This window comes from Pan troglodytes, chromosome 8, assembly GCF_028858775.2.
Source record: "Pan troglodytes isolate AG18354 chromosome 8, NHGRI_mPanTro3-v2.0_pri, whole genome shotgun sequence".
Classification (NCBI taxonomy): Eukaryota; Metazoa; Chordata; class Mammalia; order Primates; family Hominidae; genus Pan; species Pan troglodytes.
The window spans coordinates 68,893,171-68,965,259 of NC_072406.2; the positions used below are offsets into that span (position 1 = coordinate 68,893,171).

General features: G+C 36.1%; 1 long non-coding RNA gene and 1 other non-coding gene across 2 annotated transcripts; both read right to left on the reverse strand.

Moving 5' to 3' along the window:
• Positions 1 to 30,909: 30,909 nt before the first annotated feature.
• LOC134807103 (uncharacterized) lies at positions 30,910 to 36,925 on the reverse strand. Its single transcript, XR_010146739.1, has 2 exons — positions 36,575 to 36,925; positions 30,910 to 32,412 (listed from the first exon to the last, which is right to left on the reverse strand). It is a non-coding gene; the product is annotated as an uncharacterized LOC134807103 (long non-coding RNA).
• Positions 36,926 to 60,349: 23,424 nt separating this feature from the next.
• Positions 60,350 to 60,418, reverse strand: LOC112204707 (small nucleolar RNA SNORD2). Its single transcript, XR_002938372.1, has one exon. It is a non-coding gene; the product is annotated as a small nucleolar RNA SNORD2 (small nucleolar RNA).
• Between the last annotated feature and the right edge of the window lie 11,671 nt (positions 60,419 to 72,089).

The window sequence follows — 72,089 nt, forward strand, 5'->3', positions numbered from 1 at the left end:
CTGAAAATTACTAGTGTAATTAAATTCTAAAGTTCTAATTGAGGAACTTATGCTAATAATTTCAGTACAATGGGATATATATAATGATACCAGCAGCATAGATTTAGAATTAAAATAAATAAATTAGTATTAACATTGATTAAAATATACAAAGGGAGCCAGGACAACTTCAGAGAAGTGATCAGAGAAAAAAAAGTTAAAATATATCAGTTTTGTGTCCTACGATCATGAGAACTGATATAACAAGCTATTCCACATTGATAACAGAGATTTTTCCTTCAGGCATAAGGACCTTTCTTTGACACATGGGAGAGGGGAACACACCTGAATTATACTGATATATACAATAAAATATTGTACAAAATATACAATAAAATATCTCATCAGAGCTTATTATTATGGAAACAGAATGATTTGAATGAACATTGCTTCATTCTTTTCCATGAAACTACTAACAAGATAAAACACGATATAAAAATTAACAAATAAGATTTGAAATTTTTCTGATATCAAAGTTGTTTATTTTCCAAAACTGTTGAATACCAGTAAATTGACCAGTTTTGATTTAAAGCAAAAATAAATTAAATAATTTTATTATCTAGGATGATTTTTTAAAAATAGTAGCAATTTTAACATTGAATCAGTTTTGATTCCATTAAACGTTATTTGTCAAACTGGATTGTATTCTATCCCTCTGTTTCTTCTCAGAGGCTACTGTTTTCAGATATGTTTTACCACCCACGTGATCCAAAGATAGAGGCACCAAGATTTTCTGTAATAAGTGGAAAATAATGTGCCCGTAAGTCTATTTCTCTGTACCTGGTCCCCTATCAATAATATGAATTTTACATTAGAATTTTTTTTAAGCTGCATGAGTCTTCTTAAATTATAATGCTCTCTTTTTAATGTTTACCAAAATCATCACCAAGAGTAATCACCTTCCAAAATTCGTTGGTCCAACAAAAACACAGTAGAGTGAAGGGCCTGCTCCCATCAGAGCTTGCAGATAACTGAACATTTGCAGGCTTTCAGATGAGAATCAGTTGCATGCAGGGAGGGTGATGCACCCCAACTCCACTGGGACAGAAGCTCCTGTGATCAGTACCTTTCTAGACTTTGCCCTATGTATGCCTTGATTTGGCTGTTTATTAATATTTTTTATAATAAGCTGGTTGATATGAAAAAATTAGATTATATGAACTGATTAACTTAAAGTAAAAATTCTTAATATTATATAAATTAGCCTTAATTTGTCATATGAGAACACAACATTCTTAAATAAATTAAAGAGACTTCCTAAATATTTCCAAAGTAGTTCAACAATTAAAGCATCTGTAAACATACAATCCAGAACTGTTGATCTTTCCATATATGCACAAACTTCATAATAATGATGGAAAAATAAATTATTTTAAATTGGAAAATGTGTAAGATTTCAAAAAGTTTCTGTACATCTGAAAATAATTGGTAAAGCACTAAAATATCAACTAGAACCCGGACCCTTAAACTGTATGAATTTAAAGTAGGTTGGTCTCTCAGTAATGAATTTGTTTCATTTTTAAAATGTTTGTGTAGCCTACTGGGCATTTCATTTTTAAAATGTTTGTACTATCATTTGTGTAGCCTACTGGGCAAGTGTGCACTGTAAGTTAATATGACATATGGCAACACATTATACTATTGTCTCTCACACTGAGATAAAATGTTCTGAAATCTACATATTGTAAATAAAATATGTAATGTATTATATACACACGTAAATATATAATAAATATACATATAATACACATATATAATACACATATATAATAAATATATGTACACATATAATATATACATATTGTATATATAATATATACATATATATGTGTATATATGTATATATGTGTATATATATACACATATATGTGTATATATGTATATATGTATATATATATATACACATATATGTGTATATATATACACATATGTGTATATAATATATATGTGGTGTATATAATATATATGTGTATATAATATATGTATATAATATATACATATACAATATTGTATACAATATTATGTATTATTCAATAATTATTCAAATATTACATAATATTATGTATATTTATATTTATATTACATATTATATTACATATTACATTTATATTACATATTACAAATAATACATAATATTGTATACACATATAATATATAATAAATGTATGTACACATATAATATATACATATTGTATATATAATATATACATATACAATATTGTATACAATATTATGTATACAAATAATACATAATATTGTATACACATATAATATATAAGAAATATGTGTATATATAATTATATATGATATATTTATTATGGATTATATGTATATACAATGTATACATATACAAAAAGTGTATGTATATTATATATGTAATATTATGTATACTATATATTAATATATGGCATGATTACAACTTCTTTATTAACTACTTGGAAACCATTGAGAAGAGGAAATTTCTTTCTACTTGTTACCATCATTCAAGAAAACAGCAAACTATATATTGAAGTAGGTAAAATAGACTTTCTGATACTAAATATGTACATGGTATGTCTATTTCCTTTTCTGCTTTTTGTTATGTGACCCTCCCTGTCCATCCCAAGTGTCCTGAGTTTTGTCGTATTTTCAATTTCCCAAATCTATTTCTTCCTCCACTTAAGCACTATATGGATGTATCATTATAATGTAATCATTTCCCCTCAGTGGTTTTATTTATTTATTTATTGGCTTCTTGAGGGCATAATTTATACATTTCAAAAGACATGTAAGCAAGCCTAGTGACTAGAATTTAATTAGTACTATGCCAAAATTTATTTAATTCATTGAGAAAATAATGAAGTCTTCAAATGGTACATTTTAGCTGATGTCATAGCCTTACAATAAATGTATGAAGATTTTGCCATAAGACTAGGAGGAAATGCAGCCAGTGTTAACCTAAATATAAAAATATTTTCACCATATTTCTAAGGACAAAGTCATATTAAATAATTATAATCAATATTATAACTGTATTTTAGCATAGATTTGTACATTGATGCAAAACCATTAACTTTAAGTAGATATAAGTAAACAATTGTGAGGTACTTAATATTGGAGATGTATTTCCATTTGCAAGAATAATAAAGTTATTACTTAACAGAAAGGAGCATTACTAACCTGAGTAACAGTAGAATGTTTTCTTGAGATGCAGTAGTTTCAGTTATAGTTTCATAAATTTTTCATCTTTTTTATAAAACTACAATTCAAGACCACATTGTTATTTCATCATATGCTGTTATTTTCTTAAAAGATTTTTGTGATTTTCTGCTATTTATAAAAATTTAAATGACACAAACATACTGACATCCAACCAATTTGCCTTTGGCACTAATTTAATATTTTTGCTGAATATTAATTTTTATACTTAGAAACTATATGTTTTGCAGGTATTTCTTCTAATGTGAGTAAAGGGTTCTGCCCAATTAATATTTTTCCATAATAGTCTGGGCAGTAACTTCATATAAGTGAACAAGGCAACTCTGGTATTTCTCTCCAACTTCTTTTAGCATCTTTCCCTTTATTAGGGACACAGTTCAGAACATATCAATCTTGTCACTAAAAAACTTAAAGAGAGCAAAAAATTATTACTTGTGTAACTGTATTTTAAAGTAGCTCTAAAGAATCTGAAGAGATTGACACTGTAATTCTGAAAATAAGTGCAGTTCAGCTGAATAGTACCCAAACTATTAGTCGTTAAAATAAGAAAGAGACATATTATTTAGAAAAGTCTTACTAATTTGCCAATATTGAAATAATACCAAAGCCATATATACAACAGATTAACTACTCTGTTTTATGCATCATAAAAGATTACATTTCTTTTTTAAATATGGAGACTATATGAAAATTGTGATTTCTTACAGAAATTGTAGTGGTAAAAATTATATTTCATGTATGCATTTATCTCTCTGTCCATCTACCTGTACTCAAAAAAATGGGTTTATTCAACAATATTTTCTGAAATATCCCATCAAATTCATATTAGGTAGTCACTTGCCTACATGAATCAAATAGAAATTTGTGACAAATATGTGGATAAATGTTGATGTCATATTTAAATTCATATTTAAATTGATACTACTAATGTATTTTCTAAGTGATAATGAATTAACATTGTAGGTTGCAAAAGAAGGCAAGCTAAATATTTGGTATAATTATTTATAAGGCTGTGGGAATTTAAATAGAACAAAAATAATTTGGGTGTTTTACAAATGCCTAACAAGCCACACATTGCTTTACATTCAATTTCTTTTGTTACCTGTCAAAGTTCAGCATGAAACTCATTAAAAGCAAAGAAGCATTTTGCCAAGCATCTTTTCTAGTGACATGAAAAAGGCTATGAAAATTTAATACTGTAGTACAATTTTATTTAACAGCCACCGACATTTTGGTTGTAAATGAAAATGCTTTCAAGTGTATTAGTATAGTGGAAGATAATTTTCCTAAACATATTTTGTTTAATTGTAATTCTATGTTCAATAGCATAACATAAATAGAGAACTTGTTATTTTCCTACTAAATAAGGGTTATGTACTTTAGTGGATATCTGTGAGTGTGTGTTTGTGCGTTGCATTTGTGTATATCTTGATGGTAAGTAGTAAAATCAGGGCATTGCTTGAGAAATCGTAATCCTGAGCCCAATTACCTGTTAATTGTGAGATATAAACATGGTTTTCATGCAGTTTTTGTTTCTAACTTTGATTGCCATTCCTGACTCTCCAGTTCCACTTCTTCCCTTTTTTGCCATTTTCTTTTCTTTTACCTCAACTTTCTGTTGAATAATAACTCCAACATAGGATCCAGAACCACAGTATCTAGATGATCTGAGGTGACTCTGGATGAAGAATATCAAGTAAGTGAGAAATTTGTTTTCCAATAGGCCAAATCTTTAGTATGTGTCATTTTTAAGTGTAAACCAAAATGTGTCTGGGACAGGTTTCAATCAATTTAGAAGTTTATTTTGAAAAAGTTAAGGACATGCCTGGAAAAAAATAAAGGAGCACAAAAACCATAGGAACAATCTGGTCCCTGACTTTTTTTGAAGATGATTTTGAGGACCTCAATATTTAAAGGGGAAAAGCAGGCTGGAAGGGAAAGAGGAATGGTATGGTCCCATACTGAGTCCATGTGTTGTTGCAAGAGAAAAGGAGCAGACACAGGAAGTCAATTATGTGTTTGTCTCGCATTCAGTAAATTGACACTTGACATAAGGGAAAGTGAACATAGAGTAGCTACCTGCAGACAGATATATCTGGTCTTTTATCAGTAGCTATCTGCTTAGGAAGAAAGAAAAGCCAATTTCTTGCATGACTCAGCTTTCAGCCTAAGTTTTTGCTTTTGGCATAGTAAATTGGGATCCTGAGATTTTCTTTTGTTTTCACAGTGATAAGTTAAAATGTGTTTTCCTCCTTCTCAAAAGGTCCTGAACCAAATAACATTAGTGGATAATTTGAGGAAAATAAATATATCAAATAGAAAACTAACATAATATAGTTATTTTAAAAAATAGACTGTGGAGTTATATATGGTTTTGGGTTCTGGTTCTTCTCACTAATGGTGATTTGCCATCAACTCTACTACTTATCCTCTCAAAGTCTCAGCTCTATCTGTATAAAATGAAAATCATTCCTTTATTCAATAAACACTTTACAGCTTTAAATGGTAAAACTATGGTAGAACCTACAATAACCAATTTCTACTTCACTGAAGAGATTACACAATAGAACCAATATTCTACTTACTCATGATCAGTCCATTCATAGGCTAATCTCTAGTAAATGCTCTCAATTCTGCTATCATAAGTCAATTTCATCTATTCTAAAATCTGTTTACACTTACTGTATTTGTGATTGTAGTTACAACACTTGAGTGAATATAATTATATCTGTTATCGATTGCCATGATAATGTTGCATAACGAGCAACTTAAAACATTAGTGATATAAAATAATCAATTCTTATTAGATTCATGTATATGTGGGGTTTAACTGTGAGCTTGGTTGGTCTTTCTGGCTCAATCAAGCATTTGCAGTCAATTAACAGTTGGCTTACAGCTGTCCTCAAGTCAGCAGTTGGCTGACTGCCAGCTGGTCTAGAAAAGTCACAGATGGCATAATTTGGGCAATATTGCCCTGCCTCATGTCTATCTTTCATCTTCCTCCTGGCTACCTTGGGCATGGTTATGGCCAAGTTGCACATGAAAACAAGAGTATGCAAGTGCTTCTTCAAGTCTCTGTTTGCATCATATCTGCTGACATCACACTGGCCCAAGAAAATTATATAACCTACCAAGAAATTAGAATAAGGGAGCAATAACAGTTTTTATAACAAAAGGAATGGATACAGGTATAGGTGAAGAACTGGGGCTACTTTTACAAACTACTGTGGTTTATGGTCTAATAGCAGTTATTTTCCTGCATTCAAAGTATGCACATCCTAACTCAGGATACTCAAAGTCTCATCCAATCATAGAATCAAGCTCAGAGTACAGAATCATAGGAACTGTATCAGATCTGGATGTGACACCCCCAATATAGAGAGTTATGAACTAAATAGCCAATTATGAAATAGGAATAGTATAAATACAGAACAAATTATCATGCAAAAGAGGAATGAATTGAAAACATTTAGTAGTCTTTAGCCCTAATGTCTTGTGGGGTAAATGTTACCATGTTCCTCTCATCCTGGGATGGGAAATGTTGTTTAAGCCCTGGTTCTTCTCCATTCCCCAGTACATTGTTCCACAGCGCTCTTGAATCTGTTTGTTGGAAGGGAGTTTCTTTGCAACATCATCCTTTTTGTTTATTTCTAAAGAAAGTATTAGAAAATATGCCTTTTGCTTAACTTTCTCAATCTACTTTCTTTCCGTAAAACGATGAGAGGCTTTTATAAATCTTAACCAATCTTAGTCTCTTAACATAGGCTCATGGTGCTTCTATATCAAGGTCTCAAAAATTCTTGACTATTAAAAAATGTTCTCAAGTTCTACTCAATGTGACAAAAGTTAACACAAGAGTTATTTCCAAGACTCTTTCTCTAGATTAAATCACTACCAATTTTCACATGGTAATATACTGTAGAAAACACCCTTAATATTTCTTTTTTTCCAACTTTTATTTCAGTTTCAGGGGGTATGTGTGCAGATTTGTTACATGGGAAAGCTGCGTGTCCTGAGGTTTGGTGTAGAGATTATTTCATCACTCGGTAATGAGTATAGTACCTGATAGGTAGTCTTTCTATCACCCTCCTCACATTCTCCACCCTCAAGTGGGCCCCAGTGTCTATTGTTCCCTTCTTTGTGTTCATGTGTACTCAATGTTTAGCTTCCACTTATGTGAGAATATGTACTATTTGGTTTTCTCTTCCTGCATTAATTAGCTTAGGATAATGGCCTCCAGCACCATTCATATTCCTGTAAAGGATGTGATCTCAAACTTTTTTATGGCCGCATAGTATTTCATGGTAAATATGTGCCCAATTTTATTTTTATTCAATCTGCCATTGTTGGGGATCTAGGATGATTTCATTTCTTTGCTTTTTTTTTTTTTTTTTTTGAGATAGAGTTTTGCTTTTTTTACCCAGGCTGGAGTGCAATGGTGCGATCTTGGCTCACTGCAACCTCCACCTCCTGGGTTACAGTGATTCTCCTGCCTCAGCCTCCCGAGTAGCTGGGATTACAGGCTTGTGCCACCACGCCTGGCTAATTTTGTATTTTTAGTAGAGACAGGGTTTCACCATGGTGGTCAGGCTGGTCATGAACTCCTGACCTCAGGTGATCCGCCTACTTCGGCCTCCCAAAGTGCTGGGATTACAGGCATGAGCCACCATGCCCGGCTTTCTTTGCTATTTTGAATAGTGCTGTGATTAACACACATGCATGTGTCTTTATGGTAGAACAAATCAATTTATATTCCTTTGGGTATATATCCAGTAATAGGATGGCTGGGTTAAATAGTATTTCTGTTTTAAGTTCTTTGAGATACCTCTGAACTATAGCTGAACAGTAGTTCCACAGTAGCTGAACTAATTTACATTTCCACTAGGAGTGTGTAAGCATTCCCCTTTCTCTGCAACCTTACCAGCATCTGTTATTTTTTTACTTTTTAAAGCCATTCTGACTGGTGTCAGATGGTATCTTATAATGATTTTGATTTGCATTTCTCTAATGACTAGTGATGTTGAGCGGTTTTTCGTATGTTTCTTGGCCACATGTATGTCTTTTGAGAAATATCTGTTCCTATCCCATTTTTAATGGGATTGTTTGGTTTTTGCTTAATTTGTTTAAGTTCCTTAGAGATTCTGGATTTTAGACCTTTGTTGGATGCGTAGTTTGCAAAATTTTCTCCCATTCTGTAGGTTCTGTTTACTCTGTTTATAGTTTATTTTGCTCTGTAGAAGCTCTATAATTTAATCAGGTCTCATTTGTTAATTTTTGTTGCAATTTCTTTTGAAGTCTTCAGCATTAAGTCTTTGCCAGGGCCTATGGCATTTCTTAGGTTTTCTTCTAAGTTTTTTATAGTTTTAGATTTTTGTATCGTTCTGATACCAAAACATGGCAGAGACACAACAAAAATAAAATAAAACTTCAGGCCAATAACTCTAATGACCATAAATGCAAAAATCACCCCCTCAAACTCTAGCAAACGCTTAATATTTCTAAAGCCTATTTTGTACAGCTGAAATGTCCTACATGGCACCATGGTAATTCTTTCAAAGGTCTTAACAAAAAGTATCACATCCAAACCTTTGGTTCTATTGTTAACCTGAGGCTATGCCTTAGTTTGATATATTTTGTTATTGTGAAAGGCTAGATTGGAGAAACAGTTTTAATTCTCATTCTAGTAAATCCTTGAATCTCTATTTTCCCTGTAATTTCTGCTTGTAAACTGGCCATGTTTTTTTTTAGACTATATCATTCTTTTACAAACTTATAGAGATTTAGTGAAAGCAAACCTATATATTGTTCTGCTTGGAAAACTGTTTACTTAGGTACTGAAGTTTACTAGGTACTTTTTTATTTTTGAAGTTACTACAGGTGACTAGAAAACCATAATGTTCCACTCAACTTGACTAAATTTTAGACAGGTATCTTCCTGACTCTTGGCCCCTGGTCTCCTTTACCTTACAATATTTATTTTAGCAAGTTTAGAATTGAAAATTATTTCTGTGTTCCTTTGATATATAAATCTGTTTTAAAGCTTCTTGCCAGTTTGACAATCCAAGAATGTCTTTCTCAGTGATCTAGTAGCCATCCTTTGAAATTTAATCATTAAGGAAAATAGATCCCATGTATCCCAGTTTTTGTGGAAGAGTAGAAACCTAATATCAGTGGTTTCCTCTCTCCCTGTTGTAGAACTACCTGCTGTCTTGAAGATAGAAGAAAGAGTACTTCTTTTGGTAAAGACCGTTAGCAAACACAGGTGGCTCACTATCCCCCACCCCAACTCTTAGCAACTCTCTGGCTACTTGGTCTGTGCTCTCTTCTCTATTGCTGGTAAGACTATCAGAATAAAATCAACTTGTTTTGGGGCGTCTTTTCAGGTGCAATTTTTTCTTTAACAGATGTTAGAGCTTTCACAAACATTTAGCCACCACAGAATGTGATTAGCCATTTTATAGTCTCTTCGAATAATTTTCTCACATTTTTTCCTTCTACTTCACCATTTTTTCTTGCTTTTGGGTTCCACTAAGGCACAATGCTTATGCCATTTTTTAAGATTTTATTTGGTTGTTTTAATTGGCATTTACTTTTGGCACTAATCTCTTCATCAAGTATATAGGGCCACGTTAATGATGGGTGAAAACCACCTTGCAACCTCGTGGCATTTAACAATCAAGGTTTATTCAGTTCCTGGTTCACTAGAGTTCTGCTGAATTGGGCTGCTCTTGGCTAAATCTGGCTGAGCTCATTCATGTTTCTGTAATCGGCTGTTGTTTGGCCAGGCAGTTCTGTAAAGACTGTTGGCTTACGTCACATATGTAGAGGTCAGATGTTTATCAGATTATTTCGAAAGACCTTGAGATGTACTACAGAGACAATGAGTCCGTGTGTCTTCCATTTCCTAGCAGGCTAACCTGGGCATGTTTCCATAGCCATGGCAGAGGTATCGTAGTGCAGGCAAATTTTGGAAACTCTTCAATTTTTATTTTTTAGTTTTGCTTGTCACAACTGCTTACATTTCATATAACAAAGGAAAATATACGGTTGAATCCAGACTCAGAGTAGGAAGCCTCTACAGGATTACGTTATGTAAGGCAGGAATGTAGGGATTGGTGGAAACTGGGATATCAACATAATAAATCTAGCACAACAGTACAAATCAATGACATCTGTATTATAAAAAAATCAGAGAAATGTTTCTGTGAATTCTGTGGAAAGATTTAATAAAGGTAATTTCCAAATAAAGATTATCTATTGAATTAAATAAAATAGACAATTATAAAACATTGAGAATATGTATACAAACTTGAAGGAGTCTTTTCTCATAGTAATTCCCAAATGACTTTGCATTCTTAATCATTTCACAGAGATTAAAAATGGCCATCAAGGAAATTGATGTATTGATATGATTGACCTGAAGAAAAAACAAGGGAAAAATCTAACTAGCAGACCCATATTGAATGAAATATTTTAGTAATATATCCAAAAAGTGGTGAATAAGTGATTTAATTTTAAATACAATTTTTATGATGTAGGGTTTTTTAAAAATTGTAGTTTGTTTAAATTGATTTTTATCTGCATGCACAAATGCATATATGTCCTTATTTTACTTATTAAGAGAGCTCCTACTGTGAAGTGTTAAGTACTGTGCTGGCATATGATATGGACTCACTGCATTGTGTGTTAATTCTGACAGTAATGTTTCTTTTTTTTATTATTATACTTTAAGTTCTAGGGTTCATGTGCACAACATGCAGGTTTGTTACATATGTATACATGTGCCATGTTGGTGTGCTGCACCCATTAACTCGTCATTTACATTAGGTATATCTCCTAACGCCATCCCTCCCCCCTCCCCCCACCCCATGACAGGCCCCAGTGTGTGATGTTCCCCTTCCTGTGTCCAAGTGTTCTCATTGTTCACTTCCCACCTATGAGTGAGAACATGTGGTGTCTGGTTTTTTGTCATTGCGATAGTTTGCTGAGAATGATGGTTTCCAGCTTCAGCCATGTCCCTACAAAGGACATGAACTCATCCTTTTTTATGGCTGCATAGTATTCCATGGTGTATATGTGCCACATTTCCTTAATCCAATCTATCACTGATGGACATTTGGCTTGGTTCCAAGTCTTTGATATTGTGAATAGTGCCACAGTAAACATACGTGCGCATGTGTCTTTATAGCAGCATGATTTATAATCCTTTGGGTATATACCCAGTAATGGGATGGCTGGGTCAAATGGTATTTCTAGTTCTAGATCCTTGAGGAATCGCCACACTGTCTTCCACAATGGTTGAACTAGTTTACACTCCCACCAACAGTGTAAAAGTGTTCCTATTTCTCCACATTCTCTCCAGCACCTGTTGTTTCCTGACTTTTTAATGATTGCCATTCTAACTGGTGAGAGATGGTATCTCATTGTGGTTTTGATTTGCATTTCTCTGATGACCAGTGATGATGAGCATTTTTTCATGTGTCTGTTAGCTGCATAAATGTCTTCTTTTGAGAAGTATCTGTTCATATCCTTCGCCCACTTTTTGATGGGGTTGTTTGTTTTTTTCTTGTGAATTTGTTTAAGTTCCTTGTAGATTCTGGATATTAGCCCTTTGTCAGATGAGTAGATTGCAAAAATTTTCTCCCTTTCTGTAGGTTGCCTGTTCACTCTGATGGTAGTTTCTTTTGCTGTGCAGAAGCTCTTTAGTTTAATTAGATCCTATTTGTCAATTTTGGCTTTTGTTGCCATTGCTTTTGGTGTTTTAGACATGAAGTCCTTGCCCATGACTATGTCCTGAATGGTATTGCCTAGGTTTTCTTTTAGAGTTTTTATGATTTTAGGCCTAACATGTAAGTCTTTAATCCATCGTGAATTAATTTTTGTATAAGGTGTAAGGAAGGGATCCACTTTCAGCTTTCTACATATGGGTAGCCAGTTTTCCCAGCACCATTTATTAAATAGGGAATCTTTTCTCCATTTCTTGTTTTTGTCAGGTTTGTCAAAGATCAGATGGTTGTAGATGTGTGGCATTATTTCTGAGGGCTCTATTCTTTTCCATTGATCTATATCTCTGTTTTGGTACCAGTACCTTGCTGTTTTGTTTACTGTAGCCTTGTAGTATAGTTTGAAGTCAGGTAGCGTGATGCCTCCAGCTTTGTTCTTTTGGCTTAGGATTGACTTGGCATTGTGGGCTCTTTTTTGGTTCCATGTGAACTTTAAAGTAGTTTTTTCCAATTCTGTGAAGAAAGTCATTGGTAGCTTGATGGGGATGGCATTGAATCTATAAATTACCTTGGGCAGTATGGCCATTTTCACAATATTGATTCTTCCTATCCATGAGCATGGAATGTTCTCCCATTTCTTTGTGTCCTCTTTTATTTCATTGAGCAGTGGTTTGTAGTTCTCCTTGAAGAGTTCCTTCACATCCCTTGTAAGTTGGATTCCTAGATATTTTATTCTCTTTGAAGCAATTGTGAATGGGAGTTCACTCATGATTTGGCTCTCTGTTTGTCTGTTATTGGTGTAGAAGAATGCTTGTGATTTTAGCACATTGATTTTGTATCCTGAGACTTTGCTGAAGTTGCTTATCAGCTTAAGGAGATTTTGTGCTGTGACGATGGGGTTTTCTAAATATACAATCATGTCATCTGCAAACGGAGACAATTCGACTTCCTCATTTCCTAACTGAATACCTTTTATTTCTTTCTCCTGCCTGATTGCCCTGGCCAGAACTTCCAACATTATGTTGAATAGGAGTGGTGAGAGAGGGCATCCCTGTCTTATGCCAGTTTTCAAAGGGAATGCTTCCAGTTTTTGCCCATTCAGTATGATATTGGCTGTGGGTTTGTCATAGATAGCTCTTATTATTTTGTGATACATCCCATCAATACCTAATTTATTGAGAGTTTTTAGCATGAAGGGCTGTTGAACTTTGTCAAAGGCCTTTTCTGCACCTATTGAGATAACCATGTGGTTTTTGTCTTTGGTTCTGTTTATATGCTGGATCCACTGTCCTTCAGCACATTTAGGAGGTTACTACAGATTTTCTGTTGTAAATTTTGATAGAAAATTTTTGTACATGTGTTTACCTAAATGTGGAATCCTGTTCCTTAAATTTCTTTCCATTGAAATTCCCAACCCTTTTTGCTTAGTCATTAAGTCTCAAGTTTCATCCAAGATCCTAATGTTACTTCAGTCTCTACCTTCAGCCACTTGTAACTGCTTTATCTTCAACTTTCATAGTGTACTTGGAGCTCTTTTAGGTTATTGGACTCTTTATTTCTCCTTATATTTTCATGTGTCTCTGTTGTTTATAACTTGAATTGTTAGGAAAGACCTGATCTCTTGCCTAGTGTAATCAGGGCTTGGATAAAATAGCAATTCAACATGGCAGAGCATTGGTGTGACCAGGTGGCTATATTGCATGGCCTATATCTGACCAGGACATGAAATGGAGGTTTATAGGAAATCAACTTCTTTTCCTGGAAGGCACCTTGGGGTAGAGCAGCTTGGACTTAACGCTGACCTTTCTGGTCTCTTCATTGATCCCAAAGGGTGCCCTCTAAGCAAACTATCTCTTCTTTCAGCAGTTCTGTATAATTTCTAATGGGACTGGCTAAGATGCTATTTACTGATCTTGCTGAAGGAAAAGATTATAAGGATACTACTGCCAAGGTAAAGATCATGTCTTTCTGAAGTAAGCTGTCATGGCCACGTGTGAGAAAGAAAAACAATAAAAAAAAAAGTGGGCTGTCTCTAGACGGCAATGTTTTAGCTAGGCAGACATTCACAGTTACAATGTGAGAGCTAATGCAAGGTTCACCTGAACCTGCAGCGTTATTTTCAAGTGGCTTCCAATTATCTCTGGCAAAGTCAGCTGCATGACTTGCTCAGCCTTGCCCCTCAGATACATTGTTGACAGTCAGCTTCATTGGGAGGTACCACAGGTCTAATAAGCAAAGCAATGTTGTTAATAGCACCTGCAATAGCTATTTGGTCTTCTGAGGTAGATCCAGCTTGTTGGCAGATACAGGGAGAGTTAGAAAGATAAGACTACCAAGAAGCACCAAATAAAATAAACTGGATGATGTTTCTCCCATGAAGACTCACTTTCAAGAGAGTATGCAGCTTACCCTCCTTCCCACAATTTTAAATGCTCTCTTCTTTCTAGGTGAGACATTTTCTAAAAAAGGGTTTATTAATCTCTGCACTATTGACATTTTGGGCCAGAACATATTTTTTTGTCATGATATGCTATTATAGCATGTTTAGCAGCATTCCTGGCCTCTATTCAGATCCAGTAACAGCCCCTATTATTATAACCAAGATGTCCCCTCACATTCCCAAATGTACCTTCAGTGGAGACAAAAATCACCACCAATTGAGAACCAGTGTTCTAGAAACATTCTTACCATACCCTGTAGCCATGATAGTAACCTCACAGCAGGGTTGAAGAAGTCATTTAATTACCACCAGATTATCTCACCCTCATGGTCAAAAAGTGGTCATAAAATATTAATTTGCACTAGCACTAAGTTTACAAAAATTAGCACATTACCTATGGTAGAATTATGGTGATGGGACCCATGTAGCACAGGATTCAGATAATTGGCCATCAATAACCAGGCAGAAGAAAGCAACAACTTCATGTTAGTGTTTGCTCTACCGTGAGTAAGCCATATTTATAGGCCAAATGAGAAAGTCAGGATAGAAGAAAAAAAATAAAGATGTCAGGGGGCATCTGATCCCATGTGTACCTGTTCTATTTCTAGCTGTAGGTCCCTGTACCACAGTTGTGTTACTCATGTCATTTTCCCACTCGTAAACTCCTGGGATAACAGGCAACTGAAAGCAGATGGATTGCCCTATAAGTGATTTTTCTAGTTTTTTTCTCCCCAAGTGGAATACATTTGAAGGTGAGAGGTGGTATTATTAATACTTATTCTGAGAAAACAGGTATAATAAATACTGTTTTCCTGGAAAGGATGTTGTGGATGACCCTACCCAGTAAGGGAAAGCAGGCAGGCCCAATCTTTCATAATTGCCTTCCCCAAACTAGGCTAGGCCAGAAGGATCCTGTTTTACACTTCTCTAAGCTTGGTAAGAGGATGCAAAGACAAGCCATCTGATCCCATGGGTGCCTGTTCTTACTTATTAGATGCTTTTTTCTTCTCTAAGGATATTATTGAAATATACATTTTTCATTTCTTCTCTCTCCTCCAAGTTGTTTTTTTTTCCCCCTTTGGTTTCATCTCTGAGTTTGATATAGTGGTTTAATTAATAGTATGGGGATTCTTGTCTGTCTGTTCTTATTTCTGGGAGGGTCAGTTAAAAGCTAATTGGAGGGTCTATGCCTATTGCTGGGTAAATTGTGAGATTTGCTAGGTTTGTTTGTTCATTGGGGAACACTTATGTTACTTCATGTAAGATTGTTTTTTCCCCTTTGGATGGTGATATTCTAGCCTCATCCCCAATCCATGATATAATACAATATTCTACTACCTGGGTGTTATAAGTCTGGCTGCGATCTTTACAGAAACCAAGTGAAAAGAGAGGGTGGGGACACAGTATTTACAATGTAAATGTAGATCAATTTCTCCCCTGTTTATATTTCATTTTCCAAGACATTTTTTGTCTTTTCTGTTATCTTTTTTTTTTAAAATATGTTTTATAAAAAGTCATTTTCTGTCACTAGTGAGGTTTGGTGAATATGGAAGTAAAAGCATCAGTTCAATCCGCCTTATTTATTCAGAAATCTTATCCTGATTTTCTTAAGAAAGAAGACACATTACAATAAATAAGAAATTGGAGGCTTAAACTCTTGGTATTATAACAGTATCCCTCAGAAAGCTATCAGAACTGCATCAAGAAATTTTTTACTACAGTGCCAAGTTACAAAATGAGGAATTGTGATCAATTCAAGATGCTAAACTTCCAGTGAAACTCTATTAATACAAGTCTATATATTAGTCTGAAAGATTTCCCAGAAACCCTAGTAAAATCAGTCAGTAGATCTTTTTTTACCAACAAAACCAAGCTCAATAGAGAGAAAAGCTTCAGTTACAGGAACAGTGATTAAATCCCATACCATTTGTATCACTACCTTTAAACTTATGAGGCACCAGCTGTTGACTCCAGTTTTATTGCTCATAAATGGAAGAGTATACATTAATATCCCTGCAGTATAAAACATTCCCAAAGGTAGAGCAGAACCATTGGCGAATACATTTACATGAATTTTAAATATTTTTTATTCAGTGTATGCAGACACTTTCTGTGTATTATATCTGACATATATTTTTAAATAACTTGATGTCTTGGTCAATACTAATGCTTTTAAGTTGTGCATTTTATATTCTAAAATATTGTATTGGTAAGTTTCTAGCTACAGGAAAGAGAACATGAAGCCGGTTTTCAGTTGTTCAGATTTAAACAAAAACTATGTTTTTCCTTTCAACTTATTCCTTTGATTTTAAGACAGCATAACTCACTTGTTCAATCCTTAGACCACACATGTCAGATATTTCAAGTTATACTTTTCTCTACTCTGTCATGTTAAACAACAATACTCCAATTAAGTATGGTGAAATATTAGAAGTGCGGTCCTGTTCTTACTTTTCCTCTGATAGGCTCTGACTGTTTGCATAAGTAAACCATATAAATAAAAATGATGCCAAAGGTATTTCTACTACTTAAGTAAGTTATAGGCAGTGCGAAAGTAGGAAGTCTCCATTAACTAAAAGTCTGAGGCTCATCAATAGCAGGTTCATGTCCTTTGCAGGGACATGGATGGAGCTGGAAATCATCATCCTCAGCAAACTAACACAGGAAAAAAAACCAAACATCACATGTTCTCAATCATAAGTAGGAGTTGAACAATGAGAACACATGGACAAAGGGAGGGGAACATCACACACTGGGGCCTGTTGGGGGGTTGGGGGAAAGGGGAGGGAGAGCATTAGGACAAATACCTAACGCATGTGGGGCTTAAAACCTAGATGACGGGTTGATAGGTACAGCACATCACCATGTTGTATACCTATGTAACAAACCAGCACGTTCAGCACATGTATCCTGGAACTTAAAGTAAAATAAAAAGGAGAAAAAATAATAATTCTGACATTCAGTTTTATGTAAGTGAAAATGTAATCCAAGAATGCTAAATATGACTGTAAGAGCTAGTAATTAAATAGTTTCAGCAGGATCCCTCTTTCTTTTCTTAGAGCACACATGTAATATAAATTCATTTTATCTTATTTAATCATTAAAATGATTAAATAATAAAATATCATCTACAGATATAATATATGCTCTTTAAAAGTTATGTGACCTAGTATCATTGCAAAAATGAGCAAGTTCTTTTGGTGTTTTATGATATCAATTCTGTTGAAACTATCCTTAATCAAGATGTAAAATATTAAGTGTTTTGATTTTTTAAACTTTGCCATCTCCAAATATTGCTAAGAGGCATCATTTCTAATGTTTCTAAACTAAGTAAACATACAGCTAGAAATCACTTGTCCCTTAGAACACCCAGATTGATATATATGATATGCCCAGTCTCTAGCACCAACACAATATCAATTTTGGTAATAAAAAAGAAAACCTGAAAAAAAATATGCATCTATAGGAATTCCAGACCTCAAAATGTATGTGCAAAAAAGATAATATTGTTTAAAAAATGCTTTTACAAAATGTCAGAATCTGATTTTCTATAGTAATTTAGTGAGTTAATTGTTTTATTTCACCTGAAAATATTGATGGCATAAACCTTCTTTTTTATTTTTAATCACATTTAAATTGTTTCTGATTTTAGCATAACCATGCCCTTCAATAAACCTATGTTTCGTCCTTAACTGATTAATATTTGAAGGATTCTTCTCGTCAATGTTGCATCAGTCCATTCTATTATCTCTTTAAAATTTCTACAGGCCAAAAAATATTTTGCATCCCTCATAAAACTGATTTTATATTTAAATGCAATTCATTCTGCTAAAAACTAATCCTTGAGTAAAGAGTGATTTTGTCCTGGTTGTAAATATAGGGCTACAGAATTGTGTCAACTAAATATCTTAAAGCGTTTAAATTAAATGAAATACGATGCTGCATAATACTATCCATATACACATAGAGAGATTATCTTTAATATATATTTTTACCAAACTAAGCCCAATTAGTGTTTCAAAATGTTTTAATGCTAACAATCTGGGAAAAAAATGAAAAGAACATAGTATTCCAGAATAGATTACATTTTATAAATGTACATAAGATGCTGAAATGTAGATTTTATAGAGAAATGTAAATCTTGTGTTATTACTAACATAAATTTACTTATATCAATTTTAGCTTCATGTTTAAATAATTTAAAACAATTTATTACCCTGTTACCCATTTAATTGACATCTTTCCTATTGCTTACATCAAATTATATGCATTAAAAATGATAACTGTTATTTAATTTGACGTGAAAATCAACTTACAGACAATGGACCCCATAACAAGGATCAAGATTAGTTTTATAGATCATACATTTATAGATCATAATTTGATCACGATTGTAAAAAACGTTTGCAAGCAATTGACAATATAAGTCAGCAGAAAAACTCAAGGCAAATAAATCATCCTGAAATAATTCTGGCAAAGCTTTGTTATTTTTTCCTAAATATTATTTCTCTTATAAAAACTGTCATCTTTGTTTGCAAAGAAAGGGTACTCATTTACACAAGTGCATTTATAATGAGGATCCTTTGAGACATAAGTGGACAGAAAACCATCCCAGCAACCGCACAGTTCAGTCTTTTGAAGAATAACAATGCCATTTAAGGTACAATAGAGTTTCAAGATCTCTAGTCTGACAGTTGCTCTGATTACTCAAAGTTCTAGCATTAGTTCCTTCAGAAGAAAACATTCATTGATCACTATTCTTGTGACCCATCACTATGGATATTCAGTCTCTTTTTGTCTCTAATCTATGTAATTGTTTGATGAGTAAAATTTAGGCATAAATAGTGAGGAGGTATCATCTTATTATTCTCATGGAATCCTTTAAATTCTTACTGGAGGTTGTGATATGCCATCGCAAACCTCTTTTAGGTACTTATATCCCCAGCTTCTGAGAGTATTGGAAGCTAACAATGCTCAGCTGAATCCATCTCCAGGAATTGTCATCAGTCAGGAAGAGCTACTTTACCCTGGGTCACTCTTTTCCAATCCCATTCTAATGATTGGTCTATGCAATTGTACGAAGGTCTGGCTTTATTCCTCAGGGAATAATTCCATTCTAAGTCTATGGCACCCTGTCAGATTGACTGAGGTGATTCATCTTACTGCATCTCAGTTCGACTCCTCTCTGTGTCCAATTATGCTTCCTTCTTACAAGTGTTTGTCCAGCACAAAAATCTCCTCATAGAGTCTATTTCCTAGAGAAGCCAATATAAGAACATTGGTACTAGGAGTGCTCCAAAGTAGTAGACATTAAGGAAAGACTTTGGACATGGATCAGCCACCAGCAGGCTGGTAATGAGGACATTATTATTGCTGAGGCAGGAAACATGCTGGCGGGTGCAATGTCTTAATTTTTTTTGTGAAATATAGGTGAAATATTAATGATAAAAACTAAGATAGTGAATGGTGTTGTTGGAGCAAACAATGGATCATAAATAGATAGTGAAAGGTTGAAGATAATTAATCACGTTTTAGGTAAAGTGTGAACATCAGAGGAATTATATTTATGAAAAAGCTACAGAGTGTGGTCAATATGGTAGAATCCAAGATAAGATCTATGAAAATAGCTACTGCAGATGATAAAACAGGAGATATTAATCCAGCTAATCCAAGATTAGTTGGATTAATATCTCCTGCCCTCTGTCATAATATAGTCTGAATTGATATGGACAATCTGTAAAATACCACATTAATCATTCTGTTAGTCAACTAACAGTGACATCTTCTTAACTGAGTACATAAGCAAGAATTGACACGTAAATTGGAGGTAAAATGTGGTAAAACACTTTTGCTCCAGAACACAGGAGATGTAAATTTTTTCAATTCATGGCTTAACCACACAAGTGATCTTTTTGTTTGTTTTGGCGATCCAGGTATCTAGAGGATGTGGGGACATACTCTCTGAAGTAAAGGAGAAATCATTACATCTTACATGTCATACCACTAAAAAAGAAATGGCACATCTGGTAGTCTTCTTCTGGTTTTGCAGGCAAGCAGCAGCATATTTCACACTTGTAAATAATACTGTACCACTTTTACCAAGAGACATAAAAGATTATCAGGTTTGAGTAGGACCCAAAATAGGAAAGGGCTTTGAGATCCAGATAATGATTCTAACAGCCCTGTCATTTGATCAGTATAACTCGACAGACATTAGAGATGTAAGTTTTGTTTTTAGAAAATATTCTTTGTGAAGTTTATGGCAACCCTAGTATGAAAATCACAGTTTTGAACTTGTTGACTAATGGACCAGCTTTTGAAATATGCAACAAATAATTGTACAGTGTACAAAAATATCTCTGATATGCTACAGACCTGACAGAGACAGAGAGTATGACCAAAGGACAGGAAGTGACCATGGGATCAGGACTGCCCCATCATAAGCCAGGTTCAGTCAGAGCCAACAAGTCAAAGGTAGAGCTGGCCCGACAGGAATCTGTTTTATGGTAGAAGTGGTATGTTTAAGATCAGATGCAAGCAGAAGAGGATACAAATACACTGTATGAGTACGTAGCCCCCATGTCATCCACTACGCTCACTCTGGAGCTTCTTCCTCAGCTCAAACCTATGTCTCCATTGGGTTTCCTTATAAGTAACAAATAAAGGAGGAAAAAGGTAAAGCTTGATTAATAGATGGGTTGCTAATCATAGGGTGCAAGCTGATAAAGGATGGCTGCTGCACTAAAGTTAAAATCAGAAGTAGTCTTGAACATCAATAGTTAGGAAAAAATCCTCCCAATAGACACCATTTCACCCACTTTGTGTAGAAAGAGCAGGCCAAGGTAAAAATATAGTCTGACTAATGGAAATCGTGAATAGCTTGGCTGTTTATTCCATGAACCTAGGAAAAATGGAATATTTAACATAGGAAGAGACAAGCTGATTAACTTATAGATGTGAGCATAAAATGTGAGGATCTTTGAATCCTATGCTAATGTTCCCTAAATAGAATTCACTGTGGAAGAGGTACTAAATAATCAAATAGACAAAATTACTAAGTCAATTGACATCCACTAGCATCTGCCATCAGCCTGTCTAGTTCTAGTACAATGAATGCATGCAATGAGTAAGCATAGAGTCAGGGACAAAAGCTAAACATAGTCCCAAAAGTATAAGCTTTCATTTACCAAGGCTGATTTATGTAGATATGGTTGCATGTCTGTTCTGCCAGCCATAGACCAATGCTGAACTCCTGACCTATAATCATACTTTGAAGAAATCAATAAATTTTTGGGGGGCAGGTTGATAATATCAGGTCCATTCCACTTGAAAGATGAAGTGATTCATGTGGATTACAATTGATTTCCATTATGGACATGAGTTTGCATTTATTGGCTGCAGAACTTTGGTGAGAACTTCTCTATCAAAGACCTACAGAGTGTTTTGATCTACTGACATAGGATCCTGTATAATATTATATTGAAACAAGGAATACACTACATAAAACACAAGATGAAGCTCTGGATATATAATGGAATCCACTGAATAAGTAACTAGTAAAGAACATCAATACTTGCCAACCTTCCCCAAAGTGTGAGAAGTTGGAGCTTAGCACCAGAGTATATTTATTGGACTTCAGGGCTTTTTCCAGTGCTGGATGTGATCAAAATGAGGGATTTCTGTTGTGCTTGAGTATCTGCAATAATCATGGGTAATATTATGACTTCAGGACTGCAATACTGTGAACAATATTAGTCTAAGGTAAATGACATGGAGAGATACCTTTCTATTCCTTTCTCTTTTAACCCCTGAATAACATTATTGACTATTGTTGCCATCTACTCAGCTATGATCAGAGACTACTTTAAATTGTTCAATATTCCTTTGCAAAATAAATTCCACCTAGCAGCAACAGCAATTTTCCAGTTCTCCTTCTGCATGGGTGGCCCTGAGTGGAACACTTAATTTGCACCACGGTTTGGTATGTTTAGACAAGTGAATTGGGGAAAAGTGGGAGGGGTCACTCTGGTGACGTCTGGAAAGGTCTTTGGTTAAAACCAGAGTCTTTGGTTAAAACCATGGCTAGTGGTCTTTCAGAAACAACTAATTACACAATGACAGACCTAGATGCCTTTTTCCAAATATGTAGAAATATATAACCAGGAAGTAGGAATGCAACCAAGGACACTGGGGAGGGTAGTATGCCATATGATGCCAAATATTATTGATACGTACAGGAGACAGGGAAATACTGGGCTGAAGAGGCAGGTTCCCTGGCAAAGGCCCCACCTTCAGGCCTGGAGACCCGTGGCCCTAAATGGGAACAGGCATTTCTGTTTTTGTGCCCAAAAACTTGCCTTTTGTCCTGTCATGCCCCCTATCCTATACCCATATAAACCCTGAACTCCAGGCTACAGGAGCAAATGAGCAGATGAGGAGATGAGGAGACAAGCAGATGAATGGCAGAATGGCTCAACAGAGAAAGAGAGAAGAGGCAGAATGTTTGAACACTGAGAGGAGTTCAGCTGGGGTGGTCGGAGAGGAGTTTGGCTGTCTGGCCAAAAAGAAAGGGAAAGGTCACCTTCCTACTCCATCCCCGCTGTTGGCTCCCCATCCATCCTGCTGAGAGCCACCTCTACCACTCAGTAAAACAGAAAATCCCCCGCATTCATTCTTCAAATTTCTGTGTGCCCTGATTCTTCTGGAATGCTGGACAAGAGCTCAGGATACAGAAAGATGTCACACTGGCTCTCTGCACTTGCAAAAAGGCAGAGGGTCCACTGAGCTGGATTAATGCTGAAGCCATCTGTGGACAACAAGGCTAAAAGAGCACACTAACACACACCCACTTTGGCTCCTGCACCTGTCCGTCTGTGTACTCCCCTTCCCATAAGGGGTTTGAGCAGCAGTGGCCACTGAAGAGATGACCCACACCCCTGTAAAACATCCTGTGAGGGGGATCAGGGAACTCTCCTATTTCAGTATGGGTTTGGTGGTAAAAAGGCAATTGCAGAGAGTCAAGTTGATGGCTTGGCACTATCATTACTAATAAAATAATATTGTACTTTTCACAGTCTGGTGCAGAGAACACTAAAGATTCTGTATTTCTGAACATATTTCAGCACTTCAATAAAGGTACCAGAAATAAAATTCTTGGTAGACAATATGCTAAAATCTTTTGAACCCAATTACACAATTACCCATAACGTTGCAGACACACTACAGGTTTGGTACTAAAAAGGCCAAGGAAACTGTTGAGTTTTGAAGAGTTTAAGCAAAATAACTTACTTTTATCAGTGAAATGTGTTAATGATTGCCTTGAAAAGCTTTTGTGAGACCTGAAACCATAAAACCCTTAAAAGAAAACAGGGTAAATGCTACTTGACATTGGTCTTGGCAGTGATTTTTTTTACATATGACACAAAAAACACAAGGAATGAAGGCAAAATAAACAAGTGAGATTGTTTCAAACTAGAAAACTTCTGCACAGCAAAGGAAACAATCAATAAAATGAAGAGGCAATGTACAGAATGGAAAGAAATATTTTCAAACTGTTTATCTGACAAAGGGTTAATATCCAAAATATATAAGGAATTCCTACAGCTTAAAAGTAAAAGAAAATAAATAACCTGATTAAAAAATGGACAAAACACCTGAATGGACATTTCTCTAGAGAAGACATACAAATGACCAAAAGGCATATGACAAAAAGAATAAAAAAACTCAACACTAATTACTGGGGAAACTATTAATCAAAGCCACAATGAGATATCACTTCACACTTTTTAGGATGACCAATATTTTTTTAAAAAAAACAATGATAAGTGTTGGTGAGGATGTGGAGAAAAAGGAATGCATGTGCACTGTTGATAGAAAAGTATACTGGTACAACTTTTATGGAAAACAGTATGAATGTTTCTAAAAAAAATAAAAATAAAACTACTGTATGATCCAGCAATCCTACTTCTGGATATTCATTTAAAGGAAATGAAATCAAGATCTTGAAGAAATCTGCACTCTCATGTTCATCACAGCACTATTTACAATAGTCAAAATATGAAAAAAACTAAATATCCACCAACAGATGAATGGATAAAGAATATGTGATATATACATACATTGAAATACTATTCAGTCTTAAAAAGAAGGAAATTCTGTCATTTACGACAGCATGGATGGACTTGAAGGACATTATGCTATGTAAAATAAGTCAATTTCAGAGAGACAATTACTGTATGGAATCTAAAATTGTCAAATTCATAGAAGCAGTGAGTGAAATGGTGGTTGACAAGGGCTGGAGTGAGGGGGAAAAGGGAAGATGATGAAAAAAAGGTGTACGGAGTTTCAGTGTGCAAGGTAAGCAAGTTCTGGAAATCTATACAGTGTAGTGCCTATAGCTAACAATACTGATTTATGTACTTAAAATTTGCTAAGGGGCAGATTTGTGTTAGGTGTTTTTGCCATCCACACACTCACATACATACACAACATACACACACAAAATAACAAAGGGTGTGAGAGAAAACTTTGAGAGGTGATGGTAGGTCTTTGTCCTTGATGTTGGTTATGGTTTCATGGTGTATATGTATCTCCAAACTGATCAAGCTTTATACATTAAAGATTCACAGTTTTTTGTATGTGAATCATACTTCAATAAAGTACTTTGAAAAAATAAAGTATTTACAAAGTTTAAAGAGATAGTTATAAGCTAAAGTACATTAGTCCTCTTACTCTGGGAAAAGTGCTAACAAATCCTTTCAATTTATTGACAAATTTAATCTTGTAATAACTTTCTAACTCCATTCCCCTGGAACCTGATTAAAAAATGAAGTGTCATCTTTGTTACATGGCAATATTGATTATATTAAAATGAACCCTGATTGGGAAAGTTTATCTGGATTGGGAGCACTATAAAAAAATAAAATACCTAGTTGAGAGCTATATGTTAGAATATCCTTAGTGACATTGGAATAGAGAATATTCCCAATAATGATCCCTCAGTATCTATGTCTGTGGGATTGTTGTAATAAATTTTGGTTCTTATTTGGAACATGGGCTTCTAGGCCAAGGTGACTCTACATCACACCCAACTGAGTCTCATTTACTAACTATTGAACTATAACATAGGGTGCCATAATATAACCCCAGGACTGCTCTATGGGCTGCTCTGAGTATTTCCACTAAGGAGAAATTCCTGCTGTTGCCCTGCTGTTGTGTTCTGATTTTTTCATCATGTATTATTCTAAATGAACTTGCTACTAAGTGTGGCCTTACCCAAATCTCATGAGTCTGAATGTTTAAATAAGTCTAAAATGAACCCCCTCCTATTAAGTATTGCATTCCTTTTCCAAATAATGCTGTGAATAGAAATAAGGATGCACTTTCTTGCATTGCAAGGTGACATGGGCTGGTGTCAACAGAAAGAACTACAGTAGCATGCGTCTTGACAATGTTTCAGTCAATGAAGAACTGCTTATATGACTGTGGTCTCATAAGGTTATAATGGACCTGAAAAATTACTATCACCTAGTGATGATGTAGCTGCTGTTAGGCTGCAGCTCAATTACTTTATTTTAGAAAACAAATTTAGTGTACCGTAAGTGTATAATGTTTGTAAAGTCCACAGTAGTGTACAGTAATTCTCTGGACCTTTACATTTACTCACCACTCACTCACTGACTCACCCAGAGCAACTTCCAGTTCTGCAAACTTCATTCATGGAATTACTGTATATAGGCGTGCCATTTTTAGAATCTTTTATACTCACTTTTACAGTAAGCACACTGTAAAAAGATACTGTACTTTTACAGTATAAAAGATCCTATAAATGGCACAACTGTATACAGTATAAAGATTCTAAAAATGGCATACCTATATATGGTACTTCCTGGGGTTATATTATAGCACCTTATGGTATAGTTCAACAGTTACAAAATGAGACTTAGTTGGGTGGAATATAGAATCACCTTTGCCTAGAAGCTAAGTTCCAAATAAGAACGAAAATTAATTAAAATCTATGTTTGCATACACTAATACTATTGTGTTACAATTACCTACAGTATTCAGTATACTAATGTGCTATACAGGTTTGCAGCCTAGGAGCAATCAGCTATACTATAGGACCTAGGTGTTTGGTAGGCTATACCATCTGGGTTTGTGTAAGTACACTATTAGGTTTCCATAATGATGACATCATCAAAAGACACATTTCTCAGAATGCATCCACATTGTTAAGTGACATGACTGTATATATATATGGCTTATAAGTAAACCTAAGCATAAATTCTCAACAAATGCTTGCTGAATTTGTACAGAAATGTTGAAGTGTGATGGGCCTCCTATATTCTTTGAGAAACTCTTCCCTTGGTTAAGAGTTTTATATCAGTTGTTGCAAAATTGTACAGCAAGGGGTTCTAAATACCTAAAATCAATGGTACACAGAACTTTGGGCATTTTATTATAATTGAAGACCCAAGTAAAATTAGAAGGGAAACTTTCAATCACTATGTGTTAGTCCATTTTCACACTGTATAAACATACTACCCAAGACTGGGTAATTTATAAAGAAAAGAGGTTTAACTGACTCACAGTTTGGCATGGCTGGGGAGACCTCAGGAAACTTACAGTCATGGCAGAAGGGAAAGCAGGCACCTTCTTCACAAGGCCGCAGGAGAGAGACAATGTGTGGGAGAGGAACTGTCAAACACTTATGAAGTCATCAGATCTCATGAATACTCACTCACTATCATGAGAATAGCATGGGGAAAACAGCCCTCATGATCCAGTCACCTCCCTTGACCCATGGATATTATGGGGATGACAATTTGAGATGAGAATTCAGTGGGGACACAGAGCCAAACTATATCATTCTGCCTCTGGCCCCTCCCAAATCTCACATCCTTTTTAGATTTCAAAACCAATCATGCCTTTCCAACAGTCCCCCAAAATCTTTTTCTTTTACTTTTTTTAAAATTTTATTTATTCTACTTTAAGTTCCAGGATACATGTGCAGAATGTGCAGGTTTGTTACACAGGTATACATGTGCCATAGTGGTTTGCTGCACCTGTTAACCCATCATGTAAGTTTTACGCCCCACATGCATTAGGTATTTTTTCTAATGCTCTCCCTCCCCTTGTCCCCCACCCCCCGAGAGACCCCGGTGTGTTTTTCCCTTCCCTGTGTCTGTGAGTTCTGATTATTCGACTCCCACTTATGAGTGAGAACATGAGATGTTCGGTTTTTTGTTCCTGTGTTAGTTTGCTGAAGATGGTGCATTCCAGCTTCATCCATGTCCCTGCAAATGACATGATCTTATTATTTTTTATGGCTGCATAGTTTTCCATGGTGTATATGTACCACTTTTTTTTATCCAGTTTATCATTGATGGACATTTTGGTTGATTCAATATCTTTTCTATTGCAAATAGTGCTGCAATAAACATTTGTGTATGTGTGTGTTTATAGTAGAATGATATATATTCCTTTGGGTATACACCAAATAATGGGATTGCTGGGTCAAATGATATTTCTCGTTCTAGATCCTTGAGGAATCACCACACTGTTTTCCACAATGGTTGAACTAATTTACATTCCCACCAACAGTGTAAAAGTGATCCTATTTCTCCACAGCCTCGATAGCATGTATTGTTTCTTGACTTTTTAATAATCACTCTTCTGACTGGCATGAGATGGTATGTTGTTGTTTTGCTTTTCATTTATCTAATGGTCAATGATGCTGAGCTTTTCTTCATACGTTTGTTTGGCTGCATCAATGTCTTCTTTTGAGAAGTGTCTATATTTTTTTGTCCACTGTTTGATGGGATTGTTTTTTTTTTTTCTTGTAAATTTATTTAAGTTCCTTGTAGATTCTGGATATTGCACCTGTCAGATGGGTAGACTGCAAAAATTTTCTCCTATTCTGTAAGTTGTCTATTCACTCTGATGCTAGTTTCTTTGGCTGTGTGGAGGCTTTTTTGTTTAATTAGATACTATTTGTCAATTTTGGCTTTTGTTGCAATTGCTTTTGGTGTTTTCATCATGAAGTCTTTGTCCATGCCTATGTCCTGAATTGTATTGCCTAAGTTTTCTTCTAGGATTTTTATGGTTTGGGGTTTTACATTTAAGTCTTTAATCTATCTTGAGATAATTTTTGTATAAGGTGTAAGGAAGGGGTCCAGTTTTGGTTTTCTGCATATGGCTAGCCTGTTTTCCTAGCACCGTTTTTTAAATAGGGAATCCTTTCCCCACTGCTTGTTTTCATCTGGTTTGTCAAAGATCAGATGGTTGTAGATGTGCTGTCTTATTTCTCAGGTCTCTATTCTGTTCCATTGGTCTATATTTCTGTTTCCCCAAAGTCTTAACTCATTGCAGCATTAACTCAGAAGTCCAAGTTCAAAGTCTCATCTGAGACAAGGGAAGTCTCTTCTGCCTAGGAGCCTGTAAAATCAAAAGCAAGTTAGTTACTTGCAAGATACAATGGGGGAACAAGCATTGGATAAATGCTGCCATTCTAAATGGGAGAAATTGGCCAAAACAAAGGGGTTACAGGCCCCATATAAGTCTGAAATCCCATGGGACAGTCATTAATTCTTAAAACTCCAATATAATCTCCTTTGACTCCATGTCTCACATCCAGGGCATGCTGATACAAAAGGTGGGCTCCCATGGCCTTGGGCAGCTGTGCCCATGTAGCTTTGCAGGGTACATACCCACATTCCCCAGCTGCTTTCATGGCTGGCATTGAGTGTCTGCAGCTCTTCCAGGCATACGGTGTAAGCTGTTGGTGTATCTACTATTCTGGGATCTGGAGGATGGTGGCCCTTTTCTGACAGCTCCGTTAGGCAGTGTCCCAGTGTGAACTCTGTGTGGGGGCTTCGACCACCTATTTCCTTTCTTCACTGCCCTAGCAGAAGTTCTCCATGAGGGCTCCACCCCTGCAGCAAACTTCTGCCTGAACATCCAGGAGTTTCTGTACATCCTCTGAAATCTAGGCAGAGGTTTCCAAAGCTCTGTTGTCGTCTGTGCACCTGGAGGCCCAACACCACATAGGAACCACCAAGGCTTGGGTGTTACACCCTCTGAAGAAGTGACCTGAGCTAGAACTTGGCCCCTTTCAGCCACAGCTGGAGGTGGAGGGGCTGGGATACAGGGCACCAAGTCCAAAATCCCAAAGCTAATCTCTGCATGTGTACTAGATTACACCTTCTGGCCTCTTTCCTTCACAGTCATATTTCCTCTCTTTACTAATTATTCCTATTAGCATAACAACTTTTTGGAATATTTTTCGTCTTCCAAAAAAAAAAAAAACTTTTTTTCACCTTAAATCCCAGAACTGATACTGCTCAATTTCTATGTTCCCCTTAAGAGTAAAATTCTGTGAATGGCTATGACTAGCTAAGGACCACTGAGCCACCTGACATTCTCTTTACTATCTCAGAAACTGTTCATGGCCCCCTCAGTTTCCTATGGCAGTGAGGGCATTATCTGTCACACCTAATCTGTCACACCTAATCTACCACTTCTTCTATATATGTGCTTCTGATGTAGGAGTCTGATTTCCATATGGCTGTGATTTCTCCTGTTCCCAGTGTTTCTTTTATGGGTACCCAGGTGGCATGGCAGCTGAACTAAAACTAGGCTAAACTGACCTCTTGCTGTTAAAACTATCCTTTTCTTTCATGGGTGTTGTCTTTTCTCATCAGTGGACTCCAGATGTCATCCTCCCTAAAATGAGAAAAATCCTTTTCACACCCTACTTTGCCCCTACCATAAAATCATACTACCATATATTCCACATGTCTTAGAGATTTGAGTGATATGAGCCATCCCAGAGTTACAATCTCCTCCTCTGTGGGCTCTGTGTACAAGGTCCTTAGTAGTGAAACAATTAATATACCTCATATTATATTTTAAATAATTGTTTCTCTATTACATGGACTCATTATTGTTTGATTAAGCTAATGTATCTTGTCTTCCCTGAAGATAAATTGCTTTGCATGAGCCTTTATGTAAATTGATACCTAGGGCCTCCTCTATGCAAGCTTGCACTTGTCAGATTTTAAGGATATTAAAGTTTAGTTATAAATCTCTCTGTGTGTTGTGCTTGTTCATAGGTATATTTTAGACTTGTAACCTATGGCCAAAGTATGTCTATGACTTATGAAATGTTTGGTATAGTGAAATGTTGGCAGAAGATGCTGATGGAATGATAATTTAATATATGTTATTCTCATTTGGACAAAATAAATATGTGTGTGTGTGTGTGTGTGTGTGTGTGTGTGTGTGTGTGTATGAACTCAACAAACCACCTCCTTTCTCTCTCTCTCTTTCTCTTCCCTTCTCCACCTTGATACCTTTCTCTAAGTTTATATTGTAGAGAAAATGCTGAAACCTCTGAAAGAAAACTGAAAATTTAGTCTTCATTACTCAATGTCGTAAGGATTATACTCATGTCCCATCAATAGAATGAGCTTAAGGAAAATAAAATAACTGTGACAGACACACTAGAAAAATAAGGCGCTGATATATTAGTCATCTTTCAGTTCTGCGACTGCACAGAGAAATTCTTTTTGGTTTCTCAACCATATAGAAGCCTACTTCTTCATGATAAACCCCAAAAAACTCAATTTGTATTTTAATATTATTGAGATACAAAGTTAAACACATATTATTATTCAAAACTCAAAGCAATTAAATCTAGATGTTATTTTGCTATTGAATTCAATAAGCTTTCCACACACATCCTTTTGAGAAGATCCTGCTTGGCAAAAATGACTATGTTTTGATCTGCTCTGGACTGTCTTTATGTATAACAGTAAGACAAAGAAAGAAAGAGAGACATACAGACAGAGAATAATATTGAGGAGAAAAACAAGAGAAATTTTTTGAGTAGGGAAACCTATGAATGGAAAAAAAAGTTTTGGAGTAGGAAAATCTATTAATGAAAAGTGTCAAGAAGAGGGGGCAAGGGAACATGCAGATAATACAAATCAGAGGACTGATCAGAGCGTCTTGTAGAGATACAAAGGTAATGATACTAAGGAACATAGCATAATGTACACAATTTTTAAGTGCTTATTAGAGAGCATCATTATATCCCATGAAAAATCATGGTAGCATCATGATAATATTGTGATTATGTCTCCAGTGTTGGTTCCTTCCAGTGGGTTCTTGGTCTCACTGACTTTAAGAATGAAGCCATGAACCTTCATGGTGAGTGTTACAGCTCTTAAAAATGGTGTGTCCAGAGTTTATTCCTTCAGATGTGTCGAGTTGCTTCCTTCTGATGGGTTCTTGGTCTCGCTGACTTCAAGAATGAAGCCACAGACCTTTGTGGTGAGTGTTACAACTCTTAAAGATGGTGCAGACCCAAAAAGTGAGCAGCAGCAAATTTATTGTGAAGAATGAAAGAACCAAGCTTCCACAGCATGGAAGGGGACCCGAGCAGGTTGCCACTGCTGGCTGGGTTGGCCAGTTTATTCCCTTACTTGTTTCCGCCTATGTCCTGCTGATTGGTCCATTTTGCAGAGCGCTGATTGGTCCATTTTACAGAGTGCTGATTGGTGCATTTACAATCCTTTAGCTAGACACAGAGCACTGATTGGTGCATTTTTACAGAATGCTGATTGGTGTGTTTACAACCCTTTAGCTAGACACAGAGCACTGATTGGTGCATTTTTACAGAATGCTGATTGGTACATTGACAATCCTTTAGCTAGACAGAAAAGTTCTCCAAGTCCCCACTCGACCCAGGAAGTCCAGCTGGCTTCACCGCTCAATCCCCCCTCTAAACAGGACACCCCAGCTGCTCTTGGGAATTGGACGATGACTGCTGTAGCTACTTCCTGCTGGAAAGGGGTCAAGAAGGGGCCCTGCAGTTATAGTGTCCTCCAGAGGGGGACTCTTTAGGCCAAAGGGCCAGTGGGTCGGTCCAGGTGTCCTGGGTAAAAGTTGTTAGTTGAGCTCATTTGGGATTCCATTTGTAAGACCTTCTGTAGCTTGATGGCCTCTATCCTAGAGGAAACAAATTTGACAAGGAGGTTAAAAATACAGGGCCTGAAGGTGAGAAACAGCAAGATGGCTTCCATGGAACCTAGAAATGGGAAAAGCCATCTTGCCCAACTCCAGAGGTTCATATATGAGTTTGAAAGGCTTTGTCTGATTTTAGAAGCCTTTTCCTGAGAGTCCTCCTTTCTCAGCAGTGTGGAGGTCTAGGCCTTGGCGGTTTTGGAGAGTCACTACTGCCAAAGAGTCTATTTGGGATTGTAGAGTAAGGATAGATTTTGTTATTTCTTGAAAACTGTCTGAGAAATCCTTTGAGAGTGTGTGGTAGTAGGATAATGAAGTAGATAAACCTGCTATTCTGGTTCCTGTAGCAGTGGCCATTCCTAACCCTATAAGTAGGGGTATTAGTTGTATGGCTCTATGCTGACGGACTTGAGCTTTGAGGGGCACTGATAGGGTCTGATTTCCTGGAACAATGTTAATGTTGGGACTTAGGAAGACTAAGGTGCAGGTGCCTGTCCAGTTAGTGGGGAGGCAGATATAAGTTGACATTCCACATAAGAAGAATATGCCTTGGCTGGGTAGACAGAACTGGTTGTGTGTGTTAAAAAGCTATGTTGTTAAAAAGCTATGTTGTTTCCATTTTCCCATACTCCTAGAGTACTTGCCAAGGTAGCTCTAGTGAGTGGCTGGAAAGAGGTGTTGGGAGCAAACTGAGTGGCTCCCTGTGTTCTATTTTCCCATTGGAGAAAAATCATTTTGTATCTACTAGGAACCATTTGAGGGAGTGATTGAAAGAGGGGATGAGAAGGCATTCACTAGTGATGGGGGTGCTGCTGCAGGGGGTCCAGGGGTGAATGGTCATGCAGGGAGTATGTTTGCCATTACAAAACCTGGACTATTTGTTAAGAAGGGAGGAGTTGATGATTTTTGGAGTTCCTTAGAAGCAGACAAGCCATCTGAATGGAGCTGTTTGGGTGACTTGGAAGTTACTATGATCAGTTGGGGCTTGAAGTTGTAAGGTGTAATTACACTGGTGGGGTCTTCTAGCCTGATTTGGACTGGGCAGGCATTTTTTACCCTTCTGAATTGTCCTTCCAATGCCCAGACTTCAGGGTTGATTCCCTCCTCAAGCAGGGGACTACAAATGGGTAACTTTTTCCCCATATTCATGTAGATAATGGCTCCAGCTTTGGATAATACATCCCTCCCTAATGAGGCTATGGGGCTTTCAGACATAACAAGAAAGGCATGTGAAAAGAGCAAATTCTCCCAATTACAACTGAGAAGGTGGGAGAAATACCTGGTTACAGGCCATCCCAGGATTCCTCAGATGTTAATGGACCTTGAGGACAGCTGTCGGGACAGGAGATTAACACTGAGAAAGCTGTGCCAGTGTCCAGGAGGAAGTCAATTTCATGGCCCTCAATGGTTAAATGTACTTGGGGCTCAGTGAGGGTGATGACATGAGTTGGTGCTTGCCCTGGGCACCCTTAGTCCTGTTGTTGAATCATCTGGTTGGGGGCTTCTGGCCCAGAGAACCTTTGTCCTCTGGGGCAGTGCACCTTCCAGTGATTGCCTCTGCATAGTGGTAATGGGTGAGGGGGCAGCTTGTTTCTTGTTGGACAATCCTTTTTAAGGTGTCCTTGCAAACCACACTGGTAACAAGCCCTACCAGGTGATTGACCTGCTCCATTTTCTGTCCTCTCTGAACCACGAAGATTTGTTTGTCTGAGAACCATGTCTAAGGCTACAGCCTTTCTCTGATCTTGCCTTTCCTTTTCAGCCTGTTCATCTTGGTCCCTATTATAGAACACTGAGGTTGCCAGGTTTAATAATGCCTCCAGATTTTGCTCAGGGCCCAGGGCTCGCTTTTGGAGCTTTCTCATAATATCTGCAGCTGATTGGGTGATAAACTTATCTTTTAGGATCAATTGACCCTTGAGGGAGTCAGGTGACAGGGGTGTATATTTTCTTAAGGCCTCCCGTAGTCACTCAAGGAAGGCAGAAGGATTTTCTTCCTTTCCCTGAGTTATGATGGACATCATTGAATAATTCATGGGCTTTTTCCTAATTCTCCTTAGTCCTTCTAGAGCATAAGTCAACAGATGTTTGTGACTCCAGTCCCCATGATCTGAGTTGAGGTCCCAATGGGGATCCATATTGGGGATGGCTTGCTGACCAGTGGGAATTTGTCCCTTTCTTCAGCTGTCATTCTATCATTTACTTGACTAAGATTCCAGGTATCTCCAAACTCCCAGGCTGCAGCTAAAGCCGCATTCTTTTCATTAAAGACCAGGGTTTGATCTAACAATAGCATGACATCTCTCCAAGTGAGACTGAAGGTTTGCCCTAGACCCTGTAGGACATCTATGTACCTATCAGGATCATCTGAAAGCTTCCCCAGGTCTACACTGATCTGCTTTAAATCAGAGAGGGAGAAGGGGACATGTACCCAGGTTGGGCCAAATTCCCCTCTCCCTACAGCCTAAAGAGAACATAACCAATAGCCTGGGGGGTTTTGTGGACCCCTGGAGATTTCTTTGCTTGTTTCCTTCTTAGCAGGGGAGATTAGAGGAAGCTTATCATTAATAAGAAAGGGAGCTATAGGGAGACTAGGATATGGGGGTAAGCTGAGAGGTCCTCCTGTGGGATGTAAATTGCAAGCTTTGCATAGTTGTGGATTCTCCTTCAATGAAAAGAAAGCTTGAACATAAGGTATTTCACTCCATTTGCCTTCCCTCTTACAGAAAAGGTCAAGCTGCAGGATAGTATTGTAATTTACATTTTCCTCAGGTGGCCATTTTTCCCCATCGGAGAGAGAATATTGGGGCCAGGCCATAGTGCAGAAAAAAATGAACTACTTCTTTTTCAGGGGTTGTAGGTCAAATTGGTCCCAACGACTTAGTATGCATTTCAAGGGTGAGCCTGATGTCTGAGTGTTTCCTATCTGAAAGAAAAAAATGCCCATTGTTTTGCTTTGCTTGTTTTCCACTCCCTGCCCAAGAACCCGCAATGGTCTGTGGACCCTGCTGATTGAAATAGTTGTGGTCACCAATGCAGCAGCAGAAACCACTCTTGCCCAAGAACCCACAATGGTCCCTGGACCCTGCTGATCGTAATAGTTGTAATCACCAATGCAGCAGCAGGAACCCCTCTTGCCCAAGCAACCACAACAGTCCCTGGATCCTGTTGATTGAAATAGTTGTGCTCACTGATGCAGCAGCAGAAACACTAGTTTTTCTCTTGGACCACAAAGAGGACCGAGGAAGGTCGGATTTAGTGGCCCTTACCGATGCATTCTTGAAAACCTGTTAGAGTCCTAAGCATTTTCCTGTTAGTATTGGGATCTTACCCCTGTCCTATAAAGATGTTTTGCCCCAAAAATGAAGTGGAGGGCCATACCCTGAGGGAAGGAAGGGATCTCCAGGGTTGGAAGAGCGATGCCTTTTGTCCTCACTTCTCAAAATATGAATAGGAAGAATATCATTTCTGAGTTTCCCCATATCGTAGCTTCGGGAAAAGCTTTTGTTAGGCCTGCTAGTCTGAGGAGGGATCCTGAGATTCCAGATAGTTCCCCACCCCCACAGTGGGGCTTTGGGCAAAAATTATATCTTTCTGCCTAGTGAGCCTGGGTGCCTAAAGAAGGGAACAGATTCCTGAAGTTTATATTAGAAATCATTCTAATAGGAGAAACTAGAAAAGCACTAGAGACAGGGAGTGGTTTTTAGAAGCAGGACTAGCCTCAGAGAAGAGAGGTGAGAGGAAGTTTGTCTGACAGGCATCAGGACCCAGGAGGCAAGGATCAGGATAGATAGGATAGATGGGAGAGTCTCGCTTGGGCGATGTGACTTTGAGAGTTCCACTCATGGCTACAGGGTCAACCAACTTTTTGTTGGGACTCCGGAGCTGAATGGCTTTCCTCTCTGTCATTCCTCAGCTCAGCCCAGAAGTACAGGAAAAGCAGAAGATGGTTCCAAGCAAACCAATGCTCCCAACTCCAAAAAGGGTTGTTAGAGAGACCTTTCCCAGAAAGCCTGATGCCTGTGTCTTTAGTCCAGCAGCTGTGCTAGTTGCTTTTAACTGGTTGACAGTTACCTGATATTTAGCCCCTGAATTCTAAGGAAAAATAGGACAGAATAGCAAGCAAAAGGGGTCTGATGGTACTCACTGCTTGGCAATAGTCCCATCTGGGTCACCAAGATGTGTCCGGAGTTGGTTCCTTCCAGTGGGTTCTTGGTCTTGCTGACTTCAAGAATGAATCCATGGACCTTCTCAGTGAGTGTTACAGCTCTTAAAGATGGTGTGTCTGGAGTTTGTTCCTTCAGATGTGTCCAGAGTTTCTTCCTTCTGGTGGGTTCGTGGTCTCACTGACCTCAAGAATGAAGCCACGGATCTTCACAGCGAGTGTTACAGCTCTTAAAGGTGGTGCAGATCCAGAGAGTGAGCAGCAGCAAGATTTATTGTGAAGAGTGAAAGAACGAAGCTTCCAAAGCATGGAAGGGGACCCGAGCAGGTTGACTTTGCTGGCTGGGGTGGCCAGCTTTTATTCCCTTATTTCTCCCCACCCACATCCTGCTGATTGGTCCATTTTGCAGAGTGCTGATTGGTCCATTTTACAGAGTGCTGATTGGTGTGTTTACTATCCTTTAGACACAGAGTGCTGATTGGTGCGTTTTTACTGAGTTCTGACTGGTGCATGTGCAATCCTTTAGCTACACACAGAGTGTTGATTGGTGCATTTACAATCCTTTAGCTAGACACAGAATGCTGGTTGGTGCGTTTTTACAGAGTGCTGATTGGTGCATTTACAATCCTTTAGCTAGACACATAGCACTGATTGGTGCATTGTTACAGAGTGTTGATTGGTGCATTTACAATCCTTTAGCTAGACACAGAATGCTGGTTGGTGCGTTTTTACAGAGTGCTGATTGGTGCATTTACAATCCTTTAGCTAGACACATAGCACTGATTGGTGCATTGTTACAGAGTGTTGATTGGTGCATTTACAATCCTTTAGCTAGACAGAAAAGTTCCCCAAGTCCCCACTTGACCCAGGAAGTCCAGCTGTCTTCACCTCTGTATTATATACATAAGCATATACTCTTTCTATATCTAGGAAATTATAATAGACACATTAGATATGTATATAAAGCCTGCTTCCCCATAACTCGCAAATCTTTACTTAACCCCAGAGTTTTAACAGAAATGGTTCTTCACATCTGCTCACTCACTGTGTCTCATTTCACTTTTCTTTATTAAAGATTCTACCTTTGAAGACTGCTCTTTTGAAATCAAATTTAAATGAAGTGAAATATTCTTGATAGCATATATTCCAATAGAGAAGTGATTTTTTAAATTTATTAATTTTTTGTAGAGGTGAGATCTTGCTATGTTGCCTAGGCTGGCCTCAAACTCCTGGCCTCAATAGATCCTCTCACCTCTGCCTCCCAAAGTGTAGGGATTAGAGGTGTGAGCCACTGTGTGCAACCAGAAGTTATTATTTAAATCAAATACACTAAGATCAATTAGATAAGATGTGGAACCTATAAAAATTGAAATTATAAGTTATTACATTGAAAATTTTGACAAATAAAGTGAATCAATATATTGTGTAAAATGAATAAACTATTTGACCTAGTGGAAAAGAGATTTTTAACATTTAACAATCCTTGGTTCAAACCTTAGCTGTGCCACTAATTGGATAGTTTCTAACTCTTTTTAAACTCTTGTTAGTTTTATCTCATATTCATCACTATAAATTCTCATTTTTTCAGATATCTAAAAGTTAAAACACTTTCATATTCTAGAACCAAAAAGAATTAAAGACAATTTCAAAAATAATATTTATAGTATCTGGTGTTCTTATCAATTAGTAAAAGTACAGAGGGAGGAAAACCCTTTCTTCATTTACAATTGTCACTCCACTGCATATGCTGAGGTATCTATAACAGTTCCATGGCCAGTTCTAGCATGTAAAAAATAATGAGAAATATACCAGGAACAAAAAGTAATGAACCCAGGACAAACTTGAGGATAAGCTTTAAACTTGCAAGGACTATTATGCTTCACAATGGTGAGACAGTAGCTATTGAGGCCTAGTCACAAAATCCATCTATTTACACTGACAGATGTACATGCCCCTCTTACCTATAAATTGGGGATAATGATGCTGCCATGGAAAATGCATTTCAAAGACACTATGATAACTCAACATATCATTATGCTATTACATTTGGCTCACTGGCCTGATTACTGATATATGCAGTGTCAAAAACAGTTTTCTCATCCTGCTGCTAAATGAAAAATGAAAAATCAATATATTGGTATTAACATTCTCTACCAGTTCTGAAGTTGTCACATTTAACTGAGACAATATTTCATCATCAGACCTATTTAAATCCTATTATCAAACAAGTGACCAATGTTACAGAAACTGCTTTGTCCTTGCCTTTTAAGATTCTCTCATAAACAGGGTAATTAAATAGGCAGTTATTATTTTGGCCTTTTTTTCTGATATGTCTTACTGAAAGGAATGTATATTCCATTATTTTATCAGTTTTATAAACATAAGATGTCTCCAAACTCTGTATGTAAATTATCCTCATTATGAATGTGTCAGTTTTTTGAATCTGACTTGTTTTTCCTTCATGCATGCTGTATTATCCTCTTCTGGCATTGCTATAGAGAAATACCTGTGACTGGGTAATTTATGAAGAAAAAAGGTTTAATTGTCTCACGATTCTGCAGGCTATACAGGAAGCATAGCAGCATTTGCTTCTGGGAAGGCCTCAGGAAGCTAAAAATCATGACGGAAGACAAAGGGGTAGCAGGCACATCACATGGCAAAAGCAAGGGCAAGAGAGAGAGAAATGCCACACACTTTTAGACAGAGAGATGTCATGAGAAGTCACTCACTACTGTGAGGACAGCACCAAGGAGATGGTGCTAAACCATTCATGAGAAATGGTGCCAAACCATTCATGAGAAATCCACCCCCACGATCTAATCACCTCCCACTAGGCCCCACCTCCAGTACTGGGGATTACAATTCAACAAGAGATTTGGGTAGGGACAATATCCAAAGTTTATTACATGCCTTATTTATGTTCTAATTCAGAGCCTCTCTTTATATGTTTCCCCAGTTTTGATCCCATACCTTAAGCTAGCCAGGTCCATTCGCATAGATTGTAGGTAAATTTTTTAGGAATACCTCAGTTTTTACACACTACATACTCTGATGTTCAGCTTCTTTCTTTCTTCTGATATGCCATTGACATTTTTCTTGGGGATGATCATGATATTTTTGTCTTCTTGCATTATTTAGACTTGTGAACTAATCTTGGTTTTCCCAGAATTTTTTTTTCAGTATTCTTAAAAAAAAAATTAGCTCTGTCTTCCTTTGGTAAATTTCCCTCTCTTAACTTTAAATATTAGAATGTAAGCTATAGACAACATTTGCTCAGCACCCTTTACCATGACCATAGAGGATGATGAAAAAGTCCAAAGTACTCTTTTCTTTGCCTAGGAAGTTCCTTCCCTCTATATTTGCATACACAAACCCATCATATTCTTCAAGTACAGTTAGTTTGTCTCCAACCACAGAACCACTGTGATGGTGATCCTAGCATAACACTAACCAATCAACACTCTGCCCAGACTAAAATGTTATGCAAAGTTTTCAGACCAAGTCCAAACTCTCGAACATCATGAAGGCTAATCAGCTCTTCATGATCTACCTCCTGTATATCTTACCAGTTGATGGTAGGTTATTAGGGCTTGAAGCATTACTACTCTTTATGCAATTGCCTGAATGGTTACCTTCTTTTATATTTTTGTGTTTTTACCAGTAATTCAAAGACATAACAAAGGTTTTTTTAAGAACTACTATTTATTAGTTGAAAGCTCTATGCTTGGGAAATTGTGCTTGGTGCTGGGGATAAAAATGATCACTGATAGACAAAAATTCTCCTCCAGAGGAAGAAGCCACCTTTGTGTTATGATGCATCATGCCCAAAACAAATCATAAAGAATGGGTAAAATTTTGATAAATAGACGAGGGAGAAAGGTCATTCCTAGGGGGATACAAAAGAGCATTCTGATTTCAGAATTTCTGATTCAATTGTTCTAGGATTGGTTGAAGTCTAAGAATTTGCATCTCTAACAAGTGATTGGGTGATATGGATGTGCTGGTTGGAGAAGACCATGGGTTTCAAGGAGAAAACATAGAGTCACCATGGTTGAACTTAGAATAATGTAGCAGTCAATAGGCAGTAGTCTTTAAGTAAACAATAAAGGAACAGACCATAAATAACCCAAGTAATAGAAAACAGGGCTGAAAGGAAAGAAGGCACAACTTTCCCTTCACCAGCCTTGTAAACTAGATTCCATAATGGATAAAATCTGTTTGAATTTATATTTTTTACCATATTTTTTTTTGAAGAAGACTCATGGTATTTGGGAATTTTAAAAAAATATGTATGTTTAGTTTATAGTTTTTTAACAGAGAAACGTGATGCTCATTTAGAATAATAATGTGAATTTTTTTAACTTTTAAATAAAATATTTTAAAGCAGGAAAGCATTATTATGGCAAACTTCTTTATTTTAAGGGTAGAAAAATAAAGGTCAATATATCTACATTATGAGATGAAATCACTTTGCTATATAAAGAAATAAAATTTAAGATTTAAGGTTTTTTTACACTTACACCAACAGTGTAAAAGCATTCCTATTTCTTCACATCCTCTCCAGCATCTGTTGTTTCCTGACTTTTTAGTGATCCCCATTCTAACTGGCGTGAGATGTATCTCATTGCGGTTTTGATTTGCATTTCTCTAATGACCAGTGATGATGAGCTTTTTTTCATATGTTTGTTGGCCACATAAATGTCTTCTTTTGAGAAGTGTCTGTTCATATCCTTCACCCACTTTTTGATGGGGTTGTTTGTTTTTTCTTGTAAATTTAAGTTCCTTGTAGATTCTGGAGAAATAAGAAAGCTTTTACACTGTTGGTGGGAATGTAAATTAGTTCAACTATTGTGGAAGACAGTGTGGTGATTCCTCAAGGATCTAGAAACAGAAATACCATTTGACCCAGCAATCTCATTACTGGGTATATACCCATTGAATTATAAATCATTCTACTCTAAAGACACATGCACACGTATGTTTATTGCAGCACTATTCACAATAACAAAGCCTTGGAACTAACCTAAATGTCCATCAGTGATAGACTGGATAAAGAAAGTGTGGCGCATATACATAATGGAATACTATGCAGCCATAAAAAAGGATAAGTTCATGTTCTTTGCAGGGACATGGATGAAGCTGGAAACCATCACTCTCAGAAAACTAACACAGGAACAGACAACCAAACATCACATGTTCTCATAAGTGGGAGTTGAACAATGAGAACACATGGACACAGGAAGGGGAACATCACACACTGGGGCCTGTCTAGGGGTGGCGGACTAGGGGAGAAATAGCATTAGGAGAAATACCTAATGTAGATGACAGGTTGATGGGTGCACCCATCAACCACCATGGCATGTGCATACCTACGTAACAAACCTGCACATTCTGCACATGTATCCCAGAACTTAAAGTATATATATGAACATATATATATATGTTTTGTTCATATATATATGAACATATATATTCATATATATGTTCATATATAATTTGTTCATATATATATGGTTACATATATATTTATTTATATATATGTTTTTATATATATGTTTTTTTTCCTCCTGGTCCAGTATGAATTTGAGTATAAGATGGTTTATAAACTCTTTATAATTTTACCTGATGCTACTGGTTGAAGCTGAGACTCCCATTATTTCTACACATTTTTAATCTACCTACTTAAAACTTGAAGTTCCTATTTACTCATTTTCTTCTCTTCTATAACTATTGATAAACTTGGTTTTTGCATACTTTTAAGTTCAGCTGTCAGTATTATTAGGACCACTACTTATGCTCAAATAAAGAACACAAAATGTAAACTATGAAATATTATATTATAAATATGTGTAGAAAGTTGACTTATTTTTGTTCTTGTAAAGCAAATTGCCAGAGTGTACAAACAGATTCATTATTTAGTGATTTACTAGTTATATCACATCCATCCTTCTACAGTATCACGAATGAGTGCCTACTGCAAATTGAGGCAGGTGTAATTTTTTTAAATGTCATTCCTTAACCTGTGATTCAAAAAAGGAATAATAATATCTCTTGGCAAATTTCCACTTAACTCTGAAGTATATAGAGGTTTTAATTCCTTTGAGACATAAAATCAATATAAACTGACCTTGAAAAATGAGAGAAACTCCTAAAAAGTAGTGGTAAGATTTAGTATAGCGCTTCAGTTAGAAAGTATCCAAGATGCTATGGAACAAATATTCAACTTGTAGAAACATGAATGCTTAAATATTACAGTGAAGTCAACTTTGCAAAGCACATACAATATAATATATGAAAACATCAATGACATATTTGAATTATTATATGAAATACTGATTTATTAAAACAGTGGTTATCCAAAATCTTCGTTACCAATATATACTGGATATTTTCTTTTGCTTTCCAGATTCACTCTGCACCCTTCTTTATAATCTTCTGTACCCCGACAGACAAACTGAACTATATCAGTGTACTCTCTTGCCTCATGACCTTAATTAAAATAAAGAGAGTCACTTTTAGGAGATGGACATTAGTCAGAGAGTGAGGGTGGAATATTTATTTTCAAAATTCCTTCCCTGCTGATTTGCTATTTCTCTATCAAGTTTCTGCTCATGACAGGAGGCCATTCCCATACAGTTGTCCTCTGTGGATCCTGAAAATTACTCTTGTACACATCCCAAATTGTCGTAAGTGCTTCCAGTATTGGTAGAACTTGTAGCATTATATTCTGTGGTGTCCCTAAATAAGATGTTAGTTAATTCTATTCTAGCTGCTTGAGGGTGATGTTACCTACTAGAACATTGGCTACTTCAACCATCCTCAACATCCCATAATAAAACCAATTCATAATAACATAAATACTAATTACACCAACACTATACCATAAACACAATAACATAAATACTAACAGTAACATTTTGTATCAATATAAATATTTAATAAATAATAAAACATGAGTATGAAATTAACATATGACCTCAGATTACTAAATAACTACCTGTGAATTTAAAAAATACCCACATACTTAAAGTATGATTGCTTTGACATTATGTTACAACAAATTCACAGGTAGCAAATTACTAGTGAAGTTTTATTCCTTAAGAATTTTAAAACAATTTTGTGTATATCCATGTTAATGAAGGGTTAATATAGTTACTAATGATTACAGTTTAAAAATACTGTTGCTGAAAATATATATCTCTACACGCTATAGGAATAAACAACTATCCATACAAGGTAAACATAGTTAATAAATATTACCGAATAATTATTTGTAATTTTGTAAAACAGAAGACAGCAATTGAAAACCACAACCAGTTCAAATTTTATGATACAGTGAAAACACATTACTGAAGTCACAATTGCAGGAGGTGCAAACATAATCACGAGTAGAAATTTAGCATTTTATAGCAATCAGATTTCTTACCTAAGTGTCACAAGAATTCTGATAAGATAGAAAATATAATTTGTTCATATTGTATTTTCATTATTCTTACTGATTCATTTACTAAGTTTCCAGTAAATTGCTTTGAAACATATGTTTAAATGAAATTCTATCGTAGTACATACTAGTCATTAGAATCTAGACATATGGGTTAATGTTATATATTTTCAAAAATTATTCCAGGTGATTGTCATATACTACACATTGAAAAAAATTATCATACTTTTAATTTGACAATGTAATAAACATAAAGTATTTTTATGATATTTTCAAAATAACAAGTTTTCATTACATGTGCAGCATTAGTGTTATGTATTATTTTTATAAAAAGTTAGCTTTACACTTAATATGAGAATCAGTATTTGTATTTGACATATGTATAGATATTTTTTAAAACACAGCTGCTCCAGAAAAACTCTTAATATTCTTAGCAAAATCTACTCATTTTGAATGAAAATAGTAAAATTTGCCTGAATGGTTAGACAAAAATACAGTCAAAGACCATATTGTAAAGTCATTTTAGCATCTACAAAGTATTGTGGACGAATTTACACACATGCTTGCATGTGCACACACAGACACACACATATAATAACCTCCCTGTATATACATGAGGTAGAGCAATTTAAAATTGAGACAACTGGAAGCAGAATTTTAAGGAAACTCAAAAGTCAATGTCCCTTTCAAGATGAACTCAGAGCAGAGTGTCTGACAGTTGTGGCAGTGCAGGGAGCACTGACTCTCACAAAGATTTTAAGAACTAAGAATATCCTGTGCACCCATATTTTTTCCTTCTCAAGGCAAAGTAGCAACTACTTCATGAGAGTAGCAAGTACTTCATGAAATGTGCTACAGGAGGGGATCATATTAGGACATATAGTTCTGTAAGTAACAACCACACTTTATTCAGTGAGAATCCTGATATTGTTTTGTCTAATTAACTTGTCTCATCATTTCATACTCCAAGTACTAGATAAACCCCAGACTCTGGTTGCCCAGGCCAAACCCCCAAATCTAAATCTATATACTGCATGGCTAAGGCTGGGGATGGGGATAGGGGTGGGAGATACTCAGTTTTCACCATTCCTATCTGTTCTAAATAACCACTCTCCCCACTCCCAGAAACACTATGTCTTTCAAATGACAACCATTCATTTGCATTTGATGTCTTCAGCTCTCTGTGCCAGTGGTTTTTCATGAGGCCACGTTTCAGCTGATCGATCAATTTAGAGGGTGAGATGCACTGGATGTCTTGAATGGCTGACATCTTCTTGCCTCCATGATGTCTTAGGGCCTCCCTTCCCCACAGAGTCTCTCTCCAAATTGTATCTCCAGTAGAATATCCAGATTTCTTTCATGGTAGTGTAGGGCTCCCCATAGTGCAAAGGTGGAAGCTTCCATGTTGTCTTTTGTCTTAGGCAGAGAATTGGGACAGTATTGCTCTCCCCATATCCTAATAGTTCAAACAAATCACAGGCCCAGCCTAGATACAAGGGAAGATGAATTATTAGGTTGTGAATGTCAAGAGATGTGATCACTGGGAGCCATCAGTGTAACAGACTTCCAAACACACTGCCAATCTGTCTAGTTAGCTAGATTTACCAAGTTCTACAAATGAACCCTAAATTTAAAAATATTTTCGTTTCACACACACATTCTAACAGTGTCAATGGAAATAAAAGAAACACAGTGTCATTATGCAAACAAATGGCCATTCAATGCCATCCTCCATTAATAAATTTGAGAGTGATCAGAGAGGAGGGAGTAGATACTAAATTTCCTGCCCGAGTTCATTTCCAATTCTATTTCAAGATTAGACTCCAACAAGACTATTAATATTTAATAATAAACATAACTTTATGGTGCTGAATTGACACACTCTTCTTAATATAAAGGGACCCAGATTTACAGTGATGGTCAAGAAATGAGATTTGTAATCTCAAAATATATGTAAAAATTAGGATCATTACTACATAGTAATTTACTAAAACAGTTACCAGTGAAATAAATTAATAAAGTGATAAAAATAATTAGACAGGGGGGTCCTTGAATTTGTTTAACTAAATGATGTGATGTAGAATCTTGATAGAAATCAAACTCCTAAAATCATATTTTCCTTTTCACTTATTAAAGAAAAGAATAGCATTGGAACAACTAATGTTCCTTTTCCTACAATGTAAATTGCACTTTTATCTTTGGGTTGATATCAGCTAGCTTTAGATGTGGTGGACTCTACATTGAACTATTTGAAACAAGTCAAATCTTAAACATCAGTCAGTTCCCTAAGAAAGGAGCACCTGGATAATGAAGACAGGGTTTATGACAGATCTCGTGAGTTTTACCACTAAGAACAAAGCTAGTGACTGATTGGATAGGCCAGTGAGGTACTGCCTGGCTATATAGTAAGGGCAAGAGAAATACTGTTCTTAGTCAGAGGAGTCTCACTTGGAATCCAGAAAGGAGTATGGTGAGGTGAAGGGAAAAATGGAGAAATAGCAATGCTGTTTGATAACTGTCTTCACATAATTATTGTCACTTCTGCCACAGACCTTCTGTTCCATTTTAAGTTTGGCTTTAATGCAGCTCAAATCCCCTATAGCTTGGCCCCTTTATGCTTAATCAACAGACAGTCTTGTGAGTAATGTCTTTGCAATTTTTTGGCTCTAACACTTAAACTAGGCAAGTGGCAAAACCTAGAAGGGCCACACAATGCCCTGAAGGCTTTTGACAGAGGGTTCTTGCATCCTCATTTCTGTTAGAGATCTTTAATATGAAATAGTGTAATACATAGTAAGATCAGGAAATTTCGCTTTTTTATTAAAAAAAATCTGCTTTCATGAACTCTCATGGGTCAGTCCTAACACAATGACTGCTTAGTAGCCTAAAAGAGGCTAAATTCTTTGTTCTACTGTGCCCTTGTCAATAAGAAATGCCATTTAAAAAATAATGTATAAATAAATAGAATCTAAACATGAACAGAAGGGGTGAAAAGGAGTTGAATTTCAGGACTTGGGTCAATATCTTTTTCTGTTTATTTCTTTACCAAGCACCATAATTCTATTGTACATATAAATGGCTCGTTTGGTGAATTACCTCTAAGAAAGACAAACAACAAAACAAAACAAAACAAAACAAACACAAAAACAAGTAGAGTAGCTAACAGTCTGTTAGCTAAAGTTTTCACTCTCAAGTGGATCAATAAACTCCCAAGCCTTAGGAATAACTGTGCTTATAAAAATGTTCACATTCTCATCATCACATAATCAATACAATAAATAAACTGGTTGAAAAATCTGTTTCTGCCTATTTCCCTTCTTCCTACTCTGACTCCAGCGAAGGGCCCACTTCAGTGAGCTCAACCATTGATCTTTCTATCTCTCATCCATTTCCCTTGTCACTGAATAGATATAATTTTAAGATACATGTAGACACACACAACTTACAGAGAATAAAATATACAAATACACATATGTATAATTTTAATATATATACAATTATATCTGAAAATGCACACATATATACTTGTGTATGTTTATATATACACACACATATATACATATGTGTGTGTGTGTATATATATATATATGCTTATTTCTTACCTGATATGAAATGTGTTACTTAAAAAAGTAGGTACACAATTATTTTCTCTTCACTGAAAAGTTGAACCCCTAAATTTTCTGCCTTATTTCATTCAGGGGAGTAAGGGAAAAGAGATTTTGCCATTCTCTTTCATTCTCTCTTGAAGTATTCCCTAAGGTAGAAGAGCAAATCGACATGTATGAACAAGTCACTATGCTGTAAGTCAGCACTCTTTCAAAGCACATTCTGTCTCTTTCTGGCTCCTCTTTTACTTGCTGCCAGCATTTAAGGCAGACTGGCTGTGCTGATCCCTTTAGTGAACTGGATAAGTTGAGTTATATTCTCTCTAGGGATCTACTCTTATTTCTCTCATTCTTTCTCCATAGGTATACCCAATTATTCCTACAAACATATAGAATGGGAAAGAGGGAATAGGAATAATTTACCCTTAAATCTAAACTGTGATTTCTAACTCAACCGTAAAAGTTTTCATTAAAATACCAAGCTGGTGATCAACAACCAGGATTTTATTACTGTTTGGCTTCCCTGGAAGGAGGAGTAAATTACATATATAAGCTCTGACAATGTTTTCTTTATTTAAATTTTATTAACTTCCATTTAAGTAACATCCCCATAAAATAACTTAAAAATAATGACACAGAGATGGATGTATGGCAGGTAGTCTAGGTTACATTCTAGCAAGCATTTCTGCACTTTCTGCTTCTCAAAAGCCCTCACGTTATGTTACTTATCCATTTGTGTCCATTCCCAGCTCCAAAATTAGAGGAGGACATAAACAATCAGAATATTCCACTGCCCTGGCCAAGTGTGGCTACAGGATAGACATGAGTCTAAGATACTTCAATAAGTGTGAGTATTAGGACTTCAGGAGGGAATACTGGTACAAAAATACCCATGTCCAGGAGCTCATTGTAATCATCTTACAGTCATAAGCACAGCCCCCTTTGCCAAAGTTCATAATGCAGAGTCAAGGCAAAGAGACATAAAGTAACTGAGCTATTGGGGACATTATTGAGATGTTGAATCATGTCAAATACACCTCTAGGCTTTTCATGTATTTTGTATTTCTATCTATCTATATCTACATTGCTTAACAGTTTGAGTCAACTTTTCTGTTATTGTAACCAACACTATGTAACTGATACAGCGTTTTTATGTTTTTCAGAGGAGATTTTAAAAACCAACATCTCTGATATTTTTGAGTCAACATTTGTCTCTTCTCCCCATATTGCCCTCCTCCCACTTACATCTGTATTTCCCAATGAGAGCTGCAAGTGTATTATGTGGCTCTAACTCTGGTCATGGGAAGATTAAACCCTATCAACCTGAACCATATTTTTTCTAATTGGGAATAAAGAGAGTTAATGGTAGTAGAAACTGAGAAGTATGAAGCTCAAGAGCTCTCGATAATTGTATATCCCACTATGTAGATGAAGCTGCTCACTGCTTGCAGAGCATTAAAGTGAAGTGAATACAAAGATAATTGCAAAGCTGAGGGTGGAGTATTGAGTCCTCACAGCATCAAATCTATGTATTGACTAGTCCGTCAGTTCTAATGACATCACCATTCTTTCCAGAGATGAGAGCAAAACAATTCTCTTTGTAATTACATTTCCATCATTTGAAACTGCAAAATGATTGACAAATATATTTTAAAGAATTTAAAATATAATTCTCTTTGTAATTACTCATTTATTTCTTGTATTTCAATAGCTTTAGGGGTATAAGTGATTATTGGTTACATGAATGAATTGTATAGCAGTGAAGTCTGAGATTTTACTGCACTGGTCACCTGAGTAGTGTACATTGTACCCAGTGCGTAGTTTCTTACCCCTCATCTCCCTCCCACTCTCCCCCTTCTCAGTCTCTGGTGTCCATTATATTACTCTGTATGTCTTTGTGTACCCAGTTTAGCTCCCACTTGTATAAGTGAGAACATGAGAACATACAGTATTTGGGTTTCCATTCCTGAGTAACTTCATTTAAAATAATGGCCTCCAGCTACATCCAAGTTGCTGCAAAAGATTTTAAAAAGAGATTTTTTTGTTCTTTCTTACTGTTGATTAGTATTCCTATATATATGTAGATATGAATACATATATGAATATTGAATATATGTAATGCATATATATGTGTACATTATATATAATACACATATATACATGTACATTATATATTTTTTTTATTTACCCCCCCCCCACACACACACAACACATTTACTTTGTTGACTCTCGAGGATGTATGTGACCTGTACTCAAGTCTCCCAGTGGCAGGTACCAGCACCAGCTCTGATGGGGTTGGCAAGGGAGTGACATAGACTCTGTGAGATTCTTTGGGTATGAATAGCCTTAGTGTGTGGACTTTATCAAATGCCAATTTTAGTAGTTAAGAACTGGTGATGTGGACAGACTCTGGACCTCCTGATTAGCCAGCATGATGCAGGCAGTGATGATAGCTGAGGTCACACACAAATTTTCTCCTTCCTTGGCATTTTGTTATTGTGCCTGTGGATGCTGCAATGGACTCTGTCACCTGGGCTCCAGGCAAGAAATGGCCCTTGCAAAAGAATGCCAACTGTGGTGGTAGCAGGAGGATTTGCGTTGCCTTATGCTACCTCAAGGAGGTACTCTGCTGTCTCAGGCAATGGACAGGGCCATAGAGCTCCCCAAGGTTTCTGTCCTTTGTGTTAAGTAAGCTACCAGGATGAGTGAAGGGGCAAAGCCAGCACGGGGCTGAGTCAGGCAAGTTCATGCTCTGAATGCCCATGTGCTGGTACAAGCAGCAGCCCCAGTGGGAATCAAAGGGCAGTCTTCTAGCCACAGGAAGTAGTGCAGCTGCCCCGATGCATAGAAGAGTCCATATGGGGAGTGGAGAGTAGCAGGTGGCAGTAAGCTCCATCCAGCTCCCAAGCACTTGGCAAGGCACGTCTCACACACGCAGTGTTCCACTAGCAACAGCTAGCTAGGTTTCAAGGCAGTCTGTGCCCAGAACTTAATACTGACCCAGGCCATATTCCTTTCCCACTGAGATAGAAACTGTGGCTTTGAGGACATGGCCTTTGTGGTCCCCTCACAAAGCAGGGCATCCAGCTCCTGTGCCTGTGGCTACAACATACTTCCCACTTATCGCTCGGTTCTGGCTAAGTGAGTTTGTCCCTGCTTGAGATTATATCACGCATCTCAGTTGTGAGCTTCTCTCAACCTGTGGCCGCCTCCTGAGTTAGCCGGCTGCCTTCCGCGAGGTCCCTTGTGAGGTAGGATCCGGAATGGCAGGCTACCTTCCATTCTTGCTGGAGTCTGGGAGAGCAAAGCACGGTCCGATGTGGCTCCCGGTGGCCTGGATTGCCAAGTTCCCCAGTGGGAGTGCATATCCCAGAGGCAGTTTCTCTTCCTCTTATGCTCTGGGGACTTTTAGTATTCCACTTGGCTCACAGTGTAAGCTGCAGCCTGCCGCTTCCTTCAAAAGGACTGTGGTTTCTTTCAGTTTTCCCGTTGTTCCTGTGTTGCTTCTTGAAAAACGAGTTCACAGCATGAGTCCCTACACATTATTTTGTCTCGCCAAGTGGGAGAAGCATGCTTACAGTGCTTCCAATCTGCCATCCCGAGGAAAAAAAATGTTAATTCCTCTCTTTTCAAGTCACTGAAATATGATATCCAAAATTTACATTAGAAACTTCTCTCCTTTCTTTTAGTACAACTATTTAAATACTTAGATTATAACTTTCATATATCCATACAGCATTTTAATCCTCATATTTAGGGAAGCAAATACATTTATATAAAGTAAATATTCATGCTCTAAATTTAATCTCAGGATTTTAAAACAAGTTATAAAGTACTCAAGAGATGTTCTTGTTATCTACATCAGCAGAAAACTCTGAAGTGAGTTACAAACTTGCAGGTGCAATAAGACTATCGATCACTATTCTGTACATAAGCTTCAAGTGTTTTCCAAGTGGCAGGTAAAAGCTTTTTTATAAAAAGGAAGGTATACAAGAATGCTTTGCTGTGAGCATTGCATATAAAAGCATGAATAGCTTGGCAGAAAATCACAGAAAAATAGGCTAACACTTGCAAAAAGAGTGTTTTGGAGAGTGGACGTTTATTTACCTAATTCAGTTCTACTTAGACTTCTCAGACTGAAAAATAAAACAACCTTGATACAACATCTAATAGCCATTGAAATATCTAGAGGGGCAAGTGATTCTTATTCCTTCTTGTCACTTGCATATTCAACATATTTTAGAATTTTTTTTCAATAAATGATGAGTGTTTATTTCTTGATCAAATATTTACATTGCACATGTATTCTTTTTTTATATCCACATTATTTGTTCACACTCAGTGGATGGTTCAAGAGTGAGTTTTGAGTACATAATTTACCATAAAAATTATTGAATAATGCAGAAACAAATGTAAAAACTGTTCTAGAATTCAGAAAATTAATGTCATACTTTAGTCTTTGGGAAAAATGTTTAATCTTTTAAGCATTTTTTGGGAAAAAATTCTGAGACTAAAATCAAAGTTTACCCTCACTAACTGTATGATTTTAAAACTGAAGCCAACATAATTTCCTGTCTCTATGTTGGACAATATTGGGACTAGAAATACTTTCCTATTAATAGGTTAACTAATATTGAGAATAAGCAAAGTCAACTTAGCTACTTGATTGAGAAAATGCTTGCTTCTAAAAGATAAGACTGTGAACCAACTAAAAGAGCTTATTTCATAGGACGAATTGGTTGCTTGTCAAGAATTGCTTCAAGACCCTTGCTTACTGTGGCAAGTAATCTAAAGCTTTTATGTTATAAACTAAAATTTCAACCAATTCTCTGTCTTGCAAAACTTTGTTTAAAATCACAAAGCCTAGGTTCCGGTATCTTACAAATGATTTTCTTTGGTGTTTCACTTCTGTATAACACTACTACAAAAAAAAATCAAGGTGATTTTCTTGTACTGCCGTAGGATTAATGAATTTAACTTTGCTTATTCAACATTGTTGTTGCTGTTGTTTGGTTTGTTGATTAGTTGATCTGGCTTTTGAGATTTTGCTTGTTGAGAAACCTGGAGATGTCATTGACATCCAATACAAACACCCTTGCTGCAATGGCTGAAGTCCTCAACTGAGAAAAGCATAGTCCTCTGAGGTTACTTAATCCTCATGCTTGGGGGTCACTTCCTTAGTGCTGAGGTCTTTCTTAGACATCTGTTTAAATATGACAGTGAGGTAGTCTATCATTAAGTCTGAACTCAAATTCATTTCTTTTTTTCTTTTCTACTTCAAACTATATTTTGCTTTGAAGGAAACAGAAACCTTTATGAATACTTTAATCTTATTTAAAAACTGTTCTCAGTGAAAAAAATGCCTTCTTACAAGCCTTCCTGACCATTCTGATCACTTTATGCCTTCAGTCTTTAAGAAAAAGTCAGAAGAAAGATGAGTCTGTATTTGAGAAAACCTAAAGGACAGATGAATTGAGAAATCCTTATCTGAATGGTATACTTGGGTAAACTTTGCCTTTGGTCATCTTTTCAAAAAAAAGTTAAGATTTTTTTTTTCTTATCTCTTATGTCCCTGGGAATAGCTTTGTTCCAAACTCTGGAACTGGAGGATTTATCAGGTTGGAGATGACTGGTCTTAGGCCAATTCTTGATAAAGAATTGATAAAGACATACTGGAAACTGGGTGATTTATACAGGAAAAAGGGTTTAATAGACTTACAGTTCTATGTGGGTGGGGAGGCCTCACAATCATGGCAGAAGGCAAGGAGGAGCAAGTCATGTATTACATGGATGGCAGCAGGCAAAGAAAGAGCTTGTGCAGGGAAACTGCCCCTTACAAAACCATCAGATCTCATGATACTCGCTCACCTTCATGAGAACAGCATGGGAAAGACCTGCCTCCATGATTCAATTACCTCCAAATGGGTCCCTCCCACAGCACATGAGAATTCAAGATGATATTTCAGTGGGGACACAGCCAAACCACATCAGGAGGTTTGCATAAGCAAACCTGTTACAGTTACTAATCTCTTGTAAGGAATTGGTCATCTGCTTGATTCTCCAGGAAAAAAGAACTTTTAAACTCTAGCTTATGTTTCTGTAACTAGCATTATTTTTACTAAGAACAAAAAGAAATAGTCACTTTAAAAATATCTTTTAACATAAATGAGATCTTTTATATGAAATATGAATTACCACACAAGTATGAAAGAAACACTCATAAGATTACCATTTGTCTAGGCATATACTTTCTTCAACATGGGAGGCCACTCTCAGTTTCTGTAATTTGGAAATTAAAACAGTAACACTTTTTATTCTTACGGCTTGATGAAATTTTCGAGTGCTTAAAGTTTATTTCTTGCACTGGCTATTGGCCATAATAATTCTTTCTCCCTTTCTCTCTGTCTCTCCCTGTGTGTGACAAAATATTTTCCCAAATTGACATTGCCTTCCCTCTTTATTAGGGAATATGAATGGGCCTTTAATAGGTTTTGCTTCATATTCCCCTTTTACCCTTCTTTATACTTTCTCCATTCTCTTGGGAAATTCTGAAGATTAATTATTTTTTAAATATTGTTTATTACATGAACATTTTAGAAATTGCAATCCTGGTAAATAGAACATTTTAGAAATTCTACTCCAGTTAAATAGTCATAATTTCTAAAATAAAAGGTAAAAAAGTATTTGCTTCTTTTGTGTATGACCCCTCGTCTAACACATACATCTGAAAAAGAATAGTTTAATTTGTAGCTTGGCAAGGGTCTTGGTGCCTAGATAAGCAGAAATGTTAGACATATAGAAGTTTCAGAGGGGATACCAGAATGTTAATCTTGGATATATGGATACAGAGATTTCTTTTTACTAAAGAGTTGATGTAATATTCCTCATACATAAATGATGCTTTAGAAAAATTAGAGTGAATTAATTGTAATCCTCTTTCTTGTTTTATGACAATTTAAAATGATTGTAAAACAATATTTTAATTTGTACAACATTTGATTTGGATTTCAGATTAAAATTTAAATTTATCTTTTAAAAAGTTACCTTTAAAAGTTTGTTTTATTGATCTAATGAATAAAATTTGTCAAAGTAATAAAAAGTATAATTAGATATTCTTTGGTTTTCTATCTGCTAATATTCTCTTTTATCCAGAAAGAATAAGGCATGTTAACTTATTTAAAGTGGTAATTAATATGAATGGTGTCCTTAAGGAGAAGGATATTACAGAGTTGTTGCTACTATTATTCTCTCATACGATTTAGATAAACTAAAATGTCTTCAGACTTGGTTCACAGGAAAGAAAAATTGGGGGCTTTCAGATAATGAACTTCCTAGTAATTCCTACTTATTTTATTATTTCTATTAAATAAATAAAATAAAATGTTATAATTAAACATCTTCTTCTCCATACATTCATCCTCCAAGTAAACTTCTAGACAATTAAGTAGAGTCCTAATGTTACTGATTTGGAAAGAATCTTCTCCTTAGCTATGAAAAAGTTGCTAACTACTAGCTTGTTGACCAATTGATCCATATATTATAATTGGCTACACAATGTTTTCAAATATTGAAAATTGTATCTACAAACTTAAATTCCTGATTATTTAAAGAAATCTGTTGATCTTGCATGCCATTGAGAAATAGTCTGCTGAAGCTGAGTATATAACAATAATAATTGATAATATACTGAATATTTACTATAAATAAGGCACTACTTTGAGTGCTTTACATATAATTTAATTTTTACAATTGCACAAAATAAATATTACTAATAGGTCAATTGACAAAGGAAACCAAGACATAGAAAGTATTAACAGCTTTCTTATGGCCATATAGCCAGTAACTGTCAAGATTTAGTGGAGGAAATCTGACTTCAGAGTTTGTCCTCTTAACCACCCTGCTATATTGCTTCCTTAAGTCTGTGTAAATGTTTTTCAGTTGGCCAGTCTCTATAGCTATAGGGTAAGACAGCAGTCCCTGTCTATTCTAGCTTACCGTCATGGCTGCTTAGGTTTTGAAGTTTATTATTAATGATCAACTTTGAATAAAGTGAAATACGTAATTCCATAGACACGGAATAAGTTCAATTAAATGAAGAAAGAAAAAAAGACCCTAAGTAAGGAAGTTCCTATTTCTATCGTACTTACAAACACAGTACCTATGAATATTTCTATGGTACTTACAAAGTACTGTGACTTCCCATTCATGGTAGAAAGTTCTAGCTTAACAGTCAACTTCCAGTTCAGAATTACTGTGTGACTTACTCTTCTCATTTAATTTGTCACAACTAATCTCTGTAGATAATTTCTTCATGGACAGATAATTTTTTCTCATTTCCTTGTTGCTTTCAAGTTGCAACTAAACTTTCTTTAAGTGAAGAATATTTCAGTAAATTGTAATGCAAAAATATTTACTTATTTGTAAAAGACCTTTTTTATATCCCTATATTTACATATATTATAAACAAAAGAGATGACATGAATTAATATGCAATATAGCCCCTGTGTTTACTTTAAAATCTTTTGCTAAGACAATACTTTAACTATAGTCATTTCTTGTTATTCACAGTAATTATGCTTTACAAAGTCACCACAAACACAATTAGCAAATACTGAACCATTGCTTCCATGTAAATACAGAGTTAGATACCTGTGAGACTCTAGAAATAACATTTTCGTCAACTGACAAGTGCATATTATGTATTATGTGGTTTCTGTTTAAAGATAATTAATTTAATATTTTTTATAGTACTCCGATTGTCTTTATTTTTTTTTTTAATTTCCATAGGTTATTGGGGAACAGGTGGTGTTTGGTTACATGAGTAAGTTCTTTAGTGGTGATTTGTGAGATTTTGGTGCACCCATCACACGAGCAGTATACGCTGCATCCAATTTGTGGTCTTTTATCCCTCACCCCCTTCCTATCCCTTCCCCCTGAGTCTCCAAAATCTATTGTGTCATACTTACGCCTTTGTATCCTCATAGCTTAGCTCCCACTTATGAGTGGGAATATACAATGTATGGTTTTCCATTCACTTAGAATAATAGTCTTCAATCTCATCCAGTTTGCTGCGGAATGCCATTAATTCATTCCTTTTTATGGCTGAGTAGTATTCATATATAGATATGTGTATATATATATATGTGTGTGTATATATATATATGTATATATATACATATATATATATCTCACAGCTTCTGTATCCAGTCATTGATTGATAGACATTTGGGTTGGTTCCACATTTTTGCATTTGTGAATTGTGCAGCTGTAATATGAGTGTGAAAGTATCTTTTTTGTATAATGATTTCTTTTCCTCTGGGTTTATACATAGTAGTGGGATTGCTGGATCAAATGGTGGTTCTACTTTTAGTTTTTTAAGGGATCTCCACATGATTTTCCATAGTGGTTGTACAAGTTTACATTCCCACCAGCAGTGTAGAAGTGTTCCCTGTTCCTTGCATCCATGCCGGCATCTATTATTTATTGATTTTTTTTTTAATTATTGCCATTCTTGCAAGAGTAAGGTGGTATCACATTCTGGTTTTCATTTGCATTTCTCTGATAATTGGTGATGTTGAGCATTTTTTAATGCTTGTTGGCCATTTGTGTATCTTCTTTTAAGAATTGTCTATTCATGTCCTTTGCCCACTTTTTGATGGAATTGTTTGTTTTTTTCTTGCTAATTTGTTTGAGTTTGTTTTAGATTCTGGATATTAATCCTTTGTCAGATGTATAGATTGTGAACATTTTCTCCCACTCTGTTGGTTGCCTGTTTACTCTGCTTGAAGAAGGCCAACAGCACTATCACTCATGATTAAATGAAGTTTATTCAATACCACATTTTCTCCAAAACCAATATTACAGCCCTCTTTCACTTAGGAATACCAGGCAGCACCTTAGCACTACAGTTGGGGGTCATCTTAAATAGCAAAATCACCAAAAAAAGAGAATTAAATTGCAAAGAATATGGTATTAAATAGACTATGAAAATTACATTGTTTACGGTATGAAAGCAGAACCAGAAGGCAAAGCATCACCATGTTCAACCTCATGTGGGACTGTGTGCATTGGGTGACACACATTTTTCACTGCTCTGCACATGTCTGCAAATAACCATGAAAGTACTGTGAGTAAGTATTGACTTTTGGGTTGCCAATAAATTTTAGTAAGTAGACAAATTTGCAAATGCAGAGTTCATTAATAATGAAAATTGATTTATTTTACAAATTAACATTTTAAATTCAAATAGTGATATCAGAGAAAACAGTCACTAAAGACATTTTTGTGCATTTTATTCACTTGAATTAGTAATGATATAATTCATTTTTATTACACATTAAAATAGGTGTTGGGAACACTGTTCTCAGGAATATCAGCTGTAGCCCATCTGCATATATCTAGGCCACCGGAGACTTTCATAGAGTTCTTTCAGATTATATCGTTTCACACAACAGTCCCTCCTCCCAACTCATTTAGCCCAGACCATTTGGTGTTTATCCTTTGCCTCATATTATTCTTGATTTATTCATTTAGTTGAACCTTATCTTTTCACCACTGTCTAAGCTTCTTGAGGTAATAGACTTGTTTTTAAAGAATATTTAATGCAATGTTTGGCCGAACTGTTCATTGATCCCACTATATGGTGTAGTGTTCCTCTTTTTTCACAACGTTCTTCTAGTTTCTTCTATCTCAAGCAACCTGTGTTCCTATTATTGTCTATTTCCATCCTCTGCCCACTCATTTCCACATTTGCAAAAGCTTATTCATTTTTCAAAATCTAACTGAAAGTGCAAATGAAGTGTTGTTCTTAGTGTTCCCCAAGAACACCCTCAGGTTTAGAGGTCCACTAGAAAAACTCACAGAACTCGGAAAACCTGTGACACTCATATTTATGGTTTATGACAATGAATGGGTATAACATAAAATCAGCAAGGGAAAAGGGTATAATGGATAGGGTCCAGGAGAGACTTGCTATTTGTTTCTAGCTGTTCTTTCCCAGGGGAGTAATATGAATCACACTGAATTCTCTCAGCAGTTATGTGTGATAACATACATGCAGTACTGCCAAACTGGGAAACTTATCCAAGTCTTGGTGTCCAGTGTTTTATTGCAGGTGGGAGAGAGGGTGCATGTAGACATGTTGTGCCCACATGGCTGACTTATTTACATAATCTTCAGCCTTTCCAGATTCCAAACTGATATGATACTGTATGATCCAATGTCTTCACCATACATCACATTGTTACCATAAACCTGGCTAATAATCTGGCTTGGCCCAAGGCCCCAGAAAAACAAAGAGAAGATATTCTAAGGGTTTTTCTTCTAGGTCCAGTTAAGCATCAGACCTTTCTTTGGAATGTGAAGATTTCAAAGAATCCAGGCTTGCTGAGTTAGTCTTTTACTATACACATGTAATGTACTCCATGAAACCTCCCACAACATCTCCAAACAGAAATAAATTATTCCACCTCTGAAGTCATACAGCACTTTATTTCTTTCTTCCACATCAATTGTTCCCTTGTTGTAATGTAATTTGCTAAACTGAGGCTGTTATATGTCAAACTTGTGGAAGAAAAGAGACCAGCTAACTAATTGAACACGTTTTGATTTTCTGAGCATGGCAGTAGAGTAAGAACTAAAACTTAGTCTTTCTGGTTTAGAATATTACAGGGAAAGAGGGTGGTGAAGGACTGTTCATAGAGAAGGGAATCAATATTAAAGACTTGACATGTATGACTAAGGGAGGAATACTGGCTGATTGGGAATTTTAAGCTGCTTTGCCTTCCCAACTTTCTGAGTAAGTTAGGGTAGGGGTAATAATAATAAGCTAAGACTGCCGACCACGTTGATGCTACATGTAATGGTTCAAACAAGCTTATCTTCCCTCTGTAGACTCTTAATTCTGGATAGTAGACTCATGTTTGAAGGAACATTTAATTTCTTATGCACAGTATTAGTTAGGGTTCTCTAGAGCGACAGAACTAATAGGATAGATGTATATATAAAAGGGAGTTTATTAAGGATTATTGACTCACACAATCACAAGGTGAGGTTCCACAATAGGCCATCTGAAAGCTGAGGAGCAAGGAAGACAGTCTGAGTCCCAAAATCCTAAAAGTAGGGAAGCTGACAGTGCAGCCTTCAGTTTGTGGCTGAAGATCCAAGAATCTCAAAGCTGAAGAATTTGGAGTCCAATGTTCAGGGTCAGGAAGCATCCAGCATGGGAGAAAGGTGTAGGCTGGAAGACTAAGCCAGTCTGGTCTTTCCATGTTGTTCTGCCTGCTTTTATTCTGGCCACACTGGCACTGATTAGATTGTGCCCACCCAGATTGAAAGTGGGTCTGCCTTTCCCAGTCTACTGACTCAAATGTTAATCTCCTTTGGCAACACCTTCACAGACAAACCCAGGAACAATACTTTGCATCCTTCAATCCAATCAAACCAACAGTCAATATTAACCATCACACATGCTTAGCATGTTTTTCAGTACACAACTTAATACCTAACTTTTGTTGTGTAGTTAGCATGTGTTAGAAACTATTCTAATATTCTAAATACTTTATATGCATTATGCACTATATCACTTAATCTTGTGAGGTAGGGTTTTGTTTTTTTTTTCGCATGGTACATATTTACAAATCCCACATCAAAATGTCACTTCTACTTCACACCATGTATTCCATTTAGAACGTGAATTATGCTCAAATAATCAAGTGATCAGCAATGAGTATTCTTTTCATTTAGGGTCACTCTCAAAAGATGACTGTCATCAATTCATCAGATAGAATATTCTTTAGAAATCAATACACTGAGATAATTTAAGCAAGCTACTCAAAATCCAAAACCAGTAATAGGCAGAGGACATATTTAGACTCATGTGACTTGGCACCAGAGCTCATAATCTTAATTTTAAATAATACTGAGTTCTCTAATTGAAAACCAGTTGCTGTATTAGTACAGTGAATTAATATTTAGTACTTATCAAAAATCTCCTCAAACGTTGATATTTGGGTTAATTCCTGACCATTTCTGATGAAATCATAAGGAAAATTTAAGTCTTCACTGTAGAATACTTTTATGTTAAAGATGAAACACTGGGCTAGAATGAGTTACAGGTTTGACTCAGAATCTGAACATATATTGTCTTCGTTAGAGTTCGAATTTCAGCTTAAACAAATGAATACATTCACCCTTTCCTTGTGGTCAACAAAACGTCAAAGGAGCAGTGAAAACTAAGTCATGGTTCTCTGTTCAGTTGAAACAAGAGACCTTCAGAAGAACCACCATTTTTCTGAATACTATCAATACTAACCTAGAAGTCAAAGTGAATTATTTGACTGTTTGATGCTGCTGGAAAACCATTGGTGGTAAACTCTGAAACATAGAAAATAGGTATAAATTATCTTCTTCCTTTTATAGTTGTCACATACTTAAATATTTGTGAGGAATAAAAGATCAGAGCCGAATGTACCCAACAGACAAAAGAAATCAATTCAAGAATGTAATGAAGCAAATACAAAGAAAGCAAAACAATTGATAGGAAGCAGGGAAGATTTGTTTTAGTTTGCGGGACCAAAGTAATCAAAAAGAAAATAGCTCAGCTGGAAACAAAGGTATTTTGTTTCTCCTGATTAAGTTGTCTGGTCAATAATAGACGTGGAAAACAGAGGAAAAGACCAAACATCTTATTTGGTCCTACATTTGGTAAGGTGTGCATAAAAGTGGCAAATATAGTTTCCTAACAAGGACGAGATTATAAAGAAAACAAGCCCTAAATCTTAAAATCTTAAGATACTAGACTCAAAGAAAACTTAGGACTCATGTGGCTCATGCAGTTTTTGATAGATATCAATCTCCTGATCAAATGTTTTCTCATACACCCATGAGAAATAGTTTTTAATTCTATTATAAATAGTTTTTAAAATATGATCTAAGATCAAAGGGCTGACAATTTCCAAATATTATTTTTTTCATAAAAATAAGTGTCACAAGTTCAGAGAAGAGACAAACTTTGAAGATTTACAGTCTGACCCATGTAAGAAAAGAGCTCACAGGATAGTTTTAGAAATAGAGTTAGGGGTTACAAGTGCAGTTTTGTTGCATGGATACACACATAGTGGTGAAATCTGGGCTTTTACCTGAATAACAAACATTGTACCCAATAGCTAGTTTTTTAACCCTCATATTCCTCTCACCCTCCCACCTTTTAGAGTTTGATATTTCACTCAAATGTCTGTTCTTTCACTCAAAGAGGAGATATTATTGTTACTGATCAGATAGTGCATTCTTGCTTGTGCATCCTAAGAATGTGATAATGTAGAAGCTAGAAATTTGAGGAGAATGCCAAATGATCTGCTTTAACTCTGAAGATTTGCCAGATAAAGTGGACTTACAGGACAATCCTCTCCACCCAGAAATCTCTGCTCTAATGAAAGGAATAAAGCAAGATAGTAGATTGGTGAACAAGTAATTGCAGTTTTGCCATTACTTGTGCACCAACCTAATAGTTCTTATCTAATCACTTACTATGACTGCTTAAATAATAAGATAGGCAGTCCTTGCTGTAGGATCAAGAGTAATCTGCCAGCTTTAGTACTGAGTGGAAACTACTGCCCTTTCTAGCTCTCATGTAATCTGTTTCCCTCAGTAAATTTGACTAAACAACTCTGATTTTGACTTCTATTACTGAAACTGTGACCTTCCACATGGCTTGAACATCTGAACATTAAGTCCTACATTGTAAACATAACCACATTATTTACGGTTCCTGTCCATTATGAGTAGTAACTACATAAAAGCAAAACCCAGCTTGCTTGTTGGACTGCAAGTTTTCCCTTATGGAAAAATGTGGTCTAAAAACTTGGCCATTCTTGACCTGAGATTGGTAACTCCTAACTTGAAGCAATCCATAATCTGGTCCTGACAGTTTTTGAGTAAATGGAATAACTCCCCGTCCCCGCCCCCCCCCCCCCCCCGCTTTTTTCTTTCTGAGACGGAGTCTCACTCTGTCGTCCAGGTTGGAGTGCAGTGGCGCTATCTCGGCTCAGTGCAAGGTCCGCCTCCCGAGTTCACGCCATTCTCTTGCCTCAGCCTCCCGAGTAGCTGGGATTACAGGCGCCCGCCACCACGCCTGGCTATTTTTTTGTATTTTTAGTAGAGACAGGGTTTCACCGTGTTAGCCAGGATGGTCTTGATCTCCGGACCTCGTGGTCTACCTGCCTCGGCCTCCCTAAGTGCTGGGATTACAGCCATGAGCCACCATGCCCGGCCCCAACTTCCCTTAATTATAGTGATAATTAGATAATTCAGTAAATGAGAGCAGTACTTCAGAACTGAAGAGTTGGAAGCCAGCAGAACCTTTGAGGTACCACAGAGGAAACACAAGTATGCATGGTGCTTACTAAAAATGCAGACTTAAAGGCCCTGCCCTGTACCTATTGAATACAGTTATTCAAAGTCATCTTCAATAATTCACTTTCATATGCATGTTTCCTTATTTTGCCATTATCCCTGTTGTAAGCAGGACATAGCAGATCGTGAAGTACCATAATGGAAAAATATTATCTTCTATAAGTTAAACTAATTAAATGAACATATAGACAGTGGTAAAGGAACAGCTTATATACAGGAGCAGTTTTACCTCCATCAATCCATCTAAAGTATGTATGCAGATAATGAAGGAGTTCAGCAGGACAAAAGTAGATGGCAACAGTGAATAGGGCTTAATGTTGAATATAGGAGATAGGGCCACACTGGTCACCAAAATGTTTCCACAGGTATATGGCAGAGAGATTTCTTCAGGCTTCTCCACGATCTGAGTTAAAATCAATGCAGTTATCCATTTGTCTTCGTTGTCACTCCTCTCATATCAGCTAAATTTCTGATTGCTAATAGATGTCATGGCTATCTTAATTTGGAGGTAGGAAGTGCTCTAGGAAGCACTATGACATTCTTCCCATTTAAAGCACATATCCTGCTCTGTAAATACATGAACTGGAATGACTATAAATGAGCATTATCCATCAGCCTAGTGTGAATCTATCATTGAGCATCGTATTGTCCCTGGGTGAATTGGTTTCTGACATAAAAGAATGAGGATCTGACCTTGGTGTATAGAAGATGCACCCCATGGAGTCCATGGCAGCTGGTTGCCAGACTTCCCTCTTGTCACACTATGGACCACACAGTATTCTTCAAAACATTTGTAATTAGCCTCCAACTGCCAATTTAAATCATTTTTCTTTGTATGTGACAATAGAAGGTAATACAGTCATCCTCAGTATCTGTAGTGGATTGGTTCCAGGGCCCCTGTGGATACTAAAATCCAGGGAAGCTCAAATCCCTTATATAAAATGGCACAGTACCTGCACATAATCTATGCACATTTTCCATCATATTTTAAATCATTGCTAGATTATGTATAATACCTAATACAGTGTAAATGCTATGTAAATAGCTGTTATACCGTGTTGTTTAGAAAATAATATCAATTTTTGAAAAAAATGCATAAAGTAAAATTTTCACAAAATACAATAAAAACCCATGAGGGAACCCCTATATAAGCTGGGAGTTTAAAAACCTTGTAAGTATGGCTAAAAATAAAGATATAATGAATGAGAAAGATGAACAAATGTTATTATAAACCCAATTTAGCTTATTAATTCTAATAGATAGATAATGGAAGCCAATTCACAGGAGTAAACCTAAGAGAAATGTTTAGAAATTAAAATTTTTGAGGACACTGAAAATATTCAAGATAATTGAAGGTAAATAATAATGGAAAATATAATTAGAAAGAGACCTAATAAGTTATAATAAGTAATTAGAAAGATTAAGCCTTGAAGCAGTAGTATAGAAATCTGCAACAGATTGTATGCAATTTCAGCTTCATATGTATCTCCGCTAAAGTGGGAAGAACAAAATGAAGAAAAACTTGTTAAAATATGAATTTCTCTTTTATTTCCTTTCCTTTGCAATTTATTATTATTATTTGAGACAGGTTCTTGCTCTGTCGCCCAGGCTGGAATACCGTGGCACGATGTTGGCTCACCACAGCCTCCGCCTCCTGGGCTCAAGTGATTCTCCCAACTCAGCCTCCCAAGTAGTTGGGACTACAGGCATGCACCACCACACCCTACTAATTTTGTTTATTTTTTATAGAGATGCAGTCTCACTATGTTGCCCAGGCTGGTCTTGAACTCCTGGACTCAAGCAATCCTCCTGTTGCTCAGCCTCCCAAAGTCCTGGGATTAGAGGTGTGAGCCACTGTACCTGGCTAAAATATGGATTCTAAAAGGTTAAAATAAACAAACATTACTTTCTTACAAATATAAGAGGGAGACTGTGTTTCAAAGATTTACTTAAGTAATTCATTTATGGAACACCTGGAAGGAAATGTTGGTTCAAAGGAGTTTAGGAGAAATAAAGTTATTAATAGACACTGAAAGAAAGAATACTGAAACAATAATGTCAAAATCTATCCAATACTGGGTAATGTTCCACAAGACAATAAAATTGTAAACTTTGGGAATTATCTTTTCTTAGGGAAAAAATTATTTGTATCTCTACAGGACCAAATCCATTTTATTTACTATTTCACAAATATTATTTGCACCATTATCACTTTTCTACAAGTTAATATCAACCTTTACAGAGTTGTAAAATATCCTATACAATAACAAAAAGTAAGTTAAGGAAAACTGCATAACCACTGATAAATTAATCTTTGAATGGGACTGTTAGACCCACCCACTAAGCTCTGGTAAAACACTGAAAGGATACTCCATTATAATTTTGCTTATTTCCAAATTTTTGAAATTTGTGTTTTTTTTAACAATCTATTTCAAGCATGAATAATAATCAATAAATATTTAAACACTGTATCTGTTTTTCTACACTCCAAGCTTTAGGGTCTTTTCAAGAAGCAGCTCTTTGACCTACTTACATTTTAAGATATTGAATAGTATCAGTCTAATTATTGCTCTTGTGTATTTTGGCTTCTTCAAAAAATTATCATTTACAAGATAATTTAAAATTTGGAAAATAGATAAGTATTTTAAAAATTATATTTACATCTCCCTAGCATTTATTACCTTCACTATTATACTAAGAACATGTATTTTTTATTTTAATATCTTTTACACAAGATCATATAAAATGTAATAGCATTTTGGGAAAAATACAAAGCACACCAAAGCCATAATACAGGATTTATTGCCTTTAATAAAAGTGTTAACTACACTAATAGAATCATATTATTGCTGACTTAATGCATCTCTTATGAGCATCACACCAAAATACTTTATACTCAATAGAATGCTTAAATGCCTTAAGCACAGGAAAGATATTCAAAATGATAGCAGCTCTTTTAAATGGCTTACTTGTGAGGTGAAGAAGTGCAGTGACTAAATATGGTTTAGAAATTTCCACTTTAAGTTAAGGACATGAAGATAAAAAATTGTGACTTTCTAACAAGTATGTAGAGGTTTAATATGTATATGTATACATTAAATATTTTATCAGTCTATAAATGTGTATATAGTATATAATAGTAGTAGACTACTACATACATATATATATAGACTGACCAAGTGTTCTGTAGCACTAATAAGCCAAGATAAAAAGGAATAAGATTCAGTTAAAAACATCTTAACTATTCATTAGTTAAAATCCTAAATAAAAGAAGGAATGCATGTTAATAGAATGATTTGGGTTTTTTTTTCTTGTTATGGCATCAATGTTTAAAATAATAAAGATGACAAAGTACAAGCTAGGTTTGTTTAATCTATTTCATTGGTTATAATCAAACTTCAAAAATCTAATCTTTCACAGTTTCTAAAGAATCAAGACATAGGGCCAAGCAGCTGGAAAGCGTATCATTGATCAAAGGAGGAATGTAAATACATATTTGGGAGCAAAGTATTTCCATTTTCCTAACAGACTTGTTTTTTCATATCTCTCGGAAAACAGCATCTTCTCATCCTTGGCATAAACTTTTTCCAGGTCAAGATCAGAGAATGGACCTATAGAAAAAGTAGTCCTACCAAAAGGCTTTCCTTTGCCTTCATGACTTCCTCTTCAGACCACCAAGATTAGGGGTTTCTGCAGGGAAACTTAGAGACAAACCTTTATATATTTAACTCCAGCACTATAATTTTACATTAAAAGGGATGGATTTACTTGATCTTTAAACAATATTACTATTAGCTAAAGAAACATACACATGCAGACACACTCACCTGCATACACACACACACACATATCAAGTTTAGAAAAATGTGCAAAACAAGTTTTTAGGGTAGGCTTATTCATATTTTTCAAACCATACTGAATTCATATTGGATGAAAGGCTTAGTAATAGTATCTGTAATCTGTTTATCTCCTTCCCCAGCTCTTCAGTTATTAAGATGGATTGTCAGCAATTCATTTTTATTAGGTTCCAATCTGGATGGCTCTGCTACTAGTGCATGTAGGTTTATATATGTATGGTTATGCATGTGTGATTGAACATTTGGGTATCGTTGTATAGATGTGTAGGTATTTGAGTGTATGGTTATATGTGGAGATGGGGGAGATTTTGGGGTGCGGATGTGGGGTAGGAATGGGAAGTCCTACAGATGCTGTACTTTAGGTTGGTCCTTCACTTGAAATGCTACCTTTGCTTCACTCTCCCAGAAACATTCAACAGTAAGACAATCAAGGACATTATATCCACTAAATTTCTTATTACTTGATCCAAATTAATGCATTGCTCCCTCAGTGATAGAGTATATCTATGCATATCAAAAACTTCAGCTGAGCTCCCCAAAATTAGATTTTACTTGACCATTTCTGTCCTTATAAAAGCCACCTCCAACTCTTAGAATTTTGATATTTCCAAAATCATTTTCATTTTTCTCTTCCTCAGGTTTTCTTGGTGAATTTTGTAGCCAAAAAAGACAATTACCAGTGAACCTACAGAGTAAGCAAGGAACAGCAAATGTAGAATTGGATGATGACTTCTCTGTAGGAATGGAGTTTGAATGTGTTCTAACACTCTTTCATAAGAAAACCCTCAAAGTGGACTGAGGTAGCCAAGTATACCCAGAAGGGGCAGCCCATCATTCTTTCCATATGAGCAAGATGGGGATAATAATTGATTTTAGGCTATTGGTGGATACTTTTGTTCAAACTGTCTGATTTTAAGGCATTTTAGAATTCATATCCTATAGGTATAGAAAAATCAACAGAATGTCTGACTTGAAAAAAAAATCAAATAAAAATTGGCAAAAGGAGGGTGAAGCCTCTATCTTCTACAACTTGTTCGTTTCCCCTTTCTTTTTTCATATTTATAATTTTATTTTATTTTTAATTTTTTATTATTTATTTTGTGGGTACATAGTAGGTATATATATTGATGGAGTACATGAAATGCTTTGATATAGGCATGGAATAAATACTTGAGGAGATGGATACCCCATTTTCCGTGATGTTTGCTTTCCCTTTCTAGGTGAACTTACCCTATGAAAACACTGAAGATCTTATTTTTTTTCTCTCTTCCACTTTATGGATTCAGTCTATCTAGTAAACACACTCATATCAATATGTTAGAAACCATCAACACAAAACACATTACTGACAGCAGAATTTCAGTGCCTGTCTGTATGCTATTTTTGACATAAATGACATATTTTCCATGGATGAGGTTACTTGTGCAGAAGAATCACTTTTTAAATTTGAAATAATATCTTAATCCTTTTGAGATAGAAAAAAATATTTTTAAAATGAGATTTTTGTCACTTGAAATTTTCTAACTAGAATTTTCCTATAATCTTGCTCCCATATTTGACTGGCATAGATTAGGTGAGTCAGTCTGTTAGGGTTTGAATCTAGGCTTCTTCTCCTACTGTCCCTGTGACTTTGAGTACAAAATCATTTAATTACAAGTCATTTAAGCTTTTTGTTTCTCAGCTTTCCTCAATGTAGAATGGAGCTATAATAATGTCCTACAACACAGGGTTATTATGAGAATTAAATGTGACAATATTTGCAAAGAGCTTGGGACCCTGCCAAAAATATAGTAAAATGTACATAAGGGATTGATTAATAAAGTTTCAAATGACTGACTTGGAGCTGGCTAATAAAATTGTCAAAAATTTTATAAATTTTGATGGCAAAAACACATTAGCATCGCAATGTAAAACAAAAGGAAACTGTCTTAATAATTTCATTTAAAGAATGTTCTTCCTATCAACCTACTAAAACTAAAATAAGAAATTGTGTATAATGCTGCTAAATTGCAACAGGGCATTGGAGTGGGAATCCAGAGGCTGGTGGCTAGTACATTATTGATACTGGCTTAAAGGGGTAGGGAAGTGCTGGGCAGAGAAGGGTGGGGTCCCTGGTGAGGGCTCCACCCTCAGGCCTGTGCCCACGGACCTAAGTAAGGATAGACACTTCTGTTTTCGGGCCCAAATATTGCATTTTCCAAGACCACCCTGACGCATCATGCCCTCATCCCGTGCCTATAAAAACTCCGAGAACCTAGCGGGAACAGACACAAGTGGATGGACATCAAGAGGAACACGCTGGCAGAGGAACACGCTGGCAGATGCCAGCAGGCCATCGATGGTGGAACAAAGTGGACTCCGAGGGAAATTTGGCCTAGGACAGTGGGAGGAGAGCCCGGCCACTGAGCAGCAGGATTCCAGGGGAACACCACCTTCTGGCTGCCATCCATCTGCTGAGAGCTTCCACCACTCAATAAAACCTTGCACTCATTCTCCAAGCCCACATGTGATTCAATTTTTCTGGTACACTAGGGAAGGAACCCTGGGATACAGAAAGCCCTCTGTCCTTGCAATAAGGCAGAAGGTCTAATTGAGCTTATTAACACAAGCTACCTGCAGATGGGAAAGCTGAAAGAGCACACTGTAACACACGCTCACTGGGGCTTCAGAAGCTGTAAACACTTAACCCTAGACACTGCACGTGAGGTCGGAGCCTACACTTCTTAAGACCTACCCATCTGCCTGTTCCCCCTAGGAGTTTGAGCTGCAGAGCACGTAAGAAGCAAGCCACACCTCCATTGCACGCCCTGCAAGCAGGATAAGGGAAAGCTCCTCCCGTTTCAGTATTGCTGCTGATCATCTAAGCTGCTCAGTAAACCTTTTGTGCTTGCTGGATTTCAGCTGCTTTATCCTTAAAAGAAGGACAGTTAAGAAAGTAAAAATTTTTATAAGGCTAAATCATATAGAAATTATAGAAACTTCATTCTAAATATAACTTTAGAAATCACGTCATCCACACCAGTCTCCCCCATCCAAAATTAGAAAGAAGAAGAAAATCTAGAAAGAGAAAATAATTTGCCACAATTACCTGTAATACCATCTCTCCTCACCCCACCGTGGAAGTGACACAGTTAATATTCACAGCCCAGACTCTACAGGTGGATTGCTGGCCTCACTAGTTCATTTAAGAACATCTGAATCTAAGTTCATTATACAATACTGTGCTTGTGGAAGGCCCACTTTTCTAACATCCAACCAAAGAGAACTTTAAAATATTTAACTGGTAGAAGGTTTATGTTAAGGAAATAAAAACAGGGTTGCTGCATGTACACAAAATGAAAAAGGAATATATTCTAGGAACTAGTTTGGAATTAGATTAGTAAGATTTGCATTCAAACGAGGGTAGCAGGATTTTTCTCAGCGCTTTATTTCCTCACCAACTTAAGGTCTAATACATATAGAAACTGCTGGATATTAAGGAGTTTCCTGTAGCCCCAAATTGCCTGTCATCAAATCAAAGCAGTTTGTACATAAGAAGATTGCCTTACAACAAGTGAAAATTTAAAGCATTATCTTTTGTTTAAATAACTTAGTAGAAGAGCTAGTTTTTATGTAATTATTTGTACAATCAATAAATGTTTTTAAAATACATATTTAAGTTTTAAAGGCAGGGAGTGGGAAAATAAGCTAGATTTAATTTAGTCTTGTAGTCTTTTACTTTCAGATTTAACTGTAGTTCAAAATTGTCTATCTAAAAATTTGTTTTCATGTTTGATAAATTGATTAAGACATTGAGCAAGAATAAATTGATGTACTATGTGGAAAGCTTATATCACTAATATGTAAACAACTGGATTGTGACTCAGTCTGTCTGAGTTCAGATTCTGTTTTCATAATTTACTAGTTCTATGCCTTTGAATGAATCACTTTACCTACCTTTGTCACAATTTCCTTGTATAAAAAATGAGGATATTTCTAGAAATATTACAAGGGATAATGCATGCATATGAATCACCTATGAAGATTTGTGTCAGACATTTCATAGCTCTCAAAAAATGTTATATATTATGTATACATGCATTATATTTTTTAATAACAAAATGTCAATACATTCACAGAAATTAGAATTTATTAATTTCAAAATATTTACTACATTTCTACCAGATTTTATTTTCTAAAAGTTCTATGACCTTGCTCTTTGTTGGAGGGTCATGTATCTGTGGCTGTGATTCCAATAACTACTAGTCTGCTTGTGGTAATAGCCATTCTGATAGATGTGAACATTGTTGTGTATATCTACATATTTGTCCTATTTAGCTATGGAATAAATTCAATTCCTATTATTTCTACACATACATTTTCTTGATTGTTTTTCCCATATTATTCAGGTGGCTTTTGCACTGAGAGCAAACACAGTTGACAGTATGGTCTACTCTTGCAGATGCACCCAGAGTATTTTGTCTTCTAATGGGTGCGTGGTTAAAGGAGTAAGAGGAAGAGAATCTTTGAAGGGGCAAAGTGGTAAGGTACTGGCTTCATCACCACCTACAGAATTCAGTACTTTTCATTCTAGCCTACTGGGAGCATTAACTTGGGCACTGGTATATATGTGCACACACACACCTACCCCTGAATGCAACACTCTGTCACAGAGATCTAAGGGAAATTACATTTTGTGAGGAAAAGACTACAGCAATTTTAGAATATTATTTGAGTCAATTACAATATTTTCTTTCCTTTTCTTCCTTTAAGTGATCAGAAAGCGGTCGAATTAGTTGATATAATAGTAGAGCTAGAATAAAACATTTAAGCAGAGTTAGCTTTAAAGGCAAATAGGATAAACAGATATCTGTGTGATATAAAAGACAAAATGAAGAATTATTTTCCCCAATTCATTCAGCATTATAATTGAAATTCCATCATCACAGTCTCATTCCCTGAATTTCTAGGAATAATCAAAATGTATAGGTTCTTTAAATGGTAGAATGTGACACCATTCTTCAAATTTTTAGTGTGGGCAAGTTCAAGAAAAAAATTTACTATCATGAGATCAAGTTTTGTAGCAATGATAAACAAGATTAGGACTTTTGAGAAGCAAATATACCACTAAAGTCAAAGTCTGCCACTTCTAGATTACTTAGGAAGATAAGTTTCATAGGACACATAATAAGACCTATTTGGGA